This window comes from Mus caroli, unplaced genomic scaffold (assembly GCF_978045245.1).
Source record: "Mus caroli unplaced genomic scaffold, Mus_caroli_1 scaffold_2, whole genome shotgun sequence".
Taxonomy (NCBI): Eukaryota; Metazoa; Chordata; class Mammalia; order Rodentia; family Muridae; genus Mus; species Mus caroli.
The window spans coordinates 156,596,706-156,656,000 of NW_028227257.1; the positions used below are offsets into that span (position 1 = coordinate 156,596,706).

Sequence of the window (59,295 nt, forward strand, 5' to 3'; positions counted from 1 at the left end):
ATGGCTGTTTGAAGACAAGACTTAAGGCAAAGCTCAGAGGTGTGGAGGGTTCCTAGGGTGATACAGGGAGGTTTCATGTTAATAGTTAACCTGGCTGGCTTTCCTTCCAGGCATTGTCTGAGTTGTTTACATGCATAATTCTACTGCCTCCTCTGTGAGGTAAGTAGTGTTATTATCTCTATTTTGTGGATAAGTAAACAGAAGTATAAGAGGCAGAGTAACTGGCCTATGGCCATACAGCTAAACAACAAAACAACCAAACCATGCAAGCGGGATTCAACCTCAGTCAGCCTGATGGTAGGACTTGAGTGCAGTCCACACAGATCAAGTGATCTACGGGGTCCACGGCTTCTGGGTGTGAGTGGATGAAGGCTGAGAAGACAATGCATTCGATGACTGAAGATCATCAATGGTCTCCAGTGGGTATTTCAGAGAGGGCTGGCGAGGGAGAGAAGAAAGGAAGAGAGGCAGGTAGAAATGGGACCTCCACAAGGAAGAAGCAGGTGGTAAGGCCCAGCTATCCTGGGCATTTATCAGCCAGCTGGAAAAACAACGTCAGTCATAAGAAGTCAAACTTCAAGAAAGGCTTTGATATTCTTTTCGTCCTGTTGGTGACACTGGAAGGCCTCTGCCAGGAAGACTATGGGATGGATAGAAAGTGTGTCCACTGACGGAGAGCAAGAGGTCCATGCTGGCCCTGAAATCATGGCATCATCAAGCTGTGAAATCAGGCAGCATCCTTTCTTCAGAGGAGGAGAGGAGAGCAGATGAGTGGGTGAGCCAGTTAGGTGGTGAGGCAGCCAGAAGAGCTGGAGGCAAAGGTGTCGGGGAGCAATGCAGATAGGCCATTGGGAAGATCGGCCTGAGTGCATTGAACAGGTCAGGCTGTTGCAAGACTGTAGGGCTTTATATTTTGTTTTTTAATGAATTTATTTATATATCTATATTTGTCTTTATATTTTACCCCTTTCTTTTACATTTTAGATGTTTTGAAATCTTTTAGGCATGCCTAAATGCTGCAAAGGTAGCAGTGCCATTAGGTCCTACTCACTGGCCTTACTTATTCATCTCATCTTTGTTTTGTTTCAGACAAATGAAGCCCAGGGTGGCATGGAACTTATTATGTAGTCCAGAAGCTTAGTAAGTAGCTGGCCTGGAACTCATGGCAATTCTCCTACATCAGCCTCCTAAGTGCTGGGATTGAGGGCATGGGACACTACAGCTGGCTCATTCCTCTGAAAGCAAGCCATGCAATTCTCTGCTTAAACACTGCACTGCACAAAAGCCACTTTCTTGGCTATATGCAAGGTCCATCTGTGCCTTTCTGACCCTTGGCCCTTTCATTCTGACTTTCTACTTGCTTTCAACTCCCACAACTCCCCTGTCTCTAGTTGTACATGGTACTGAGCCCCTAAAAGGAGAGGATCCAGGTCGCAGGCGACGATGATTTTTAGGTCTTCCATGGTTCCTGAAAACAAACAAATGCCCCTTACAGAAAGCTACCAGAGCAGAGACCCAAGAAACCAGGAAGAGGTTTATATCACATTATATCACAGGAAGAGGTTTATATTACAGTGATCCCAGGTCCCAGGGACTGCATTTCTTTAGATAGACGGTCTGGAGTCCAACATGACCCTCTTACAGGAGCTACAGTTATCACTAGGAACCTCTGTCTTATCCCCTTCTTCCTAGACAAGGCCCACACAATGCATAGGTGGGAAGTAGACCTGCCCATTTCTGGGATTGTGGGTGAGCTCACGCAGCTTTCACTGTTCCTGGCAATTAGGTGCAGCCTGTGGAGAGCTCTTGGGTCCGTCTATAAAGCTCTAGAAAGTCTTCCTCTTTTTCTGCAGAAAGATACCAGCCTCTCAAGCCTTTGCCTGGGATAGGTTTGTCCAGTAGTGGGATCCATGGCTCAGGCCACTGTAAAGTTTGAAGACAGTGATGGCCCCAAACTAAGATCTTTCTCAGTAAGAAGGGCTCTTTAGCCAAGTATCTGACCCGCCCAATGATTGGGAGGTGCTCGCTTGCCCTCCAGTGGCCACGTTAGAACTGCAGCCCAACAATCCCATCTCCAGGTAGACAATGCCCAGGGGTGGACTGCCAGGCACCATTGACCTGGTGAGGCCAGGCAGCTAGTCTTCCAGCTCCAAAGGCATCCAAATGAAATGGAAGTTCTCCATGAGCAAAGTGTCACACACAGAGGACAGATTTAACTTTTCTTCTGGTGTTAGACATTAGGATAAGTGTTTAATGAGGTCCAAAAACCCAGTCATGCCCACGCTGGTAAGCATCAACCCTGGCCATGTCATATCTACCCATGCTAAGTTTTCTCCTCTGTACAATCAGACAAGTTGGACTCTTGTGTGTCTGTTAATTTCTGCTAAATCTCAGTTTAGCACATGCATACATATCCACCTGACAGGTCTGCAGGTTAGATCTCTGGTTGTGAGGCAGGGGTAGGAATGAATGCTTCCCAGAAAGATAATGTGTATCTTAATACTGACAGCTAGGAACAGTGGGCAAGACTCCCAATTTATGAGGTCAGGGACATTTTGTTCATTTCAAATCCCCTAGTACTGGCCATGTAAGGAGTCCCATAACATCTGTGAAATGAAAAAACACAGTAAGTGGATGAAAAAAATGTTTCTGAGCTTAAATAGCTTGTAATTGTATGTTGGGGTACACACATGAACATGCAGGACACACACACAAACATACTATCACAAAGGGGGCAAAGGAAGATATAGCCTGACACACTGCAGGTGGCCATGGCTACCTGACTGACTCCCCCTTACACACACACACACACACACACACACACACACACACACACTCACCCACTTCTGTGGTAGGTTCTATTTATTGCACACCCATTGGGTGCAAGGGCCAGCCCCAGGCCCTGGCCAGAGAGTCCCCTGGCCCTAAGGACCAGCTCCACTTTGTGGTGCTCTAAGCATTATTGGAAGGGAGGATGTGTGGCCCAGCAGGAAGGCAGGAGAGGCAACATGCCAGCTGAAGGGTGAGCAGCAGAGGCTTCCATTTGGCCAGAAACCTCTTTGCACACATGGCTGAGCAGAGACAATGTGGCTGCTCCCTCAGGCCAGCCTCCTCCTCACAGACACAGCCCTAAGTCCCCGAGTCTCCAGAACCTCCCCTGGAGAACAGACATACCTGGGAAGAAGCCAAAAAGAAGTGCAAGGGGATTTCCCAAGGCAGGGCAGCAAAAGCCTGGGAGCTGCCCCAGGAATGAGAAATAGGTCCTGACAACCCTCAGGACTGCAGCTTTGAGGGATATTGAAGGTGGAGGTGGGATGGGGGTGACTACAGAAAGCAGTGAGAACCCAGGCCTCCAATCTCCACTCCCACTGCCAGGCAGACTCCCAAGGAGAACTGTCACCACCTTCACCCCCTAGAAAGGCTACCCTCATTACTCTCAGGAAACAAAGGCTCCTTGTTCCAAGGGTTCTCCATAGAGCTCTAGAGGCCCCCACTCCTACTGACCCTGGCTCAGGCCACAAGCTCTGCTCTGTTGATTAACAACAATTAGGCATGCAGCCTTTTCATGTACTCCCCGCCCCAGGAAGGGCATTGGCTGGTTGTAGGATAAAACAGTCAGAAGATCTGAAGCTTGGAGCCTCACAGCATCCCTGAGCCCTCAACTTACCAAGGACTCTTGTTAGAAGCTGTCCTCTACTGGGCAGTGCCAGAGTAACCCTGCTTATAAGACGGTGCTTAGGAATTCCCAAGAGGTCCTTCTCTATGCTTCTGGGACCATCTCCTGCTAGGTCACCTAATTCCCAAAGTAAGACTGTTCCCAGTGAACAGTCCTGGCTGGACTACCTCAAGCGACCTCCCAGCAACCCAGGCCCCGTGTTTCAGAGGAGAGAGTGCATGTGGGACAAATTCTGCAAGTGGAGCCAATTTCTCACTCAACCTTGCTCTTGAGTGATCAGGGTTAGGGTGATGGAGGAACCACCATGGGGGACAGAAGCAAGTATGGCAAGATTAAGGCAGTTCTAAAGAGCCAGGGAATGGGGACACAGGGAGCAGAGATGCCTTATCCTTCACCATGGTCCTGGCACATAAGGTTGCATCTCAGGTCCACCCCGGAGCCGTGGTCAGTGTCTGAGACGGTAACAGCTTCACAGCTGATTGCGGTTCCTCTTGGGAATGATCTTCCGGTAGGTTCTGCGCTCTGAGATGTTGCGTTTCACCTTGGCAGTGGTGGGGGCCTCATCCTGGTGCAGTGATGGGCTTGAGTGGGACTTCTTCAGGCTTGGCCTGGGCTCCTGAGAACCGTCAGTTTCCTTCCCAAGCTGATCTTCCCACAGAGCCAGGTCCCCCAAAGGGAAGTGTAGGCGGGCCACCAGAAGCTGTACATAGGTCTCATATCGAGTTTTCTGCAATACATAAATAACCACACCACTTTAGCATAGTCCCAACTCCCAAAGCGCAGCTCACAGTTGTCTGAAGCCTCGGTGGTAGAGGTATCCCCTAATAGTTCTTAAGCATCTTTATAGAATGAGCCTCCTGGGGTCCAACCACACTTCTGAACAACTGGTACCTGTGGAACATGATGCTGACAACCCTCATCTGCATAATACTCCTAAAGTTCCCGGGGCTAGCATCTGCCCATCCCAGTTCACAACCCCACTGGACCCTACCCAGGGAAGTTATCTGAGTGTGGATTAGTTTCACGTGCTTCCTAAAGGATGAACTGGTCAGTGGACAAAGGACCCAGCTGGGTTGTGATAGGGACAAGCTGGGTCCTTACCTTACCCAAAGACCTCTGGGAAGTGGGCAGTCATCTTGGTGAAGACAACCAAATCCAAAGGACTCAATCCAAACTCAATCCAAAGGACTGAGCAGAGACTCTGAAAGCTAGGGAGAACGGGGCTGCAGAAGGGCCAAGTGGGCACGGGTAGGAAACCCACTGATGATGTCCCTTCCTGGTCTCTGGCTCCCAGATGCTGTGGGGCTCACTCCATTCCTACATTGTACCTTGCCACGCCTTCCTTCCTGGTAGCTCTCTGCCCTGATCAGTGCCTTTAATGCCTCTGAAGCTGGTACTTGGCATTAGGCTCCCAGAGTGTGCGCTGATACAAGGCCATGGAGGAACTGGAGGATAGGGGTGGGAGACTAGAATTAATAAAATTAACTCCAGTTGAGACCATGTATGAAGGATACATGTGACAGATATACCATATTTTAGCTTTCTCATCTATACAATGAGGATTATAGACTCTTGTTATTTATTTCAGAATTGTAAATTGAGATATTCCTTGCAGGCAATACAAGCATTAGGAAGGATAATATAGTTTATAGGTTTTTTTTTTCATTGTAGGAAAAGCTAAGTATACTCCTAAGAGGATTAAGTATCCTATAAATATTCTTGGGATGAAAGGCAAAGGATCTTTAGTCCACTATGTTTGTCACAGCATGCCGATGTGCCCCTAAGCCAGGCTTCCTGGGTCTGAGACAAAGACAGCCAGGAGAGGGCGGCAGAGGACTGAGCCAACTGGAGGTCTGGCCAGGACAGCAAGCTGCTCACCTCGTGCTCCAGATACTCCTTCCGTAAGCGGTACTCCTCCAGCTCGCGGCCGCGGCCCCGTCGCTCTGGCAGGTTCCTCTGCAAATCCAACAGGTCATCTGAGGCAGCATCCAGGCAGTTCTCGTGGGATCGATGCTGCTCCTCCTGGAATAGAAAGGTGAAGGAGAAGCTGATCCCAATCTTCTGCCCCTCGCTGTTCCCTGACTCTCAAACTAATGATCCAGGTTGTACAGACTCTCCCAACCCCAGTCTGATCACGGGGTGCAGAGTACACTCCTCCCCCGCCCCCAATCTGCACCATGCCTAGTGCTCTGTTGCTTAGGATGCCTGAATCCACCTCTGCCCTCCCTGCACCCATGGCTAGTTAGGAGAGGCAGTACCAGGGAGCTCTGCACGGGGCTCATGGGCAGGATGGGCCTCACGAATCTGCGCTGGGAGCCCACTGCAGCCGGAAAGGGAGGTGCTGAGTGGGTGGCAGCCGCCAGGTTGATTCGTGCAATCCAGGAAGCCATTTCTTTGGCAGTACTGCAGGCAAAGGAGGTCGTGTGTTCCCAGGGGTGCAGTTCTATCATCTGCCCTCCCCTCACAACTCTGTTCCCTCCCCAAACCAAGAAGCCCAACACTAATGGGGGTGAAGTAGGGGGCACTGAATTTTATCTGACAGAAGAAAATGCAGGGTGGCAATAGAACTTATATCAAAAGTCAGTCGTTGGTGGCATTCTAGACTCTTTTGTTAACATACAAACAAGAGGGTAGTGCATTAACCAAGGGGCCAGGAGGAGTTGCTGTATTCCCTGGCACCCCACCCCCTATCCAGCACTTCTCTCAGAACAGAATTCTAAGGTTTCCTAGTCAAGATAGTAGCTCCCATCAGGGCTGGGACCACAGACATTGAGTGGCAGCATTGAGCTTTGCTCTAGGGACTCACGGTGCCTGGAAGAGGTAGAGACGCCAGTCTGCAGTCCGAAGCTGGAAGACATGTGGCTTCTTGGTGTAGTGGGTGGCTGGGCTGGCTAGTGAGTGGTGTACTCCCACAGGCTCATCCACCATATGTCCTACCAAACTCTCTCCATCCAGCCATTGGCCCTCTCCCTGCCACCAGACACAGGGGCTCAGTGAAGATGTTATCAGTTGCCCATCTATCCCAAAGTTCTGGACTTCTCCTTGATGACCCCATTAGCTGGGTTCTAAATAGCATTTCAACAATCAGCATGGTTCCAGAATGACACTGTTTCCGTCAGCTTTACACGCCCATAGCCTCGGCGGTGTCCCAAGATCCCATCTCCGATCTACAAAGACCTTTTCTGTCCTTCCTCCCTTCCTTCTTTTCCCCAGCCCTGGAAGTCAGTAATCTGCTCCGCTGACTCCCTTCCTACCTTCAGGAAGTAGAGGACCATTCCTCTCAGTAAGGTGTGAAACATCTTCCAGCCTCGTTTGCCCCATGGAGCTGTCCCCGGGGGAGACACAAAAAGGTGGGTTGTTGACACTACATCCAGATGTACTCAGTACCACCCCAGGTAAGAGTCTGGCACACACCCCTTATGCCACCTCCAGTCCATCACAAGGAGACAAATGAACACACAGAGCACACCACCACAAGCAAACATGTGCAATCACAAAAGACAGGTGAAGTCTCCATATACAGCAACAAAACCAGCGAAAGAGAACTACTGCCATATGAACAGATGTTCTACTAGCTGACAAACAGATGGCCATGCACACCAGCTCTCCCCAGTTCCAGGTACACACACTTCGGCACAAATCATTCTACTCAGCTCCATTCTTACAAAGCCTGATGTGTTTGTCCACTCAGGGAGCACAGGGCGAACCCCTTGAGCACCAATCCCCTTTCTTTCTCTTCTTAATGTCCTGGTCCTTGGCCAGAGGGAGGCCTGATTTCCTGTGGTCATCCCTGGGAGTCCCACTTAGCTACCATAGAGTTTCCTCTGTGGTTCTAGCTTAGTTAGTGCTCTGGTCAGGCAGCTGCCCTGAGAATAAGCTGCAAATGTCAACTCTGGTAGATTTTTATCCCTGCCATTCCTTTTGCACATGTCCTATTCTGAGTGGATGCTGCAATGCTCTTTGCTCTTTAAGGGATGTGCTCAGACAATGCAAAAGTTCAAACCCTCTTACCTTAAAAGGTTTCATCCAGGTGCTATCATTTGCCAGAACCTGCCTCTGGAGCCGGTTCTCAGAACCAACTCCCCCAAACCTCTCCCTCCTCCTGCCCCCATACGAAACACAGTCCCCTTCCACCTTCACCTGAGACACTAGTGTGCTTGTCTAGTCTTTGTCTCACCACAGGGGTGCTAGGGTCTGGAGATAACCAGACCTATTTTATACAGCATTCAGTTACCATCCAGGAAAGAAACACAGGTTGCTCGTTCTTCTGTGTACCACAGTATAGGACAGGGTCCCCAAGTAGAGCTCTCCCTACACACCGCTCTGCCCCCTGCAGCAGACACTTACTCTTCTTGCCATCAGCAATGTGATGCATCTTCCGAGCCAGGATGCCCTGCTTATAGGTGGGCATCGTGGGATCCTGAGCCATCTGCAGGAAGGGGCTGCTTATCTTGCCAGCTGAGGGAGAGGGTTGGTCCTTCTCAGGTCTGTCTGCATCTTCTTCATCTCTGGATGGCAGAGAATCAGGGTAGGGATGCTGGTAGACCAAGTACCCTCTGCTTCTTGAAGCACTAACTATATCCACCCCTCATCAGGTCTGGCTTTTCCAGCATTGCTCAAGTTCCTCTGCCCTTCCCCAAACTGGTCCAGCCCCCTGCTGCAGGCACCACCCACTCAGAGGCTTAACTATGTAGACCCCTCAATTTCCTAGTTCTCAGGTGGGCAGCAGTGGGTAGACAGGCTTAGTGGCAGGGATGAAGGGCAAGAAGGGGAAGAAAGGGGAGCTCTTACACAGCCCATTCGAGCTTCTCACTGCGGATAGACCAGTAGAGGGCCTGGAACAGAAGCATATAGATTAGCAGGTGGTCTGGTCACTCATATGGTTGGTACACATCTATGGGCATATGTACCACCTTTTTCCTCTACCCCATCCTAGATGTTCTTCTCCAAAACAGGCAAGCATTCATGATCCATTTCTCCACTTCTCCACCCATCTATCCCTGTGCTGGATACTGGAGACATAAAGATAGCAAAGAGGCCAAGGTTCTGCTCTGCAGAAGCCCAGTACATTCAAAACTAGTCCTTTGAGAAGGCGCATGAGTTACCCACATACTGTCTGTCCAGGGGTATCTGACAAGGGAGCATGGCTGAAGGACACACCCACAATAAATATTTGATAAATGAATGGATGGATGCTGGGTTAGAATTTTGCAGTCACGTCACAGATGCATTATTATGGCTACATCATGCTTGCTTTTGGAGCACTTGGTGTTCCTGGCAGGTACTTGGAGTAGAGGAAGCATTCAATAGATGATCACCAAGTAGATAAAAAGAACCAGTGGTCCAACTGTTTATGGAGCTTGTGTCAGTCGGACATAGTGCATGGCCTGTGGCAGCTTTCATTTCATCTTCATAATGACATAGTGAGGTGATCATTTCTTCCAGAAACAACTTGAATTGACCCAGGGACATGCTGCTGAAGACTAGGATTCAAACCAGGGACATTCAAGCCCTCAAACCCAAGATCAGGATTTTCCATACATGGAACTTTGTGTCTCATGCATTCAATCCCAGGACAGGACAAGGCAAGGACAGTAGCACTTGTCAGAGTTCAAAGGGGGATAAAACCCTCCTGAGAATGTAATAAACATTTTCAGATTCGTAGAGAATGGTTCTATAGGTCCAAGGGTATCAATTTGTACAGACAACAAATCCCAAGATACCCCTGATATTACCAGACAGAGACACAATGGCAAACCTTGTCCTCATAAAGACTTCCTCCCAGCCGTGTCTAAGCTCTAATTTCCCCCCTTGGAACTAGAGTTCTAGGCTACAGACAGAGAAGAGATAGAGGGCCCTTCTTGTGAGGAAGCCATACCTTCAGCAGCTCTTTGGGGAAGTTCCTGCCATCCTGCAGGCCATTCAAGTTGGTTACAAATTCCTGACAGCTCATGCTCTTTCCAATGTTCTGTGGCCGTGGAGAAATGGAACCTTTTGAACATTCCACCCTGGTGTGTTTCCAGTCTCTGGTCCTCTCTTTCTGCCTCATGCCACATCCCCCTCCCCCATCCTCCAGACCCCCTACTTCTGTTCTTTAGCTGCTTCCCCACTCCTTACCTGCCCATGTAGGTCTGTGTTAAGGAGCATGATTGCACAGGTCAATGTGTGTACAGAATCTGCCTCAGAGAGAGGAAAGTACAAAGCTAAATGGAATCTGGAACACACTAGGGATGACCCCCCTACCCCCATTTCTCCAAAGCCCCAATAGACTCCCAGGAGCTACTGCTCAAAGGATCCCGTGTAAACACATGCTGTTTCTATGCCAACCCCAGGTCCTACCCCAGCCCTATTCCACCCTCCATACCTACTGAGGGGAAGGCTCCAGGATTGCAGTAATGGAAACGTTTGGAAAACTGGTAGAGAATTCGTTCCCGCTCCTGAGTCTCTCCACTGAGCACCAAGGCCTGGAGGAAACCACTGCCCAAGAAGACCAGGATTGAGCAGAGCCACATTCTCCATGAACTTGGGACCACTGCCCCACAGCTGTTACTAACCACCCCACACACCCAACTCCTGCCTCCTCAGAGGTGCAGAAGGCCTTACCGGAGGGCTCTGTCCAGGCTCTGACCTTCGAAATGGAAGAAAGACAAGTAGGCCTCGGCTACAGCCCTGCTGAAGTCATTGCTGCAGAGGGCAATGGAAATAAAAACAGTGCTGGGACCAGGCTGAGCTGTAGGTACAGAGGGGCCCCCAGGGTAGCAAAAGCTAAAGAAAAGTATAACCAGGCTAGGTGCCAGGTCCCAAGATAGCAGCCAGTGGCTTTGCCTGCCTCTGCTGCTTGGTTCAGGGTTATCTGTGATAGGCCAAGTGGTATCTGGATGGGCAAGGGAAGGAGCCAGGGTAGAGAAGAGTTATTTCAAGGGAGACTGAGAACAAGCAGAGCTAGCTAAGTAGAGAGGTGGGCTAGGGAGGAACCAGAACAGAGATAAGGGGACAAGCAGTAATAAGGCTGGAGGAAAAGTAGGGATATTGGTCAGGGGACGGACAAGAGTGGATGGCCAGTGGAGAACACCCATGGGAAACTCAAAAGTCCCTTACTTCTTGCGTAGGTGGGCAGCTACTTCAGACTTCCGAAAACCATTCAGTTGATAGAGGCGCAGGGCTAGGTTCCTTGCTCCCTTGTCATTTCTGATGTTATTAGCCAGCTTCTCTCTAGATGATGATGGCCTCCAGCCTTCCTCTGGAGATTGAGCTTGGGGAATGGGGCTCTCAGGAAGCCTAGAAAAGTTCATTTGTGTCTTCACACTTGTGGTGCACATGAACATCAAGTGTTCTCCAAGACCATGGGAAGAAATGGCCGAGCTCAGGGTTAGAACTATGACTCTTGGGACCTGGAGAAGCTGAACCCAGGTCCTCAGAATGGAGATACATGTTCAAAGCCAGCCTGGCCTGGCCTAGGCTAGGACCAGGAGATCTCAGAGAAGAGTTAGAGAAACAAGAGCCACAGGAGTGGAGCCAAGCTGGTGCCACATTTCCCTAGGTACCCACAAAGATTCTTCAAGCTTATCTCATCTGGAGTGGCAGGGAGAGTCTTTGAGGTCTTCAGTGCTGTGCTGCCCACCCATGATGAGGTAATATGCTGGCTAGTTTTATGTCTGCTTAGCACAAGTCATCTGAAAGGAGGGGACCTTACTTGAGAGCAATGCCCCCATAAGAACCAGCTGTAAGATATTTTCTTTATTAGTGATTGATGGGGGGGGGGCAGCCCAGGCTGAGTAGTGCCATCCTTGGGCTAGTGGTTCTGTGTTCTACAAGAAAGGAGGAGGAGTAAGGCTGTGGAAGCTAGTTGGTTATCATGGCTTCTATATCAACTCTTGTCTCCAGGTTCCGGTCCTATTTGAGTTCCTGTCCTGACTTTCTTTGATGACAAACAGTGCTGTGGAAGCCAGATAAACCCTTTCCTTCCCAAGTTTCTTTGGTCATGTTGTTTCATCACAGGACTAGAAACCCTAACTAATACAGGTAGGATTATTTCCCTCATCTGCAATTATCCATATGTCTCTATTCCCCAGCCTCAGCCCCAAACCTAACTCTTAGTTCTAGAGTCACATAAGATGCAAGGTGTGAGGATTAGGTTGAGAACAGGGAGCCAGGCTGGCTTTAGGAATGGCAAAAACTAGGGGAATCGGTGGAAGTCTCTGATTTACCCCTTCCTCTGCCTTACAGCTCATACCATAAGACTGGCTGGTGACCCAGGCAAGCCATACCACGAGGAACACCTAAAAGTAAGATTCTCAATCCCAGCCCTACCTGACTCATGTTCCCCTGAAACCTTACAACCAATGCCAGATATCTGTTACCTAAATTACCAGCTTGAATAGGTGTAGGTCAGGTAGGCTAACTTGAGAAACAGTCACTGAGAAGTGGCTAATTATTGGAGTTCACCCAACAGCTTCCTTCACACTAACAAGTGGGCCAGTAGGTCAGTGCATCACCACTGGTAACCCCCCGTTTCCTAAGCCTCCTCCACCTCTCATCCCTCAATGGGACAAAAATACAACAGTCACTGAAAAGTGAAATTCAAAATGCTAGGATTCATGAGGTCCATGAAGGCAATGCTAGCAGTCTGTAGAAATCACCAGGGAAATGGTGATGGGGATGGTCGAGTCCAATGATGGAGAGATAAAAAAAAACAAAACAAAACAGGTGCTCATCACATTTAAAGAGGATCTAAATATGCCAATAAAGGGAGTTCTAAAATCTGATTTAACAAATGACTCAGTCGATAGTGTTGCTGTTAAAACTATGTCCAGCCTGTTTGGGAACTGTATACTGCTAATCAGTGAATCATATGCTACATGCGTTGTAGCTCCATAAAGCTATATTTAAAAAAATGACTTCATGCTCGTATTATGAAAAGCCAGGTATAAATGAGTGAGGTCAAGGAAATCAGAATTTGTGCATACTGTTAAGTATAATTTAAATGTTTTACTTAGACCACACCTGCTGTCATTTACCCTGGGAAAGTCCAAGTTAGACGTGGTTTTTCCTTCATTTTCTCTGAAGAGCTTGCCGTTTTAGGTGAATTGACTTGCTTTGGCCTGGGATTGGGTTTGCTTTCATCTTTGGTACAATGAACCTCCCTTTCAGATTGCAGGTCTTCTTTGGGTTCCTAGCCTCTGAGAGCTCCTGGACAACTAAGTTTCCAGATTTATGAAGAAGAGGGCTCTTTGATTTGTGACACCAACTAACGTTCTGTTGCTACCACCCAAGGATCCTGAAAATGGGAACAAGGTTCACCCTGTAGTTGCCACTATTAGGTCCATGGTCTAACCCCAACTGGCTCCAGTTAGTCTCTTTAATATGACTCTGATTCAGAATCACCCAGAAGAGAAACCCTTTCCCCATTGAGAGTCAGAAGGGCTGAAAGCCTTGAGGTAGTATACTGGGGAAGGTAGTCACCTCAGAAGGTTTTGTTATGGACCTGTTCCTACCTATGACTAAAGTTCTGAGGTTACCACAGTTCCTGGTTATGGGCTCCAAGATATAGTATCTCTGACCCAGTCAAGTCTCCTCCTGCTGAGATTCCAGGCAGCAACCAGGCCTAGCACTTCAGTGAATTTCTCCCATTGACTTCAAGTTCAAAAACAATCTGTGATCTCTACTTACTAGCATCTATGTACAGTCTTCTAAGCTTCACAGGGCTCCAGTCAGCCCCCAAACTTCTTCTGGTCTTCCTCTCCTGGTGTCTAGCTGGGGAAGTTGATGATTCTGCTTCGGTATATTTAAGTCTTGACTCTCTGTAACTCTCTGTTCTTTTTGTTTTTAAACATTCAAGCCTTTTGAAACTATATATATATATATATATATATATATATATATATATATGTATATATATATAAAATATTTACATATATATAAAATATTTACATATATATATATATGAAATAAGCATTAGCACATTAAATTCAATGTCCATTTCTCATGCTCTACCCAAAGCAGGGTATTCTTATCACAACACAACTATAAGCCAAGGAGCCAGTTGTATTGAGACTCACCCTTCTGTAGAAGCCAAGTGAACATGGTGTTGGTTAGCTGAAGCATCTTCACTTCTGGATGTATCTTCACATTCTGCCTCCTGCCTCAGGCTTGGGACCTCCTCTGTCTCCTCTTCCTTTAGGGAGCTCAACTCTGATTTATCCTTCTGGAGAAGGTGTGAGGCATCTTGTGGCCACTTGGGGCTGCTATCCTGGGAAGATACTGGGCTGGGCTGGGGTCCAGAGCCTCTACCCTCAGATTCTGGGCAGTTAGGCTCCAGTAAAGAGGCTTGGCTCCCCCAGGGGGCCAAAGTGCAGAACACGGGCTCCTGGAAACAGCCAGCATCCCTCTCACCTGAGGAACAGCAGAAATGAGCATGCTCAGGATTGGAGACAGGAAAACAGCTGCCTGCTGCCTTCAGACCTCCTTCCTTCAGGTACCTCCCTGGCACTAGGCAGGATGTTATGTCCTGCTATAGACACTGATATCCCCCTGTCTATCTGGTGGCAGAGTCCTGGACACCAGTTCCCTAGATAGCTAAGGTTTTAGGACCTGCTGGGCCAGTAAGACCCAGGCATTGGGAATGCTGTGTCTTGTGTATAGCTCTTCATTTTATAAGCATTGGAAAGCTCATTTTATGTATGAAGACACAGAAGAATTAATCCTAAACACCTCCGACTCCAACACAGTACAATGAATCCAACAAGGACCTTTGTCTCCACTCTGAATCCCAAAGACCCTCCCCGCTCAGTTTCCCAGATCCCCACACTGGGTCTCACCTCTGTTCTGGGAGATAAGAGTTTCCTGGGACCTGGAAGGATCTTCTGTCTGCAGGTCCTCAAGTATGGGTTGAGTCAGGTCAGAAAGGCTTTGGGATGTCTGTGAGCCCTGGAGACAAGAGCAATGAACAAAGAAGAGTGGAAAGAGCTGAAGTGAATTACATGGAGACTGAATGGAAGCCCCTCCCTCCTAGGGGCCCTTTCTCCCAGAGCCCATGGACAACAGTCTGGGTCCTCAGTTCAGAAAAGGAATGGTAGATAGAAGAAGCTCCACAGTCCAGGAGCCTTGGAAATCCGTGGGTTCATGGTACTTCACAGACTGAGAAGTTAGGTTCAGGGGGAAGAGAATTACCCAAGGCTGTACAGGATGTGTTGTGGCAGGTCTAAGGTCAAATTCAAAGTTTTCTGATTCTTGGATCAATTCATGGTCTACAAAGAGTGCTTTAGGTGAGCCATGGCCAAGATCATCTTCACAAGAAGTCTGAAATAAGAAACTTGCGAAATCATTCCGGGCTCCTTCCCACTCCCCTTCTCACAAGTTGCTCAGTTGGCCCTGCCTGGACAGAGTTCCCAGGCTTCCCTTGAAAGACCCAGAACCTTAGAAGGAGGTCCTCAGACAGGCATCTCCAAAGAACGGCAGTCCTTTAGCCACCATTGTTTTTTGGGAGTGGAAAGATTAGAAGGTTACAGCTTTCTGTCATTTTGAATTCTCTTTATCTCTAAAGCAGAGTATTCCTGGGAAAACTGTCCCCCCTGACTGTCTCACATAACTTGTGACAAACCCTGATTGATGTCAAGGCTCCTATGCCATTGTCCTGACAAGGGTCTGATCTACTGACCCTGCACAACAGGAAAATGAAGGATCCTGAGCTAAAAGAAACAAGATGTTCAAATCTCTCGAAAGAGTGGACTCCTAAAATAGACAGCTCTCTGGTGTGACAAAGGTTAGGTTACTCTGTGATATCTGGGGATGCCTAGGAGGTAGGAGAGAAGATCCCAGAATGTCTTGGAACACAATGAAGGGAGAAGATGCCTGTTCTCTGAGCCAGTCTATCTAGTCTTAGCTCCTTGGAGCTGGTGACATAGAGATTCCTGGGCTCACATGCATCTGAGTTCCAAATGACATTAATGTACTGATAAAATTTCCCATTATTCTTAAGTCTATATGAATCAATCTTTGTCTGTGAGAGTATATATATATGTGTGTGTGAGAGTATGTATGCATGTGTGTGTGTAAGAGAGAGAGTATATATGTGTGTCTGTGTGCCTGTGTCTCTCCATCTCTATTTCTCTCTCTCTCTCTCTGTCTCTCTGTCAGTCTCTCTCTGTCTCTCTCTCTCTCTCTCTCTCTCTCTGTTGCTTTCACCTGAGCATGTCCAACATGTGGAAGATAGAGGTAATGACCTCCTCTGTTGCTCTCCACCTTATTTTTTCAGATGAAGTATCTCTTACTATGCCCAGGGCTTGCTACTTTGGCTAGACTGCCTGGCCATTGAGATCCTGGGATCCCCATTTCCACTCTTTTCCCTGCAGTGTTGGGTTTCAGGTGTACATTGACACACACAGCTTTTATATGGGTTCCAGGGACCTAAACTCAGATCCCCAAGCTGGCACAGCAAGTACTTTACCCACTGAGCCATCTCCCCAGACACACACACACACTGGTCAGTTTGCTGTTCTATTAGCTCAGATCCCCCAAAATTCTACCTTCTGAACAGTGTCCTGTGCCTCCCGAGGAAGGCCCTTCCTGCTATGTCCCCAGCACAGTCCTCAGCTGACTTCCTCAGCTAACTTACCTCACTCTCCTGAGCAGGAGGTACCGTGGGATCCCCTTCAGTGGATCCTAAGGCCAAGCAGGGGTGCATCTTATAGGAAGGCACAGGGAATGGAGGGGTGGAACACCCACCATGGTCAGCAGTGTCACTCCCCAAATCCAGCTCATTTTCTTGCCTCCAGAGCCCTGTGCCTTTTTGGAGAGGAGAATCCACAGTTTGAGGGCTCTGATGCCAGGTCTTCATGTCTGGGTGGGAATTCGGGTACCCCCAGGAAAAGCATTCTCCTTCAGTGCTGGTGTCTGAGCAAGGGCTCTCCAGGAAGAGGGGATTATCAAAGAAGATACTGTCCTCCTCAGCACCCCACTCTAGGGAGGAGCCTGGAATTTTCTCCCTTGGCCAGGTCTGGTTCTCCTCCTCAGGCCCACTGCTGTCACCTCCAGAGTCTTCATCCTTCTCGGGTCGGCTGGGGCTCAGACCTTCATCTCCAAGGAGGTCCTTAGAGGGTGGTGGGATACAGCACCTGAGTTCTGCTCTGAGTCCCTCTGTTTTCTCCAGCTCCTCCTCCAGGTCCAGGACACACATCTGGGCCTGCAGGATGCCAGCCCAGAATACCACCTGGGTGGATGAGCTCTGGTTTTGCTGTGGACTCCCCAAAGAGCTGTTGTCCTCCAGTGACCTCAGTGATGCTGGGGCCTGCCTAGCCTCTGCCTGCACCAAGAAGTTTTCTAGGTGAGTGGATTCCACACCAGAGTTAACATGAGGAGCATCATGTCTGGCAGATTCTGGGGGGTCAAACGGACAGGTATGTTCCTGGCAAGGTTCAGAAGGGCCTGGATGGCCATGTATTTCACTTGGATACGCTTCTGGACAGGGTTGTAAGTTGTCTTCCAAGCAAATATTGAGACATTCCATGGGTCTGAGGTGGTCCCCCATCATCCGCAGAGTGATGGTTGAGCAGAAGCCCTTGGTAGCATCTGTTTTCACAATCCCATCTCACAAATTAGTAGGTGCACAAGTCAAGGTGGAAATCCATATCTAGCCTGTAAATGCCCAAAGTGAGTGCATTTGAGAGGGTCCATAATCCATTCAAGTTCTGTGTCCAAAGTGCTAGACACATTCAGAATCCACACCTGGGGCATCTACTAAAAGACACTTCTACCCTGTGAGTCCTGCTATGGGGAAGGGGTACCAGACATGTCCTGTGAACTCACAACTTCAAACTGGCATCAGAATGGCACTTGTTCCAAAGACACCCATCAGTTGGCTGAAGGGTTACAATGTGGCTCAGCACAAAAAGGATGCATGGGTCATATCAGGCCTTTATCTTGGAATTGGGGAATGGAGAGACAGAAGTAGGTGTAGCAGGAACAGCTAGAGCACCTAATGACATCATGGGAGCAGCAGAACTTGAAAAAGAGATGAAGCCAGAGTGTGCAAGACCCAGGCACAGGTTATAGAGGCAACGAGAAAGGAAGATGCTCATAGGAGCACCAGGCACCAAGAGAACAAGGCCACAGCCTGCCTGCTTGTTCAGAGCATGGGTCCTATTTGTGGGCCTGCACCATTCACAAGGCTAGGTCATAAATCTGCTTCCTTATGTGCTATGCACAGTGGTGCAATGAAAGGCAGAAGCCCTACACTGTTCCCTGCTCACTCAGCCTTGTGAAAGGCAAGCTCCAGCCCTCTGCCCCACCAAGGAGCATAGTGCTTGTTTCATGAAGTGGAGAGTCTTGACTTCCAGAGTGGGGGAGACCAGAAAGTAATAGCCACGTGTGCTTTCTTGCATTGCTTCCAATGCAAAGAAACTTTCTGGTACATCATTCCCTCTGCTGGTGGAGGTGGGCCCTCATCTGATGCAGCCAAGGAAATGTAGGAATGTTGCTGAGAAGCACGAGTGCCCACCATCTGTGTGAAATGCAAGCTTACATGGCTGCCAAAATGGCCCTGATTCCTCTTAGTGACTGGCTTGTTTTAATCTACTGCACACTGACACCTATGATGTGCCTGCCCTGTTTCCCTCTTGTGCCAGCCCCAGGAAGTGCAGAGCTAAGTACATGAATGCATGACATGTCTTTCCAGCACTAAACACACCCTGGTTTTGTCAAATATCTCCTTATGTCTTACTTTCTTGAAAGACTATAGGTGTGCCTGAAAACTCCAGACATACATGGAGAACAGCACCAACAAGCATGTGAGCTGAGTTCCCAATCTACAGCTCTAGGTGACTCTCATGCAGCCAAGAATGACAGCCCTGCCTATGTCTAAGGAACTATGCTCCTCTTCACTAACACACATTCTGGCACCTGGAAGATGACTGTGCACTTGCCTTTCTGTCACACAGACAAGGAAGCCAGAGTCTGAGTCTTAATGACTCACAGCTGGAAAGGAACCCCAGGTCTGACTTTAGACTTCTTGCCTTTCAATGCATGACTTTCGCATCCCTCTCTGCTGAGGGAACTTCTCCTGTGTTGCAGGGGGTGCTGCCCAGTTGGTCTCCCCTAGCACCACCTCTTCAGAGCCTTCCTCAGGCTTCAAACCTAAAACTGTGTTCCTAGATCCTAGATCCTAGGCAAGTGGTAAAGTGGGCGGGATGGTCTTAACTGAAACCCATAGAGATGGTTCAATTCCTCCATGCTAAGCAATAGAACGTGTGGGGTGAATGAATAACCAGAGGCCTTTGAGTCACCTCTCCTCAGCACTAAGAGCTGAATGAATAAACCTAGAAGGCCAACACTGTGACTGAGGGCCACTTGTGGAAGGCCCCACCTCAGAGGAAGGCTGCCATCACTGTCACCCCAGGCTTGGCCTACTCTTAGACATTCAACAAATGGTAATCCCCACCTTATACACTGAGATTGGGTGACATCTACATACTATTTAAGGTCATCTAAAAGACATGCCAGTGAGTATCATAGAGAAATGGAGTGGGGCTAATATGTACACTTGCCTCTCCATCTTCTAATTTCCCTTTTAAAAGACCCTAAGAAATAGAGTCCCTATGTGGGATTTTCCTTTTTACTCTGTTCTGACACCATGTTCCTTATGTTTTTTACAAATCTGGAGTTGCACTATGATAATAAAGCTCTAAAAGTTTAACACCCTGGGAAAGGACCCTGACCAGGCTTCAAGTCCCTCTATTATTTAGAGGGACTCATCCCCTCCTGAAGATAAATTTCAGAAAAGCAGCGGCATTTTCTATACTTAACCTTAGCTCTGAGTCAGACGGATGGCAATTGGTCTTGTAATAGTAATTAGTAATTAGTAATAGTAATTAGTCTTCTCCAGGTCCTTCAATCTATCATCACATCTCCAGCCCCAGATGGTTGGAGAACATACAGCCTTTGCTATCTGTGTTAAAAGGGTAAGAGGGGCTACCTTAATCCCTATGCTGGTACTGATTTCTGCCCTCACTGCTTTCTGGGTAAGAGGCCTCAGACAGCCCTACTTCAGGGAAGGCATAAATATACCTCAGAAGCTGCTATAGTTCAGACCCTTGAAGGTCCATGCATTAGAGACCTGTCCCCAGCTTGGCACTAGAAACTTTAGAAGACCTCCCCTATGGGAGGGGGTCACTGGAAGCATGCCCATGAAAGGGACCTGGCCATGAACTGAAAGGTTTTGCTCTGCCACGTGCTTCCACCATGATGCGATGTCTCCTTGCCACAAAACCAAATGGTGGGGTCAGCCAGCTGTGGGCTAGAACCTTTAAAACTGTGAGCCAAAATACAGTCTTCTCTTTATAGGTGCTTTTCTCAAATATTTGTCATAGTGACAGGAAACCAATATAAGATACACTCTTTATGTTAACAATTTCCCTGAATCATGACCATTACCCTCGGTCCTCCCTGGCAGAAAGGATCAAGTGAAAGATGACCTTGTTAAGGCTTCCTCAAGTAACCATAGGGTACAATGATTAACTAGTACGAGTGATCCACACTGAAGCTTGAAGGGAAGGATGGAAAGAAGCACTCTAGTTACAGCTGCTGGAGTAGGAGGTAATACAGCCCCACCCTCCCTCTCTTACCAGACCCCAAGGCAGAGCTTCACATTCCCCTCCTCCTCCCAGCTAAATCCTGATCTCTCTGTACCTGCCTGGCTCCTTTCCTGTGTGTAATCAATCCCTCCTCTTGTCCTCATTCCCTGACCCCCATACATCACATCTCACTGTGTCTCAGTCTCTAAGTCTCATTTAAACATGTAGCCAGCATGATTCACATACTCTCATTACAGAATTCACTTGACAGGACATGTATGATCTTGGAAATGGGAATGGGCACCAAAGCCTAGAGGGCGTCCCATGTGTCTCTTTGAAAGTAGGTACTTATACAACAGATATACATGCATACATACATACGTGAATACAAACATACATACAATTACATAAATCAGTAATAATGGAATATATTTGTGGCTACCATGGACACTATTGAATATTAGGTTTTATTGGGTTCGCCTTCCCAGAAGAAAGCCAGTGCTTTTTCAAAGATGTGGGATGGAGAAGGGGAGGATGAGAGAAACTAATTTTCTAGAGACCAAAGAGGAGTGAGCAGATCCATGAGATCTGGTATCTGAAAGACCTAGGGACAGAAGGTTCTAGGAGGCCAAGGGAAATTGAGGGAAAGGGGCAGAGAGGGGGGTTAAGAAAACTCAAACCTGCTGGTTTGGCATGCTGTCTGACTGGGCCAAGATTCTTTTAAAATAGTTAAAGTCAACCAGGCTGCATTCCACATTCGGTGTTCAACTCTCAGTGTTTGCTCAAGGAGGCTCTTGTTGCCTGAAGTCAGCATGGGGAATTCTTGCTTCTTTTGGGCCATGGAGTCTCTCGGACTCGGTGGGGTATTGTGTTCTCCCCAGCCACACCCACCAATTTCTTGGAACCATATCATTTATCCTTTAGTTCAAGTGGATCAAAAAGTTCAAGAATGGTTTTGATCTGAAATGTTCAGGTCTCTCTATGAGATCCCCGAGGTTCTAGAGCCTAAAGGTGAGCTTCAATTCCTGGAGGCCAGGACATATGGGGGGTTACACCTACATAGTGGGGTAAAATTTAGTGGGTGTACATGTGAGGGAGCTGGACACATAGATAACGGAGTCTATCTTGTGCAAGGGCCTGGGTTAATATTCCATAATGTTTTCAACAGAGTGAAAAACAAAACAGAACTCCAGCACTCCCAATATCTGTGACATGCTTGAAACACCCTACTAATTTATCAAAAGTTCAAATTTAACTGGGTCTTATGTATTTTATTTGGCAACCTAACACCATGGGAGAGGGTACAGAATGGTATCCAGGCCCTGCAAATGGACTACTTATCCAGTTGTACAGCCATGAGCTCATCACTCATCAAACACCCCATGAATGAGGCAAACAAAAGCACTCTCCTGTCTCTAGCAAGAAAGCTAAGGTTTGCAGAGGCTTGCAGGGTCTTTTAGCTTAGCCAACAGGTGAGAGAGCTGGGGTCCCAACCCAGGTGTAAGGCTCCCCTAGACGCACTCTTATTTCCCACTTACACGTCAGCACGGGTCCTTCCTTTTTTTTTTTCTTACATTTTTAGCATTCCTCCCTGAATAGATGGGTTGGGTGGTCATCAGAAGGGTTTAGTCCTTCTGATGCTGTCATATCTGCCCTAGCAGTCATCTGGATAAGCACTGAGGTCAGCCTTATTACCCCTGGATGAAGAAAATCATCTCTTAGACAGAAGCAGGCCAGAAACGAGAGAGCAGAGCATGTGTGCGCCTTAGGCATGCACCTAGAATTTTCTTCCCACATCCCCAGTTCAGTGAAATTGCCCCCACCCATGTCTCATGTGGATTAGCTTATTTTGTGTTTGTGTAAGAAGAACTTGGGGGAATCAGTTCTCTCCTTTCATCATGTGGACTCCAAGGATAGAGATCTTCTCTTCGGGCTTGGTGGCAAGACCCTCTACTGGATGAACTATTTGACCAACCCAGTAAGATTTCCTTTGAAATCTCTCATCTCAGGTTCTGAACAAAAGCTGCAAGGAATGGATTCAGCAAGACTCTATCTCATAAGATGGGTTCGGTTGCCTCTAAAACAAAGTGGCCCTCCATTTCTTCACAGTTCTGCGATGCTCAGGAAGTTTAAGGACACATTCTAGGTGATGCAGAATGTCTTTGCAAGCCAAGGAAAAGATTTAGTGTTCTAGAACACACAATGGGAGGAGTGATCGGGAAGGAAGGAAAGAGAGCGGCACCATCTCATTGAACTGTTTCAGTCTTGGGTTCTGCATTTCAAGTAATTTTCTTTCTTTTTCATGTATGTATGTATGTATGTATGTATGTATGTATTTATATGTATATGAGTGCTCAGACTTCACATTAACCCAGAAGAGAGCATCAGATCCCATTTACAGATGGTTGTTAGCTACCATGTGGTTGCTGAGAGTTGAACTCAGGGCCTCTGGAAGATCATCTAGTACTCTTAACCACTAAGCTTTCTCTCCAGCCCATTTCAGGTAATTTCACCAGGAGGACATTTTTAAGGGAGAATGTTTCAAGGGCTCAGCTGTACATGTAGCTGGTAGAGAGGAGTGACGTGGGAACCAGGAGGTCAGTCCCTCTTATCCTACCCTAGAGCATCAAGGATGGGTTTTCTTTTAGTTTTTCACTACTAGGTCTTCTTATGTATCATCCCAGCTGGTCTTGAACTCACACATGATACTAATGCCTCTGCCTCCTCAATGCCAGAATTACAGAAGATGCTCTGACATGCCTGGTTTATATAGTGCTGGGGATCAAACCCAGGGCTTTGTGCATGCTAGGCAAAGACTACCAACTGAGCAACATCCCTAGCCCAGCACTGTTTTTGGTCTTGCAGGGAAGAGGGAGGAAGAGGACACCTGAGTTTGCTTTCTACTCTTGGCTTAAAGACCCAGCTTTGTATTCTAGCTTAAGAATGTGCAACTGAATATAGAGACAAGCTATTCTTGGGGAGGAAGGGTAACAGCCTGGATTAGGGTGACAGTGAAGAATGCTGATGGAAAGGCTCACAGACTATATTCACATCCTAACTCAAGATGTCTTCTCAGCCTAATTCTGTGGTTCTGCCATTCACACAGAAAAGCAAATATAAACAATACACCCATGCTCTTACACACACACACACACACACAGTCACACACAGTCACACGCACACACACACACACACACACACACACACACACACACACACATACCTATCTCCTTGTCAGGCTTATCCAAATCCACATACTGTCTGTCAGCTCTTGGCCTGTTAGAGGAAACAGCTCTCAGCACTCTGTCTGGAACATCCCACACACTACACACACTCCAGTTTAAGCTTCCAGATTCAGCAAGGCAGCCTGCTTCCTTCCTTTTAGCCCTTAAGAACCCTGACTCTTCCAGGAGCATGGGAGGTGAACTGTTTTGTCCCTGTGTAACCTATGCAGCAACAGTGTCCCCAGGGGAAGGAGCCACAACAAATGGAGTTTCTTGGAATGGAAGGACAGGACCTGAACTTGGGCTCAGAGCACTGTGAGAACTGACTAGGGGAGGCCCTACCTCCTGCTCCCAAGAGAGCCCTCATGCAAATGTCAGGGGGTAAGGAGTCCCCATAGGTCATGGTGAAACCAGCTGAGGCTTAAAACGAGAACAAAGAGTGACAGGGGATGGGAAGAATGAGCTGACCTAAATCAAAGCTCAGGTACAGCTGTGGCAAAGCTGTGAAGGCAGAGGACCCCTAAAAGCTCAGGCCTCCCCTCTCCTTCCTTGGTCCTCTTACCCCAGCAGCTGAGCAATGATCTCTAGATCAGTGGTTCCAATAGATCGATAGCTGGAGGGGGTGCTATGAGGCTCCACCGTCCTAGAGGACTGGAGGACATGCCTACTTGGAGCCAGTTTTTTCAAGATAGGCTAAGTCTAAGAGTTCTGGTCCTGATGGGTCAACTTTCTCAGCCCCTTTAGTAGAAGAATGACTCTAACTATGGAATTTTAGGCCCTGAAAGATGAAAGCAGGAACTGAGGACCAGTTCCGAGAGACAATAGACCTTACAGTGTCTCCTAGAGGGACACTTTTGGGAGTGACATGGTTCCTCTTACAATCAGGAAAACAGACCTAACTCAACGACTAAACAAGTTGGAGGATGTCTCCTGCTTCTAACTCTAGTCTTTTGGATGGGGCCTTAGTACAGTGTGGAGCAGAGAGTACCTTATGGCCTGAAGCCCTGACTCCATTTCAGCAGCGGCCACACCCAATGCTGCTCCAGCACCCTCCTGGGACTCAAGTCTTCAGGGTCTACAGTCAGGGCAAGCTGAAACCTCAACCACAACAGTCATGAGGCCTTCAGGCAGGTTGCCTTGCCCCTTCACATTTTACCTTATACCTCACAGATTTCTAGAGGTCCTGGTGAAAGGGGGGCGGGGGGGGGGAGGGAGCAGACATTAAAGAAGAGCCAGATAGAGTTAGACAAAAGATAGATAGTGTGGAGGAAAGGCACGGGATGGCAAGGGACCAGTGAGTTAGGATCATGTCAGGTACCCAAGCAGCGATCAAGCTCAGAAACTTCACTTCATGTGGTGTCCCTGTCCTTAGCCCAGGCCATGAGGGCACACAGAAAACTTTATTTTATGGTCCCCTAACCAGATTCCCCCAGCCTCACCCCCGTCGCCCTGTAAGCCCACCTAGCTTACCTTCCGGCTCTCCGGATCCGATCAGATCCCCCCTTCCCCAGGAACTTACTGCTGCGTACTTGCCCGCCTGCAAATGCAGCGACTAAAGCTTCCGACTTCCGTTCCCCTCACCACCATGACACATACCCCTCCCGCTCCCCAGGGCTCCCTAGCCCTCAGTGTAAGTAGCTCGCTCAGTACCTCATACTTCCTGCCCAAAAGACAAGGGCCTCCACTTCCGGCTCCAGCATCTTCCAGGACCCCCAAACCCTATCTATGCGTCTGCTCCGTGAAAGCCACTGCTCTGGAACACCTCCTCAGAAAGAACCTGCCACAGATTAGCCTCCCCACAACACCAGGGCCAGAGAGAAAGGGGAAGACTGGGAGGCCTGGGCTGTGAACGGCCCCCCTTCCTTCCTTCCTGAGGTTTTACCCCAGGTTCTGCCTCTGCCTCTGCTTAGTTCTGTGGTCCCCACCCCCACCCCCACCCCTAGGGTTAGCAATGGGAGACAGAGGGCCTCAACGCAAGCATTTTTTTCACATAGGACATTTCAATTTTGGGGGGGGGGTTTGTTGTTTGTTTGTTTGTTTCGAGACAGGGTTTCTCTGTGTAGCCCTGGCTGTCCTCGAAATCAGAAATCTGCCTGCCTCTGCCTCTCAAGTGCTGGGATTAAAGGCGTGCGCCACCACTGCCCGGCGGACATTTCCATTTTTATATGGTTATGATGATGACACCTGGCATATTATCTTATAGTTACCAAAGGTTCCCCTCAAAAGCTCCTTAGTCAGTTCTCAGTCTGACCTCATAAAGCGCGACTGCTTCAGTCATTGTAACGATCCAGCTGCTGCTTCAGGTTGCACACATGGGAAGTTGCAAGGCTAGATCCAAGCCAAGCCGTCCAAACACATGAACTGATCAATGTCTGTAGCCAACAGTTCTAGACACAAGTCCCGGGGACGGGCTACAGTGCTTAGGAGTAAGATACAGAGGCCAGTGACAGCCACACTCAGGGTAAACCATCCATATCTTCAGTTGCAACTCCACCCTTTTTCTGCTGAGGATCCCAGGACTCCACCCCAGCCCAGCTCAGCTCTAGCTCTCACACACTCACTACCTTCCCTGAGCCCCGTTTCCGGGCCTGCCCACAACAGTGGTGCTGTCAAGGCCCTGTCATGGGCCTTCTGCGTGTGGTGTGGCCTACAGTGAGAGGGCCTAACTGTAGCTCAGGCCTCCTCTAGCTGTGGGTCTTTCACAGGTGGAAGGAGTCCACAGCGATGCACTTACCTGGACTCATGAATGCCTCTGGGTGTGGAGAGCCTTAAGGGTTCTCTGTTCTGGCCTGCTTTGCCCCCAGGCCCATTGCAGCTCAATTCAGCCCAGGACTAGGTTTAGGTTGGTTAGCATGCTGATAGCAGAGGGTGGGGTAGAAGGTAGGGCTTAGAGTCATTCTCAAGTCACCCCTCCCCCCACTCCAGCATGTGACCAGCAGGGTTAGGGTGGGGAAGAGAAAGAGAGGTGGGGCTAGGCAGGGGCTCTGCTGCAAGAGCCACATAAGAGGAGGATGAGGAGCCCGCCTCAGACCTGGCTGCTGCTAAGGTAGGACTTAGGGAATGAAAGTGAAACAAGACACAATTAACATGACGTCAGCCAGCTACAGGTAACTTTTAAGTATTTGATACATCACATGAGACCTTGCTGGCCCTGGCACGCTCAAACCACCGAGTCTTGTAAGACTAGCAAGCGGTGTGCACAGCTTATTCTCACAAATACCTCCAATGCAGCATATCCTGGCTGGTTCTGTCCTCCAAGCCGCAGTATTTCCTGTATTCAGGATTTTACAACTCTCCACACAGCTGGCTAAACCCGAAACTGAAATGTATCACATAGAAGCAAACCTCTTCTCAGCCTCTAGCCTTGCCTCTGGTATGTAGCACGCCAGCCGGTGTCTTCTGTGTTCCTGTCCCTACACTAGAAGCTGCTGATCAGCCAGGAATAAAACATGCTACCTGTTCACAGAGAGTTGCCAATCTAGAGAAAGAAAATAAGCAGGCACTGGTTAGCCAGCATCTGCTCATAAAATGCCTAGACTGCTGGGAGGAAGGGGTGGAGAGGAACCAGGGAGGGGGCCAGGTGACCTCATTACTGCCTGAGGTCAGGGACACAACCTACTCAGAGATAGATCCTATCCAAGTGGAATGGGACCAATAGGGAAGAACAGTGTAGGCTGCTGGTGTAATTCCTTATCTGGAATGGGAAATGTCTAATGTCCAGGAAACAGTCAGTGGGTCTGGCACTGGGAGAAGTCCAGGGACAGGAGAGGCAGGGCCCACCAGAGTGGACAAGGTGCACAAGTGCACAAGGTGCATTTTAAGTTGGGAGTAGAAGGCCAAAGATTATGCATTTATTTTTACTATCATTTGTCTACTACTACCATCAGGGGCTACCTAAGAGCAAAACCCCATTTAGGTGGCTTTGGGGTGGAGTAGGGGACCAGATGAGGGAGGACGCTCTATTGGGCAATGTCAATAATGGCATAGAAGGGAGAGTTTGCCATTGGGGACAACTGAGAAGCCTGGCTGCGTACAGATGGAAGGTATAAAGATGGGAGGGAAGTCAAGGGCAGCTTCTAGACTAGAAGGCAAGTGCTAGCAATGACATTTGCTGACATGGAAAAGCCCCAGGCAGGGAAGCTTATGGGAGGGAATCAGGAGTTTGACTTTTTAAGAGTTGGATTTAGCTATCTGTGGAATTCAGGCAGGCAACTGAACATCGTGCCTGGAGTTTAGGGGCTGGTGTGGCCCCAGAGAGGTATCTGAACATAGCATGGTGGGGCTCACCAGGATGGAAGGAGAGTGGTCTGTAAAGTAGGCTATCAAAAGGTAAGAGAAACAGAAGACAGTGTTGTCACTGGAGGTTGCTTCTGAAGGAGGAAGTGGTTGGCCATGCTGAAGTCTGCTGGACTGTCAGGAGCAATTAAAAAGAGAGTGAGCCTTCACTGACCATGGCCACCGAGAGTTTATGGAAGGGTGGCACCGGGGTGAAGGTTGAAGCAGACGGCCATGATGTAAGAGAGGCAAGCAGCGTTGTCCTGTTGATTGGGGACGCTGCCTCCTCCCCAGTGGTCCACAGTACTCTTAGCTCCCTGAAGCTGATCATGCTATCTAGGCAGTCTGACTTCTTCCTCAGTGCTAGATTCTGCTCATCTATGGGTCAACAGCCTCCCCTGTGACCATGAGTTGTATTCACTTGATAGCAGAGTGCTTGACCTAAGTTGTCCCTCCTCCATTTGACCTGATTGCTCATCTCTTTCCTACTCACTTCAAAAGGGAAATCTGCCTCTCCCTCACCTTCCAAGCTGTGGGTCATGAAGGACTTCCCTGACTGTTGGAGTCCTCATTCTGCATGCATCTCTTATAGCTTTTATTTCTTGATATTATAAGAAGCAAAACTCTGGGTGGAGGATCCCTTGGTGGAGGCTGAAAAGGCCTCCAGCTAGAGGGACTTTATGGTCCCTGGTTCCAGCGTCCAAGTGGTGAGCTTTACCCTCAGCCTCCTTCTCCCTCCTCTCATGAAGTCTCTCTCCAGTCCACCATCCTGTCCAAGAACCTAAACGCATCCTGACCACATTGTCTGCAGCACACAGTCCACACAGCCCAAGGTGTGCAGCATTGACCAGAGTCTTCCCTGCAGCTGAGAGATGAGCTACTTCCTGTTTGTCCACAAAGGAAGTCCTTCAGCACAGGTGGTTGCAGTGAGCATGGGAGCGAGACGAGACATCTCTTAAGAGAGGAGCCCCTCATGAGGCCCAGAGGGAGGAGAAGGAAACCCCGACTTATTGCAACATCCTTTCCTGAGACCCCCTGTGCACAAACGGTTGCAGAATTTCATCAGGCTTTCCTAATTCACTAGCCCTTTCCTTCTAGAGCTCATGGATGAAGTATGCTCCAGGCAGATGAGGAGACTGGGGGGTCAGAGTGGTTACTGACAGTCAATAGCACTGCAGAGCCCAGCAAGTACCTGTCCTCTGCCTTGCTGTGATCCATATGCTGAAGAAACAGTCACCACAGCACTGAGGTAGAGAACAGGCCTCCTCTCTAAGCCAGTGGGGGTCCTGTGTTGTAACCAATCAGGGCGTCTCAAAACTAGGGCGGTCTGACCTGAAACACCAAACTTCTGGGCAAGTAGCATGCAGAGTGACCAAAAGCCCTTTTCTTTGAGGAAGCCTGTAGTAAGGCAGCTGTGTCCTCATGTATCTGCAGGCAGAGCACATTCCATACCACCATTGTGAGCTCTGCAAGCATCTCCTCAGAAAGGGCAGAAAGGAGGACACTAGCCTTCCCAGATCTCCTTCTGGCAAGTTAGCTGTTTATATCACACTGGCCAGGAGGTGGGCTCCCAAGGATCAGAGCATGGAGCTGGAGGAGGGTGGGCCAGGTCTTCAGTTGCTAACACCCAGCAGGGGCCAAAGGCGCTACCCTTCCGGTGCTTGTGGCTTAGAATTGGGTTTGGGGTTGGGTAGAGCATCTCTCAGAGTCAGGACAAAGGCTGGGGTAAGAATCCATAGATAATGTCATTGTCAATCTCCCAACACACCCACTGGTATGGGTGTACTGTCAGCTTCATGAAGAAGTCAGGAAGTGATTGTGAAAGTGGGCGTGGATCACAGGCCCACAATCCCAGCTACTAAAGAGGCTGAGAAGGAAGATGGAAAGTTTAAGATATGCTGAGGCTACGGAAGCAAGTTCAAGGCCAGCCTGAGCAACTTAGTAAAATATTATCTCAAAAAACATGAGCTAGGCTGGGTATGTCTCAGCAGCAGAGTGCTTACCTCGCCTGCTGTTTAGTCCCCTGAAAGAGGTCCAAAAGTGAGTGCAAATATCTCTCTCTGCCTTGGCTGCTCAATCCAGGTTAGGTGACCCAGAGAAGCAGTCCTGTCCCTGTCTGGTCAAATTAAAGACCCCTTATATCCGTGGACAGGTGCTCTTGGGCAGAGTGCCCAAGCCAGGGTGCCCAGACTTTCCTTTGCCCCTCATGAAAGTTCACTCTTTCTTTTCCCCAAAGCTCCCCTCTCTGTCTGCCCTCACCTCACAGCTAGGAGATTTTAGGATGAGTACTTTTCCTATAGGTACATGTGGGTCTGTCTCTCTCATGTGCTCGGTGAGTGGGCTCCACAGTTATCCACTCTCCCTCACTGAAGGGCATCCACTAAACAACTGCTGGAGCACACTAGCTCACCATTACTTACAAAAGCGAAAGTACTCACATCTTCTACCTTGGTTAGTGGAACCTGGGAAACTATTACTGATCTTGTTTTTAAAAACCATTTAAGCAGAAAGATGCTCAAAGTCTATTATTAAATGGGAAAACTGTTTATGGGCTAGGGAGCTAGCTCAATTGGTAAAATGCTTGCTTGCCATATAAGTATGAAGACATGAGTTCAACCCCCAGCACCCACATAAAAATGCTGCACCATATGACACCTGCTATGGTTCCAGTGCCAGGGAGGCAGACACAGGGGATCCTGGGGCCTCACTTGCAGCTATCCTAGTCTAATTGGGGAGTCTTAGGTTCCAGTGAGAGAATTATTCCTCCCTAACAGAGTGCAAGGCTCCTGAGGAGTAGCACTTAAGGTTAACATGTACTGCCCCTGACCCCCACTCCTCAACACACACACACACACACACACGTAGGAAAGAAAATTGTTTCCATATTCATTATGACCTCAATTTTCTGAAACCTTATTTATTTAGGTAAACATCACAATGTTGAGACTTTCTCCTCACTGAAATTTGTACAAGGTTAACTCCTTTATGTTTGCTTAGAATACATGCAATTTAAGACATAAATACATACACGTACACACACACACACACATACACACACACACACACACACATTTGGTTTTTCAAGACAGGGTTTCTCTGTGTACTCCTGGCTGGCCTCAAACTCTGAGTCTACCTGTCTTTGCCTCCCAAGAGCTGGGATTGCAAGCATGTGCCACCACTGCTTGGTTTATAAATATGTTTTACATTTATCACTAGCAAATTTGTTTGATTAAATATTGATAGAATATCTCTACTCACTTTAAATATTCCAAGATTCTTTTATGGCCTCTATCCTGTGGTTGACAGAGGTGGAGAATTATGGTGGGGTTGGAGGGATTCCGAAGGGAATCTGTATGAATTTGGGCATCTTGTTTTACTTTGCTTTACTTGGTGGTAAGGATCAAACCTAGTACCTGCTACTGAACTGAGCCCCATTATATTCTTGACCCTAACCTGTAACCATCTTGCAAATGGATGCAGGTGTTGGAACCCTGCATCTGTGGTCCCATTTGGAACCCCAGAGTTGCTGTATAAATTACTTGAAGGTAAAGACATTCTAAGATTCAACAAATAAGAACTGAGCTTTCTCAGACAGAACCTGTTTTACATGACAGACATTGGAAAAATAAGGCAACTTCAAATGCCTTCTTTGGAAAGTGTCTACTCCTGGAAGGGAAAACAGAAAAACCTCAGTCAATCTCTTCCCTGGGACAGTTTTATGGCCCTGGGGTCAGCAAGGCCGTTTTACCTCCACAGTCTCACAAGCTTTCTTTCATTCCTTCTCTTCACATCTATCTTTCGTCCCAACAGAAACGTATGTATTCTTCCTACCGAAGCCTCTTCCTGCCCCTCTTTTTCTCTAAGTTAGGCATATAGACTTTTAATGTAACCATTCAAAACTCCAGCTACTCCTGTTAATCTATATATTTTGTCTATTTTATTTTCAGCTCTGAGTCACTATGAAGGTAGAAGAAACAGTTTTATCCTTTAGTGCACAGTGTTGGGAGGAAGTTTCTGCTTCAAGATTTCCTCTCTGTGAATACATAAATTTAAGCTGTGTCTAAGTGGGTATGTAATATGAGCTGAGCATTTTTACTAGTTAAGCATGCATGTAACTATGCATTAGGAAAATTACAATTGCTATAGAAAGCCTGCAGTCTCACAGATGGTATCACTCAAGATGCTTGAAATAGGTTATGGCTGCTTCCTACATTCAAAGAAAACTATTACATAAAGATACCATAGGTGAAAAGCTCTCATGCCAAATGTCCTGACAAGGACACACAACTGAGCAGATACTTCCTACAGGCTCTGAGCATTTCTGGTGAGTTGAAGAATGTCTTCTTCACAGTGCCCATTCCTTCTGTCCAGTCGTTAATCACTGACTGGAAAGCTAGGTATATATAGTAGCAAAACATAGTATTATGTAAAAAAAATAAAAATAAAACAGGACAGGAATACTTTGACAGGGTGAAGAAGAAAGAAAACCCGAGGCATTTCCTGGGTGACCAGAAAGATCACATAGACCCCTGAGAGAGCACATGCTTATCATTGCCTGTACTAGAGCTCTCTGTACCAGTACTGAACACAGACCCAAGCTACTCCAGCCATGTTGTCCATAGGGTTGGCACCTCCCTGCAGGAACAGTGCTTGGGAATCCTAGCTCCTACTTGGGGGAGCTGAACCACCACATTGGTCTTCGTAAACTGTTTGCCCTCTTCTGCCCAAACATGTTCTGCATCCTCCAAGGCAGGCAGGAAGGGATGGTTCCTTAGGCCTTGTCTATAACCCCACTCTCTACTCATGCTCAAATTCCAGAATGGCAGAGAGTCCATTAAAACTGTACCATAACTCGTCAGCTGGTTCAGCCTGTCCATCCACTTCTATATATAGCTGCCATGAGGCTCTCGTTCTGGCCAGGCCTCTCTAGACCTTTACTCTGCTTCTCTGGGTGATCTCACGCTCACGTGTTCCTCTCCCAGCCACTCACTAAAGACTTGTCAAGCCCTCTCCAGCCCAGAGGTGAACTCTCCACAGGACTTCAGACTTAGCCTGCTAATGTGCTAACAGTGCCTTCCCCACCCTTGCCTTAGAGCCTGCCCCTCCCAAGTCCTTACAATCAAACAGTCCCACAGATGGTGCTTTTCTTATGAGCAGTCTTGCTAACAGCCTCTGGGCCTTTTCCTCTCATTCCTGGAGGGCTCAGTGCTACTAAGACCACTTGTATCTGATTTGAACGCTGCAGCTGCTTCTGAACTCTCAGATATATCAGGTCCTTAGCCCATCCTAATTTTCTACCACCATAACATCATCTTACCCTGGAAATCTCCACTGACTGGACACCCTCCACCTAAAACACGCCCCCAACCCCTATGTTATGGGTCCTCCACTATCCTCTTGGACAGCTCTATTTCCATCTCCTCCCTTCAGAGTTTTTAACACAATATCCCAACTCACCTTTCTAGATTAATCCAATAATAACTGACTGCTTGAATATTTCCCAAACTCCAGCTACATGGCTATCAGTAAAAGCAAGCTAAGGAGTGCACAGGCCGCAGAAGCTACAAAAGCAGCTGAGACAGGGTCCTACCTGCCTCCATCTGCACCCAGGAGGTGGGGCTGTTCTGCAACCATCTGTGCACTGGTCTTGATGAGAGAGAACTGGTTTCCCAGGAGTGCTGACAGAGACTTACAGACTCACAGGAGGAACAAGCTCCAGCCAGAGACAGCAAGAACATCCAACACCAGAGGTTACCAGATGGCGAAAGGCAAACACAAGAAACTTACCAACAGAAACCAAGACCACTTGGCATCATCAGAACTCAGTACTCCCACCACAGCAAGTCCTGGAACCCCAACACACCGGAAAAGCAAGATTCGGATTTAAAATCATATCTCATGATGCTGGTAGAGGATTTTAAGAAGGACATAAATAGCTCCCTTAAAGAAATACAGGAGAACACAGCTAAACCAGTAGAAGCCCTTAAAGAGAAAATACAAAAATCCACATAAAGAATTACAGGAAACCACAATTAAACAGGTGAAGGAATTGAACAAAACCATCCAGGATCTAAAAATGGAAGTAGAAACAATAAAGAAATCACAAAGGGAGACAACTCTGGATTTAGAAAACCTAGGAAAGAAATCAGGAGCCATAGATGCAAGCATCACAAACAGTATACAAGAGATAGAAGAGAGAGTCACAGGTGCAGAAGATTCCATAGAAAATATTGACACAACAATCAAAGAAAATGCAAAATGCAAAAAGATCCTAACCCAAAACATCCAGGAAATCCAGGACACAATGAGAAGACCAAACCTAAGGAAAATAGGTATAGATGAGAATGAAGATTTCCAACTTAAAAGGCCAGTAAATATCTTCAACAAAATTATAGAAGAAAACTTCCCTAACCTAAAGAAAGAGATGCCCATGAACATACAAGAAGCCTACAGAACTCCAAATAGACTGGACCAGAAAAGAAATTCCTCCTGACACTTAATAATCAGATCAACAAATGAACTAAATAAAGATAGCATAATAAAAGCAGTAAGGGGAAAAGGTCAAGTAACATATAAAGGCAGACTTATTAGAATTACATCAGACTTCTCACTAGAGACTATGAAAGCCAGAAGATCCTGGACAGAAGTCATATAGACCCTAAGAGAACACAAATGCCAACCCAGGCTACTATACCCAGCAAAACTCTCAATTACCATAGATGGAGAAAACAAAGTATTTCATGACAAAACCAAAGTTACACAATATCTTTCCACAAATCCAGCCCTTCAAAGGATAATAAAGGGAAAACTCCAACACACAGAGGGAAACTATACCCTAGAAAAAGCAAGAAAGTAATCTTTGAACAAACCAAAAATAAGATAGCCACATGCACAGAATCCCAACTCTAACAAAAATAACAGGAAGCAATACTTACTTTTCCTTAATCATTATCTCTTAATATCAATGGACTCAATTCTCCATTAAAAATAAAAAAAAAAAAACATAGAGTAACAGACTGGCTACATAAACAGGACCCAACATTTTGCTGCATACAGGAAACCCACCCACCTCAGTGACAAAGACAGACACTACCTCAGAGTAAAAGTCTGGAAAACAATTTTCCAAGTAAATGGTCCAAAGAAACAAGTTGGAGTAGCCATTCTAATATTGAATAAAATCGACTTTCAACCTAAAGTTATCAAAAAAGACAAGGAGGGACACTACACTCATCAAAGGTAAAATCTACTAAGATGAACTCTCAATTCTGAACATCTATGCTCTAAATGCTAGGGCATCCACATTCATAAAAGAAACTTTACTAAAGCTCAAAGCACACATAATACTATACACAATAATAATGGGAGACTTCAACACCCCACCCTCATCAATGGACAGATTATGGTAACAGAAACTAAACAGAGACACAGTGAAACTAACAGAAGTTATGATACAAATGGAATTAACTGATATCTATAGAATATTTTATCCCCAAACAAAACAAAAAGGTGCTTCTTCTCAGCACCTTAGGTTACCTTCTCCAAAATTGGCCATACAATTGGTCGCAAAACAGGCTTCAATAGATACAAAAATATTGAAATAATCCCATGCATTCTATCAGATTACCAAGGACTAACAAAGGCTGATATTCAATAACAACACAAATAATAGAAATCCCATATACACGTGGAAGCTGAATAACACTCTATTCAATGATGACTTGGTCAAGGAAGAAATAAAGAAGAAATTAAAGACATTTTAGAGTTTAATGACAATGAAGACACAGCATAACCAAACCTATGGAACACAATAAAAGCAGTCCTAAGAGGAAAACTCACAGCTCTGAGTGCCTCCAAAAAGAAACTGGGGACAGTATACACCAGCAGCTTGACAGCACACATGAAAGCTGTAGAACAGAAAGGAGCAAATTCACTCAAGAGGAGTAGACAGCAGGAAATAATCAAACTCAGGGTTGAAATCAACCAAGTAGAAAGAACTATACAAAGAATCAATCAAGCCAGGAGCTGGTTCTTTGAGAAAATCAACAAAATAGATAAACCCTTAGCCAGACTAACTAGAAGGCATAGGCACAGTATCATAATTAACAAAATCAGAAATTAAAAGGAAGTCATAACAACAGAATCTGTGGAGATGTAAAAAATGATCAGATCCTACTACAAAAGCCTATACTCAACAGAACTACTATACTCAACATCCCAGAAAACTGGGATGAAATGGCCAATTTTCTAGACAGATACCAGGTACCAAAGTTAAATCAGGATTAGATTAACATTCTAAACAGTCCCATATCCCCTAAAGAAATAGAAACAGTCATTAATAGTCTCCCAACCAAAAAAAGCTCAGGACCAGAAGGGTTTAGTGCAGAGTTCTATCAGATCTTCAAAGAAGATCTAATACCAATAATCTTCAAACTCTTCCACAAAATAGAAACAGAAGGCACTCTACCCAATTTGTTCTATGAAGCTACAATTACTCTGATACCTAAACCACACAAAGACCCAAGAAAGAAAGAGAACTTCAGAGAAATTTCCCTTATGAATATCGATGCAAAAATACGCAAACGGAATCCATCAAAACGATCAGCCATCATGATCAACTAGGCTTCATCCCAGGAATGCAGGGATGGTTCAACATGCGGAAATCCATCAACATAATCTACAATATAAACAAACTCAAAGACAAAAAAACACATGATCATCTCATTAAATGCTGAGAAAGCATTTGACAAAATCAAACACCTCTTCATGATAAAAGTCTTGGAATTCAAGGCCCATACCTAAACATAGTAAAAGCAATATATAGTAAACCAGTAGCCAAGATCAAACTAAATGGATAGAAACTTGAAGCAATCCCACTAAAATCAGGGACTAGAGAAGGCTGCCCACTTTTCCCCTACCTATTCAATATAGTATTTGAAGTTCTAGCTAGAGCAAGTAGACAACAAAAGGAGATCAAAGGGATACAAATTGGAAAGGAAGAAGTCAAAATATCACTATTTGCAGACGATATGATAGTATACATAAGTGACCCCTAAAATTCCACCAGAGAACGCCTAAACCTGATAATAACTTCAGCAAAGTAGCTGGATATAAAATTAACTCAAACAAATCAGTGGCCTTTTTCTACACAAAGGGTATACAGGCTGAGAAAGAAATTAGAGAAACAACATCCTTCACAATAGTCACAAATAATATAAAATACCTTGGTGTGACTCTAAGTAAGTGAAAGATCTGTATGGTAAGAACTTCAAGACTCTGCAGAAAGAATATTAAGAAGATCTCAGAAGATGGAACTATCTCCCATGCTCATGAATTGGCAGGATTAATATAGTATAAATAGCCATCTTGCTGAAAGCAATCAATGCAATCCCCATCAAAATTACAACTCAATTCTTCACAGAGTTAGAAAGGGCAATTTGCAAATACATCTGGAATAACAAAAAACCTAGGATAGCAAAAACTATTCTCAACATTAAAAAAACCTCTGGCAGAATCACCATCCCTGACCTCAAGCTGTACTACAGAGCAATTGTGATAACAACTGCATGGTACTGGTACAGTGACAGACAGGTAATCAATGGAATAGAATTGAAGACCCAGAAATGAACCCACACTCCTATGGTCAATGATCTTTGACAAAGGAGCTAAAATCATCCAGTGAAAAAGACAGCATTTTCATCAACTGCTGATGGCTCAACTGGCTATTAGCATGTAGAAGAATGCGAATTGATGCATTCTTTTCTCCTTGTATAAAGGTCAAGTCCAAGTGGATCAAGGACCTCCACATAAAACCAGAGACACTGAAACTTATAGAGGAGAAAGTGGGGAAGAGACTTGAACATATGGGCCCAGGGGGAAAATTCCTGAATAGAACACTAATGGCTTGTGCAGTAAGATGGAGAATTGACAAATGGGACCTCATAAAATTGCCCAGCAAAGGAGAAAGGACACTGTCAATAAGACAAAAAGGCAACCAACAGATTGGGAAAGGATCTTTACCAATTCTAAATTCAATAGAGGATTAAAATCCAATATATACAAAGAACTCAAGAAGTTAGACCCCAGAGAGTCAAATAACTCTATTTAAAATGGGGTAAAGAGCTAAACAAAAAATTCTCAACTGAGGAATACCGAATGGCTAAGAAGCACCTAAAACAATGTTCAACATCCTTAGTCTTCAGGGAAATGCAAATCATAACAACCCCGAGATTCCACCTCACACCAGTCTGAATGGCTAAGATTAAAAACTCAGGTGACAGCAAGGATGTGGAGAAAGAGGAACACTCCTCATTGATGGTGGGATTGCAAACTGGTGCAACCACTCTGGAAATCAGTTTTGCAGTTGCTCAGAAAGTTGGACATAGTACTACAAGAGGATCCAGGAACACCACTTCTGGGCATATACCCAGAAGATGCTCCAACATGTAATAAGGACACATGTTCCACTATGTTCATAGCAGTCTTATTTATAATAGCCATACACTGGGAAGAACCCAGATGTCCCTCAACAGGGGAATGGATACAGAAAATGTGGTACATTTACACAATGGAGTACTACTCAGCTATTAAAACCAATGAATTTTAATCCCAGCACTTGGGAGGCAGAGGCAGGCGGATTTCTGAGTTTGAGTCCAGCCTGGTCTACTAAGTGAGTTCCAGGACAGCCAGTGCTATACAGAGAAATCCTGTCTTGAAAAACAAAACAAAACAAAACAAAAAAAACAATGAATTTATGAAATTCTTAGGCAAATGGATGGATCTGGAGGATATCATCCTGTGTGAGGTAACCCAATCACAAAAGAACACACATGATATGTACTCACTGATATGTGGATATTAGCCCAGAAGCTCAGAATACTCAAGATATAATTCGCAAAACACATGAAACTCAAGAAGAAGGAAGTCCAAAGTGTGGATACTCCTTCTTAGAAGGGGAAACAAAACACCCATGGAAGGAGATACAGAGACAAAGTGTGAAGCAGAGACTGAGGGAGTGACCATTCAGAAACTGCCCCACCTGGGGATCCATCCCATATACAACTACCAAACCCAGACACTATTTTGGATGCCAACAAGTACTTGCTGACAGGAGCCTGATATGGCTGTCTCCTGAGAGGCTCTGCCAGTACCTGACATATATAGAAGTGGATGCTCATAGCCATACATTACACAGAGCACAGGTTCCCCAGTGAAGGACCTAGAGAAAGTACCCAAGGAGCTGAAGGGGTTTGCAGCCCCATAGGAAGAACAACAATATGAACTAACCAGTACCCCCAGAACTTCCAGGGACTAAACCACCAACCAAAGAAAACACATGGTGGGACTCAAGGCTCTAGCTCTATATGTAGCAGAAGATGGCCTAGTTGACATCAATGGGAGAACGCTCTTGGTCCTGTGAAGGATCTATGCCTCAGTATAGGGGAATGCCAGGGCCAGGAAGCTGGAGAGGGTGAGTTGGTGAGCAGGAGGAGGAGGTAGTGGATAGGGGGTTTTTGGAGTGGAAACCAGGAAAGGGGATAACATTTGAATTGTAAATAGAGAAAATATCTAATAAAAAGGAAAACTACAAAAAATAAAAAGACTATAACCAATTAATATGCAGAACGGCAGAGCTCAGTTTCAATGGATTCATTTACAAAACGCAGGGAATATTATAGATGATGTGTATAGAAATATTGTAAAAACCCAGAGCATCAGGGACTTTCTATGAGATTATATCTTTTAGTAACTTTAGATGCTGCACCTGTAATGCCTTACCAATATGGCCGCTCAAATGTGGCCTGAACAACAAGGACATCAACCAACACACCAAAATGCCTGGGGAAAAAAGCCCAAGATCCTTCAATCCTACACAAAGAACTACAGGAGACTGAGTGGAGTTGAAAGTGGAAGAGATGGCCTTCCTTTTGGAAGATCAGTCTAAGCTTGTTCACTGTCAAACAACCCCAAAATATAATACAGCTAACATGAAGGAGACTAGGGAGGATTTGAAAAGAAGAAAAGGAAGGAAGAAATGTCTTAATTAAAATATAATCTCAAAAATTAACAAAAAGTCTCCAAAGCCAAAAATCAAACAAACCAAACAACCTAATCCAATCCAAGCCACCTGATAACAAAACAAAACAAAACCCAAAACAAACACTCAGTCCTGACCTATAGTGAAAAGAAAACAGAGAAAATGAAGACCAATTTCTGCTGAGCAAGAGAAGTTCTGCAAGTAGACTTTGGATTTTAACTCAAAAATTTCCAGAGCTCCAGATTGCCAGCTAACCTCGAAGAGTGTGGCATTACCAAGTCTCTACAACCATGTGAGGTTTTGCTTATATCTTTCTCTTTTCTTGGTTTTATGTCTCTACAGACCCTTGACTGACATGTACCTATAGCCCTGTTTAAAAGTGTAATATTTGAAGAGATAAAGAGAAAATTTGAAATTTCCACCCCCCCCCCCAAAAAAAAACCCCAAAAAACCAAGCTAAGTGTTCACTACTGGCAATCCAATTAAAAAAAGAAGAAGAAAAGAAAGAACTGTCTTAGCAAGTAAGAAAAAAAGACCATGGAGCCAGCAATATGGCTCAATGGGTGAAAATGCCAACCACCAAGCCTGAGCACTTTTGGCATCCCAGGTATATACACTCTCAAATGAGAATTTTTTAAAGAAAAAAATATAATAGTGTAATTTGTGTCGTTCACACATACATAAGCCAACACCACGTATTTTCCTCACGTATGTCCAGCTCCAAGGATAAACCCATCTTAAACATATCAGGGTGGTTAACTGGGGAGGTTGAAGTTGGTGAGGCTATAAGTCAATAACAAAAAGAGCAATATTGCCAGGCAGTGGTGGCACATGCCTTTAAACCCAGCACTTGGGAGGCAGAGGCAGGCAGATTTCTGAGTTTGAGCCTGGTCTCCAGAGTGAGTTCTAGGACAGTCAGGGCTATACAGAAAAACCCTGTCTTTTTAAAAACCAAAACCAAAACCAAACCAAAACAAAAGAGCAATGTCTGATTAGTTTCTGCTCGGCAGGGTCACACAATCAAGTCCCACAGTCAAGTCCCAGTCCTCAGCACATAATGCTTGCTACTTAGCAGTGCCTTTAAGAGGTAAAAGCTACTGCGAGGTTGTAGGTTACTGGAGATGTCTCAAACAGAACAGTTAGACCCAGTACTTCTCTCTCTCTCTCTGCTTCATCCGATACATATTCCTGTTCTTATCTGCATCTCATCACAGGCCCAAAGCAACAGACTTTTTTTTTTTTTTTTTACCACAGATGAAAACGTGCAAGACTGTGAGCCCACAGGATGCTTCCTCTTTACAAGTTGATGATCTCTTGGTATTTTGCTATAGAAATATAAAGCTACCCTGGGTAGCTTTCTGGGAAATCATCATTCTCACGAGTAAAAGTCGTGTTGTACCACTGGAGAGCGACTGGAAGGATCACTAGTCTAACACACACGTAACTTTTAATTCACATTTATAAGTTTCTCATACTGCTGAAATAGGACTCAAAAGGCAGATGAGGTTCAGGGAGACATAGTGCATTATGGTCTATTCTGGCAATCAAGGGAAAATAACCTGTAACCCATGGGACTGGCTTGATAAAAACATAGTATACCCATCCAACAAGACATTCAGCCTTTGTTTAGAAATGGTGAAATCCATGTATATATCTTGAAGACTAATTGTTTAGAATACCTGCTAAGTTTATAAAAAAGAACATGGTTTGAGCATTATTTTTACTATCTGTTAAAGGAAAAGAGAAAAAGGGGAGGTAAGTACGTGCGTGCGTGTGTGTGTGTGTGTGTGTGTGTGTGTGTGTGTGTGTGTGTGCTTGCTTACAAATAGAATGTGTCCTTAAGAAATGACCTTTGAAGCTGGGCGTGGTGGTACACGCCTTTAATCCCAGCACTCGGGAGACAGAGGCAGGCAGATTTCTGAGTTTGAAGCCAGCCTGGTCTACAAAGTGAGTTCCAGGACAGCCAGGGCTATACAGAGAAACCCTGTCTTGAAAAAAAAAAAAAAGTGGAGGCAGGAAGTTCAAGGCCAGTTTGAAGCTAGCCTGGGCACTTGGGCCCTGTCTCAATAAACAAACAAACAAATAATTAACATGAGCAAATGTATCAAAGCCCTGGTGGCTTTTCTCTTCTTTTTAGGTCTTAGAGACAGGGTCTCTTCATGTAGCTCAGGCTTGCCTCTGCCTCCTGGGAGCATTCTCATAATAATAACTAAAAAGCATGCTTCATCATGTTACCCGCTGCCCTGTGTCTTTTATCTCCACCTCCTGTAGTCACAGTCCAAGACGACACTCCCCTCTGTACTGAGAGTGGCACATGCCTTCCTACCCTCTCCTTCACCCCCTTATTTTGTGTGGAAATCAAAGTTTATTGCAACACCAGTTACTATGATCTGAAGATGTCCCCTACCCTTTATGAGTTGGGACATAATTTTGAACCTTCAGTAGTGATCGGGTCACAAGGGCTCTCGTTTTCATGAATAAATGAACATCACAAGATAACTGTTATAAAGGCCACTCTGACTAGCTTCCTTGTCCAGCTCTGTGATGCCCTTCTCCTGTTAAGATGCAGTTAAGCAGGCCCTGTCAGGCACAGCCACACAGTCTTGGATTTCTTAGCCTCTGGAGCCATGCTCTAAAGGAAACATCTATTTTAAACAAAAATAAAGAACCCAATCTCAGCTTTTTTGTTTCAGACTAGAGAAGAGAGGTGCTGGGAACAGGGCTGTCATCCAAAGGACTCATGGGAACGGGCTGACAGCTGAGGGGCTCTCATTCCACAGGGAGTGGAAATGGAAGCTTGGGCATGAGGTTGGGCTTCTCTCTGGACTTCTTCTCAGGACTGAACAGAACCTGACTAGCTGGTCTGTGGAACTGTGATAAGCAGCCTATTTTGGTTGAATGGGGCTTGCTCCAGTGACCCAATAGAGAAATCTATAAGGGACGGGACAGCCAGCCATGTTCCCAGAATCAGGTGCCTGTCCATAATTCTGTGACTATCAGTCATACAATGTCCCAAGCTTCTGACATTCTGACTAGACTCCACCCCCACAGTTACCTGACTATAGCCAGGTATGCTCCTCCCCATAGTTACCTGGCAACAGCAAAATAGCCCAGCCATCACCCTCCATGAACAGAAAATGCTCTGCTAGGAAGACAGTGTTCACTTCATGCTCACTAACCTTAACCTTGAGGTGTTTCTCATGCAGAGGAACCATAGACATCTAATTAGATGCTAATTACATCCAATCAACTCAGGGCTTGAGGAAGGGGCTGGGCTAATGAGGTTTGCAGGCACGTGAGAATGGAGATGTCCAATATTTGACTGTGATGCTGGCCTCACGACCTAGACATACAGCTCATGGACACAGGTTGGATGCATGTAACCTGGGGAAAAAACAGCATTATTCACACCCCAGTTCCATCATCATTCTACTGAAAGGACAAATAAGACTGAATCCTAAGTCCCGAAAGGAGCCAGGGAGGAAGGTCACTTATCAGCTGAATGGATGTTAAACTTCCAAGAATGTCTGCTGTTTTCTGGACAGACATAACAAGAAGAGCTCGGGAGAAGGGCCTGTGCCAACTATGTGGGAAAGAGTTGTCTTGTTCTCCAAGATGTCAGCGCCTTCCTGGGGGCAGCCCTTAAGCTCCCGGAAAACATGTGTCATCAGGGAGGGGCATGCCACGGGCACCAGAGAACATAGGGAAGAGTTGAAGCAAAGCCCTTCACATCTTTAAAGCCTCCTGCTTTTCTGAAGACTTGGTGCCTAGAGGATCCCATACCAGGATTGATCAGTGGGTCTCAACCAAACCTTCTCTTCAGGTCGGCCCTATTCTTGGACTCCCTGCTAGCTTTCATGCCTCCTACAGCTTCTCCCAACTCAGACCCCTTGTTCTGGCCCGAGTGGGCTCTCCTCCGGTGCTCACCTGCTGGTCTTGACCGGTGCACTGTGCAGACACAGTAGAGACACCATCAGGAGGACGACGGATCGAATTCTTGACCCTGCAGCCGGAGCCTTTCGCACGTGTCACTCTCCACTTCCCGCCGGGCTCCAGGAGCCCGGGCGCCCCCTTGGCTCCGCGCCCAGGCGCCGGCCGGAGCCGCGAGGACTGCGGGGAGGCGTAGCGCGGAACCGGGTTTCCGGGAGGGCGGCGATCGGCGGCCTGGGCGGGCCAGGATCGAGCGAAGCCGTCCGACTGGTCGGACCAGAGCGCTGGGCTGGGCGGGAGGGCTTGGGCCGGGCACAACACTCGCACGGAGTCGTTCTCCTCTGCCACATTTGGTTGATTTTGTCAAACAAGTAAACCGGAAATTGTGGCCAGATCCATATAAGCTACATGCCTGCAATGGAACAATAATTAAGCACCCCCCACCAATCCAATTTCTTACTCACTTAGTAGACACAGGTAAAGAATGCATTATTGGAGCTCAGAGCTTCATCTGCTTGCAACTGTTGACCCGCTATGATTGGGGGCATGCTGGCACACAGCTGCGATTTGAAATGCAAAGACATTTCCTCAAACTTAATCTTAGACATAGACTGACCTTTTGCAAGAAGTTCTGTATTTTCAATACCTCTCTCTCTGGCGCCATCCAGAGTGTATTCCCGTCACTATAGGTAAGACACAGAGTGGAATTTTTTTTTTTTTCTTTTTCTTTTTTCTGAGACAGGGTTTCTCTGTATAGCCCTGGCTGTCCTGGAACTCACTTTGTAGACCAGGCTGGCCTCGAACTCAGAAATCCACCTGCCTCTGCCTCCCGAGTGCTGGGATTAAAGGTGTGCGCCACTACGCTCGGCCACAGAGTGGAATTTTGAATGAAGTGTTTTCTGTGTATTCAGTGACATTTTAGCTGCCCTAAAAAACGCACAGTTTGAAAAAAAGTAATTGTCTGAAACACAGTTGACAAATTGCGCTTTAAGTAACAACCACAGCTAATACGTGTGGAGCGCTGGGTTCCAGGTTATAAAGTATGTGTGTAAACACATCTACTCCACAACCTTTAAGTAGGAAGTGGGTAAGTGACACCACAAAACAAGCGCGCGCGCGCACACACACACACACACACACACACACACACACACACGGAGAAGGGGGGAGGAAGAGGGAGGGGGGAGAGAGAGAGAGAGAGAGAGAGGGAGAGAAAGAGAGGGAGAGAGAGAGGGAGAGAGAGGCTTGGGATCTAAAGGCATGCTTCTGACAGCTTTGCTGTTTTGAGACATGTTGATGCTAAGTTATAAATTGTGACTGACTCTGAACTATTTTGCGTATCTTCTATGAACATGCCCGACAGAGAGTGGCCTCTATGGGACTGGAGAAGGAACCACACATATCAAAAGCTGCAGCCTATCTGGCAAATACGCATGCTGAGTGTGTGTGTAGGGTGCTACTGCTGGTGGGCGTTTCTCTAAGAGTGGAAGATTCTCATGAAGGAGAAGCTCCCTAAGAGGAGTGCATGTGCCTACAGACTCCTTTCAAGTTCCCAAGACTCCTGAATGCACATAGGACTGGACTATAAGTAACGCAAAGAAAACAACCATGACACTTGTAACATGGTTTGTTTGAATCCCGACAGTTCAGACAGTCCTGTAAAAGCCACTTGGGGCTTCCCATTGAAATTCCATGGTAGTCACACCTAGAGGACCAAGATATGCTTCCAACAGAGGAAAATAATAGAATTCAGAGCATCAGTGAGTCATTCACAATGATCCTTACATAGCAGTCAAAGAAACAAACATGTGGATTACAGTCAAGAACAGCCAACAAAACCACAGACAACGAAGTTGTTGAATTTAAGGATTAAGGAAGTAAAAGTCAAAACTGTAATCAATATGATCAAAAACCAGTGAGGGGAAAGGACACCACGCAAAGAAACATGGGATTCTAGCCAGATAGCTGCTCAGCAAAGCACTGCATGGAATCCAAGTAAATGTGTTCCCATGATGATGCTCTTCAGTCTCAACTGTGCCTGCCCCAGGTTTCCAATAGCCCAAAGGCAAATACATCCTACCACTGGGATTCTCTCCTATAACATACTACTTCATGTTCGAGTAACATATGATCTGCAACACATACATACTCTGCAACACATACATACTCTGCAACATTAGTCATCTTTCACTCCATGACAGAGTACCTGAGATAAACCACCTATAAGGAGGAAAAACAAAACCCAAACAAACAGATTTTGACCCGTGGTTGCTGAGGTTTCTGTCCATGGTCATTTGGCCATGTTTGGTCCTGTGACATGGAAGGGAAGGTCCTGTGTTATGATAGGGAATGGCTGTTAGGGATGCTGTTCACAGCATGGAGGCCAGAAAACAGCAGAGAGACAGGAAGGAGCAATATCCACCCTCTACAAAGGCGTAGTCCCAATGATCTAACTTCCTTCTTCCTAATGTCTCATCCCCTAAAAGGTTCACCTTCTCTCAATGACACTAAAGTAAAGGCTGGGGAACCAAGCCTGTGGCATATGCACCATTAGGGACATTTAAGACCTAAGCAAGAACATACATTGTTGTAGATACTGGGGATCAGGGAATCTATTCAGCAATATTGCTGTGCTGTTGCTATAATGAATGGTTTTCTATGAAATTATGACAGGATTATAGACTGGGAAGAATATAGACTGGAGCCACTTCATAGTTGCTCATTTAACACAGACAGAGAAAACTAGGAAGCATCCAGAGGGAAGAGCAACACCGCTTGCATACAGGACTGAGCTTGCTCTCATTAGAAGCCATCATACAGGAAGATGCTGAAATGGCATCTTTAAGGTGCTGAAAAACAGTCTGGGGCTGGAGAGATAGTTCAGTGACTTCAGCTTGGTTTTCAACACCAACGACTGGTGGCTCACAACTTACTGCAACTCTGGATTTGTGGGATCTAACATCCTCTCTGGCCTCCTTAAACACCTGTACACATCTGGTATATACACACAAAGACACATATGCACACATACAGATACACAAAAATAAGATATCCCCTTGTTATTCTGTACCCATTAAATCTTCTTAAATAAGAAGCCAGAAGATAAAGTCTGAAAAAAGTAAATAAATTATTCAAATAAATTATATTATAATTATAAATAGTTTATACATTTAGATTTCTTTTAACAAATAAATAGTATAATATAAATTTTGTTAGGATTATTAATTATCAAACATAAATTATTCAAAATGAGGGGGACAATATGAAAATAACTTATAACACTAGAAAGTTAAATCTATGACGTTTTCTTGTTTCTATTATATTATCAAAAAGTTTATTCATTAAAGTAGTGACATATTATAATGAAGTTTACTAACTCATATAGAAGCAGAATGCATAAAAATCACAAAGTACAAAAGGGACAGTATTGTCTCAGGGTGCATACATTATATATACAATTTAAATTTAGGACAAACCAGTAAAATATATAAAAGATTATAAGACAACCAGAATAATAACAAATGAATCAGTAATGACAGTAAGCATCTCAATTAAAGTGCAAAGCCACCAACAGGGCTAATAAAACATGCCCTACTTGTACTGAAACCACAAAAGCCATAATCAACAAATATGTACACTTGTTGAAATGAAAAGAATGGGGAAAATATGTTGTGCAATGCTTAATTCTTTGAGCATTTTTTAAAAAAGATTTGTTTATACATATGAGCGCTCTATTTGCATGTATGCCCGCATGCCAGAAGAGGGTATCAGATTCTGAGGCACAGCACTGGAAGATACACCATAGCCATCTTGTGGTTTCTCTGGCCTTGCAGAAGGGGGTTGCTCCGGTATCTGGCTGCTATCCAGTTGGCACCAGGTGCAGCTGCTAGTCTGACATGAGTTACATGAACCCAGGAAGTTACTCCATCCACTTCAATGGAGATCGGGGTAGTCAACAACACCAGGAATGGTCCTTTTCACTTTGCTTCTAAACTTTCAGCATGATTTCTCTTAACATATACCCAGTCTCCAACTTGGTACTCGTGTGGAAATTCTGGGGTACCTGCATTATACAGTACACTAAGTTTAGGTCACAATTCCTGGTGGCTGATCTGGAAACCTTGCAATCAAGTCATGAGATCCTTGTCAGCCTGAAAAGTCATTCTGGGGTGGGTCAAGAGCTAGGGTCAAGGAAGTGGAAGTCCCATACAACATCTCAAAAGGGGTCAGGTTAAAATGGTAGGGGGTGTTTTGGGCTCATAACAGGGCCAGGGGAAGGAGCACTACCCAGTCAGTGCCAGCCTCCAAGGACAATTTAAGGTCTCTTTTAGGGTTCTGTTCATTCTCTCTATATGCCTTGATCTCTGGGGATGGTACACAAAATGGAGCTTCTAATTAGTCCCCATTATCTCTGTCAATCCCTGACACCTTAGAGACAAAAGCAGGACCATTGTCCAATCCAATTACCTTGGGCACTCTGAACCTTGGGGAAATTTCCTCTAATATTTTCTTGGCTACCACAGTAGCTGTTTCCTGCTTGGTGAGGAAAGCCTCAGCCCATCCAGAGAAAGTATCCACAAACACTAGAAGGCATTTATCATCATATTTTCCTGACTTAACTTCTATAAAATCAACCTCCCAATAAGCCCCAGGCTCTCCCCTAGGTCTCTTGCCCTGTTTACTCTTGGCTGCATAAGCATTTAGTTGCTGACATACCTTAACTGTTCTACAAGGTCCATTACAATAAACCTTAGATCCCTTGACTGCTTGGATGAGCCTCTTATCCCCTAAATGGGTCCATTTGAGCATTTGGTCAAGTAAGTCCTCAGCTTGTTTTCTGGGAAGTATAGTTTTTCCTTCTTGTGTGCACTACCACCCTTCCTTCTCTAGGTTGTAGTTGGTAGGGTGGCTAGCAATCTGAGTCCTTTCTTTTGTATATTTTAAGTGAGGCCATCCCTTAGTCTAGTCCCATTTCCCACTGGGTATCACTTGCAGGGCCATAACTGGGATAGGGTCCTGCATAGCCACTTCTTGAGCCACTTGATCTTCCTGGTTATTGCTCCAGGCCACCGAGTCTCTTCATTTCTGATGTCCTGGGTAATAATATATACTCACAGTTGCTGGCTTCATCAGGGCATCCAAGAGATCTACGATTTCCTGCTTGTTTTTTCTTTTCCCTCTGGTGTGAGCAGTCCTCTCTCGGTATATAGCCCTGTAAATGTGGGCTGTGGCCTGCTATCCACATAGATGTTATTTTTCTTGCCAGCCCCAAGTTCCAAGGCTCTGCTTTCTGCACCTATGTGCCAGGGGTAGGGGTAGAGGTTCCACCCAGATGAAATTTGTGCCATCCACCATGGCAGCACCCACTCATCTCTGACCTTCAATGAGAATACTGTTCCTGTCTGTAACCAGGTAGCCTCAGCTCCCAGCAGGAATCAATTAGAGAGGTCTTTCCTCCACCCATGGGCTCTCCTTTTGCACTAGTTAGTTGCTGCCCATTGGGACCCCATCTTGGAGAGTAAGTCTTGCCCCAACAAAGGGTAGGGACAGTCTGGGATGACTGTAAATGAATGGGATACCTGGCCCATCCCTATGTTCACTGTTCTTTGGGCAGTCCATGAATACATTTTGGCTCCTTGGACTCAAGATTTTTTCTTGAGAACGGGGCCATCGGCTTAGAGGAGGACTGAGTTTGAGTCTCTGTGTCAACCAAGAACTGAGTGCATTTCCCCTCCACTCTCAGTGTTACCCTGGGTTCGGGGAGGAGGTCCGAACCCAGTCTTCCCTAGGTGCTGTTTTCCCCCAGGGTTAACATCTTCACCATTTGGGGGTGCTTTTCCCAAGGCCTTGGATTCCACCCTTAGCCCCTTCTATTTGTTAGGGCACTCTCAGTCCCAGTGGCCCCTTTCCTTTTGATATGCATACTGGTCCTTTTCAAGGGGCTTTCTGTCTCTCTTTGGTTGGAGTCTCTTCTTTGCTTTCCCTGACTGCTATAGCCAAGATTCCTTTCCTGTCACCTTTGTTTTTTTAATCTCCCTTTCACCTTCCTTTCTCTTTCTCTGCTCATTCTTCTCCTCTTACTCCCTATTATGATAGATTTTTCTCAGCAACCTGCACTAAATCCCTCAGTAACTTATCCTGTAGTCCCTGTAGTCTCCAAAGCTTTATCCTGGTATCTCTACTAGCCTGGTCTAAAAAAGTCATAGTCACAGTAGCTTTGTGCTCCTCGATGCTGGAGGTCATAGGGTGTATATTGGGGAATGCCTCCATGAACCTCTCTAGAAAGGTTGTGGGCTACTCATCTGGTCTCTGCTTAACCTCACGTACCTTGGTCAAATTGGTGGGTCATAGTGTGGCCCCCCTGAGACCTGCCAACAAAGACTGGCGGTAGATCTTTAGGTGCTCCTTAACTTCTGCCATATTAAAATCCCAGCCAGGTCTAGTCAGGGGAAACCAGCTGTCAATGGCAGCCTGGGCAATCGATGGTATCCCCATGTCTGAGGGGACATTCTTTCTGGCTTCCTACATTATCCTCTATTGCTCTTTGATTGTGACGAGCACTATCATGAGTTGTTGGATATCATCCCAGGTGGGCTGATGAGTAAATAAAACAGACTCAAAGAAATTAATCAGCCCTTTGGGGGTCTGAAAGGGGGTGGGGGTGTTGGGTCTTCCAGTAGTACAAGTCGGCCAAAGAGTAGGGCCAACATTGCATAGCCTGATTCCCTTATCATCTAGAGGCCCATATGCCCTCAGGGGATGTGGCTCTCGGACTTCCGGTCCCCTTGGTGGGACTGGGAAGTTGGGGGTCTCCTTCCACTTTTTCCTCTGGAAAAGGGAGATACAATGGCCCTGGTCCCATATGGACTGAGGATCCCAGAGCCTGTACTGGTGCTGGCAGGGCCATGGGGTCAAGGGTATGGGGATATGGAGGAGGAGGGTCTTGGAGCAACAGGTCCAGTGTTGAAGGGTCTTGGAGGATAGACTTCTTCTCAGGTCCGGATCTCTCCTCCCATGTTTCCATTTTCCTGACCACCAGAACCTGTGAGGTGGGTCTTGAGGAAAGAAAGGCTTTTATCCATGGGAGGGGTGGAGCTCCTCTAGATTCTTCCAGGTAAATGTGTAGGGCACTTGGTCTTTGTGCTTGAGAGATCCTGACCTAAAGATTATTTTCTCTACTGTTTTGATCACTTGCAAGTCGAAGGTCCCTATGGGTGGCCACCCTACTCTGCAGGTAGGCCATTCAGAGAAACAGAGAGTGACTAACTTGCCCTTCTTTACAACTACGGACAAGTTTTCTTCTCTTTTCCTAACCTTTCTGCAGTGGTTAACTAGCATATTTAACAGGGTAGATTAAGTCTGTCCAATGTCCAAAAATGTCGTCAGTCCAAGTCCAAGACCACAGAGAAAGACAATCAACACAGAGACAGTTTGCCCCTTCCACAGGCATAGAAACCAGGTTATAGCAAGGCTTGGCTCCCTCCGATAACTGTGTCTTGCTGTTTCCAAAGGGAGCAGAGTCGTCTCAACTCCCTCTGGGGTGTGGGGCCTGAAGTGTCCTCCAGACTCTCCATGGTCACAGCATTAAGGCATGTTTGTCAGTCACAACCGACCACACAAGACAGAGAGACAAACACTTACTTAGGTGGCTGTTGCTGTTGCCGAGCTCAGTCTTTGCCCCTCTGATCAGCCTAGTCAGTGGTCACTTGGGGTGGTCTCCTTGAATCCCAGACCAGGCCCCAAATGTAAGACTCCCCTCTCCTCCAGCCAGTGGTACTTACTTCAAGATGCCCCCAAGTGAGACACAGAGACACAGATCGATAACAAAAGCAAGAGGTTTATTTTCAACCCTCATCCAGTCCCTTGAGGTGAGTAACAAGAAGGCAACCCAGAATGGATATTATAAATAATTCATTACAATCAGAATGGATGGAGCTGGAGAGATGGCTCAGTGGTTAAGAGCACTGACTACTCCTCCAAAGGTTCTGAGTTCAAATCCCAGAAACCACATGGTGGCTCACAACCATCCCTAATGAGATCTGATGCCCTCTTCTGGGGTGTCTGAAGACAGCTACAATGTACTTAACATATAATAAATAAATAAATAAATATTAAAAAGGAATGGATTATGGTTTTTAGGGGCACAGCAAGGTTACAGTTCAAACTAAACTTATTGGTTAAGCATGGCTCAGTTAAGCATTGACCTTTAATTCTATTGGCTAGCAAGCATGACACACATTTGAACTCTACCTGGGACTTTCCAGAGGGTCAGGTGACTATTAGTCAGTACATTCTGAGAAAATTTTTACTCAAGAAAGTTCCTGTGGGTGGAGAATGGAACTTGGCCTAACCTTGACCCTAGGTGGGAAGGGGAAGCTGTAAGGAGGGTGTGGGAATGGACCCCCCCTAGGGTCCCTCAATAGCAATAAATAATAGTAATAATAATAATTTACTACTAAAATAGCAGCAAACAAACAACAACAAGAGCAAAGATAACAAATGCTCCTTTGTGGTAGGTAGTATATACACATGTGATCCTAGAGACTGGGAGGTTGAGGCAGGAGGATTGGAGTCTAGTAGTGAGATACTCTCTCTCTCTCTCTCAAAAAAAATTGAATTTAAAAATGATGAGGACAAGATTGAAACAATCACTACAATAAAGATGAGTGGCTAAGAGGAACACAATGAAATACTTAATATACTGGTACAAATTCAAATCAACAATGAGGCACTACTTCATGTTAAATTGAACTGTTTAGCATAAAGCTGTTCCTGCATTTCCTAAATCTAGCCTAAAGATTTCTCTATATGTGGCATAACATATACAGCCTAACTTGAATGCAAATAGCCTCACTGTTGTAAGGGTGTCAACCAATTAAAGGGGAAGGGGCCTTCTAATTGCTCAAACAAAATTGATGCCAGATGGAACTTCTCCTTGGTCTCTACAGTCACTTACATTTTCTGTGTGTGACTTTTGGTTGGCTATAAATGGTAAGTGATTTCTCCATTGGTAAAATGAACCAGTTCAAGCCAGATTAAATTATGTATAAATGTAGATTTTCTGGGAAGCTACTCTCAGGAGGGCAGGGTCTCAGGCCCCAAGGAAGGAGGCCAGGGAAGTTGCCCTGGAGGGAAAGAGACGTTGGAAGAGAAAGAGAGAAAGAGCTCTTGCAGAGAGAGGGAGAGAAGAGAGGAGAAAGGGGGCAGAGAGACTAAAATGTCTGAGTATATAGGGAAGAGCCTGTGGGGGAAGGGGAGCCCAGCCCCTTTGGTGGGCTGGTAGGGTAGAAGGTAGCATATGCTAGGTAGAGACTGAGAGGTGTTGGGAGAGCCTGGAGGCTAGGTCAGCTTTGGTATATAAAATATGCATCTCAGCTGTTTGTTCTGGGGTCTGAAACTCAACAATAAATATAACCCACTGATGTGAATGAGGCTTTCACGTTTGGATATCCCAGTTTTGGATACTGGGATTACAGCTTCAAGCAACACCCAGCTAGAACTGTAATTTTCAAGCTCTGTTCTGGAACACACAGTTCTGTGTTTATATGGCCAAAGGTTCCCTAAGGTCCCTTTGATCCTTTGAGTGGGTGTGGAAGAGATATCAGCTTCCTCTCAGAATATATCAACAAAAAGAGGAGAATTAGGGGCTAAGAGCTAGAGAGCTATATTGAGTACACAGAACCATAGGATAGGGCCATCCTGGGGAACACAGTCCTGAGGGGTGGTGAGGTGTTGGGGCTATGCACTTTATCAAGTAACTACCTTAAATTGGCTTGATTGGTGAATAAGAAAGCCTAGAAGAGGGGTGGGGGCAGATTTTCCCTGGGGAGTCTGGAAAAAAAAAAAAACTTTGACTCAGACTGAGGTGAGAATTGAGCTCATTAGAGTTGTCTACCCAAGATTTCTTTTTGGATGGCTGCCCTCTGGTGGAAATTTTCTGAACTTCTTTTCTTGCTTATTTGTGATCAAGACCCCCAAAAGCCCATGGTTCCTCCATTCAACTTCATAAATCAGAACCCTGATTCTTTTTTACAGTCTTTCCATACTTTTCTAAGATAACTGGGTTCAATACAAAACATTTTGAGATTTGTTTCTGTGGATTAGATATTTTACAATCAAAACTACAAAAACTACACTGATTTAATATCAGTCATAGTGACATTGTTTAAACTATGCACCCAAATAGTGAAATTCTAAGTTGTCAGGTACCCCACAAGCCTTATAATGCTCAAGCAGATGGAGACACATGCTGAGCAATGAAACTCTGTAATCACTGGGTCAAACGAGGCAGAGACTGGCAGATTGTAAGTTTGAGGAGAGCCTTGTGTACAAAGCAAGTTTCAGGACTGCCAGGGTGGTCACACAGAAAACTCCTGTCTCAAAAAATCAAACTAAACCAAATTAAACCAGTCAACCAACCAACCAACCATCCAACCAATGAACCAACGAAAACCAAAAACCCTCCAGGGTTTGACCCCTTACTGTTTATTCTTCTTACATATTAAACCATAGTAAAACTTTTGAAAAAAGTTTCCACATGACAGTTATAACTACACAGTGTTAGGCATATTTACTAGGAAACTCTCTAGCAAGGCAGCAAAGCACCTGTGACCTTTACAATAAGAATGAATTCTATTGGTTGACAAACAGAGCTCAGGGGTAGGGTGTAGGATCTGTGACAAGCACATGTTTTGTCTCCTCAATTGGTGGGGGATGCAAAGTACACAGGCCCCTGTGATATTCTGTATATGCTCTGCCCAGTGAGTGGTAATCTTAGAAGGTGTGACCTTGTTGGAGTAGATGTTTCACTGTAGGTGTGAGCTATAAGACCCTCACCCTAGCTGCCTGGAAGTCAGTATTCTGCTAGCAGCCTTCAGGTGAAGATGTAGAACTCTTAGCTCCTCCTGTACCATGCCAGCCTGGAGGCTGCCATGTTCCTGCCTTGATGATAATGAACTGAACCTCTAAACCTGTAAGGTAGCCCCAATTAAATGTTGTCCTTATAAGAGTTGTCTTGGTCATGGTATCTGTTCACAGCAGTAAAACCCTAAGACAGGCCTCTTTCATAGGAATGAGTTCTAGTCACTGTTGATAAGGCCTGGGCCTAAACAATTCTCAGGATATTGGGGGGATTCAGGTGGAGGTTGGCTTCTAATAAAATAACAAAAGATCACTGGATTCTTTTAACCACTTACTCCAGCATTCCAGGTGTCCAGGCACCATTTATTTCCTTCTATTGAAGAAAATAGCAACCCCTTCGAGTTGCCTCCCTGTGATTGACAATCCTGGTTTCTCCAATGCTTATGCTTGTGAAACTTCTTCTTCTTCTTCTTTTTTTTTTTTTTTTGGTTTTTTTCGAGACAGGGTTTCTCTGTATAGTCCTGGCTGTCCTGGAACTCACTTTGTAGACCAGGCTGGCCTCGAACTCAGAAATCCGCCTGCCTCTGCCTCCCGAGTGCTGGGATTAAAGGCGTGCGTCACCACGCCCGGCTGAAACTTCTTTTTTTAAAAAAAGACATTTTTTCTTCTCTTTTTAAAAAGATTTATTTAGTTTTATATATGTGAGTACACTGTTGCTCTCTTCAGTCACACTAGAAGAGGGCATTGAGTCCCATTGCAGATGGTTGTGAGCCACCATGTGGTTGCTGGGAATTGAATTCAGGACCTCTGAAAGAGCAGTCAGTGCTCTTAACCTCTGAGCCATCTCTTCAGCTTTCTCCAACGCCTATTCTAGCTGTGCCTCCTACACCCAGCATTTAGTCAACCTTATGATTGAGACAGCAGGGAATTATCAAACCTCTCTTTCTTTAAAGTTGTCTCAGTTTGCAATCCATGTAGGGTCCAACTCACAGTCCTCCTGTCTCAGCTACCCAAGTGGTAGTACCACACCCTTCTGAAGAATCAGCAATTTTCTCATTCCTACCCATCAGAGCTAGGGGTGGGACCCAGGTCATCACACATATCAGCCAAGTACTGTCTGTGACAGTCATTCTAAGTGAGAGCACTGCAGAAGGGTATGGCTGATTTAGTAAGAAGCCCTTTTCTGCAGTAAAAGGGCTCCCCCAGCTTCTGTGTCAACAGATGCTGCTGGGCAGAACAACTTGGGGAACCTGACTTTGTTCCACCCTAAGCCACCCCTAGACCAAGTGAATCAGAATCTCCATGTGGAACGAGAGCTCAGGCATTGCACTTTTTGATAAGGAACTGTACGGGTCAGCCTCCTAACACAGAGAGAGTACAGTACCCTTTTCCCAAATGAGGAAATGGAGGCCTGGGATCCAGGGTTGCTTGACCAAGGCCATAACTGCAGGAAGTAGGGACCGTGAGAGCTAGAAACCCTCACAATTGCTTCTGGAGTTTTGTCTGTTTATAATCTTGAACTCATACTCTTCCTCCAGAGTGCTGAGGTTATAGGAGGGCACCACTCTGCTTGGCCTACTTTTAGATTTGTGAGCCAGGTTTCTGTGGTTCTATGATGTACTACTGATCAGGCCTAGAGACAAAAGAAAGTACCATTTCTCTTGTAGGCGCTTGTCTGGCTTCCTTCTTTGTTCTTTTCTGGCCCCTGTGAGACCCTTCTGACTCTTAGTTGAGTGAAAAGAGCAAAAACAAAAACGAAAAAGAAAAGGAAAGGAAAGGAGAGGACATGACTACTCCTAGGCCTTGTAGAGGAGAATGTTTATTATAGTTATGTGGGAGGGCATAGCCAGAGGCAGACAGAGGGATTTCTGGGAGAGTCCAGAGTAGACATGACCAGGCTGAGCTGTACCATGTTGGGAGACAGGGAGGAGAAGGGAGAAGGAAGAAGGAAGAGAGAGGAACCAGGTGCAGCAGCCTGGAGAGAAAAGGTATAAAAAAAGGTTGGATAACCAAAATGTGTAGATTAGATATGGAAGAAAATTCCAGCCTGTTAGCAACTAGGTGTCCCAGCTGGCCTGCCCTCAGGGACCTAGCAGCAGTTTATGTCATCATCTGACACCACCAGGTGTGCCAGATGCTGTGTTTACACACCCTAGCCACCCAGATCTATCTATCTATCTCTCTCTCTCTCTCTCTCTCTCTCTCTCTCTCTCTCTCTCTCTCTCTCCCTCTCACCTTGCCACAGGCCCACCAACAGTACTCCCATCATCCTTGCCACATTTATCCAATCAAAGTCCCCTGGGTTCAGGGTATACAACCTGGAGAACTCTTTTTAACAGGTAGGGACTGAGGGATGTTGGGAGAATATGGTGGCCAGATCTGTTTTGATATGTTGAATAGGCATCTCATCGATTTGTCTGGGGGGATAGGAGGGGTGGGAATGGGGGGCTGAAACAACACCCCAGGCTTTTGATTGATAATAAATGAATGGTAAGGGGAGGCATAATCTTCTATGACTACTTCCTGCTGATATCAGGGCATTGTTATTTCCACCTAAAATTCTGGAACGTTGGCCAAGTCTGGGAATAGCAGGCTGTTTCACTTGCTATCCAGGCTCCTCAAGATCACCTGGGGCTAGGGACACGCAACTGGCTGGCATGTGTATACATACATACACATGTGACAGAGGTAAAGGTAAGGTTAAGGAGCTTAGGGGAAATTTTTATTCAGTGTGTACATTTGAAACTTTTAATCCCATGGTCCTGGTAGCTGGGGGAGGGGAGTCCTAAGACCATGGAAATGGGGAGAGAGCCCACCCTCAGGAATAGACAGTAGGTGGGGAAATGTAGGCTGTTGGTTAACAGGACCACCTATCTGGAGTCCGTTTGACCTGTGAAAAGTATACTCAAGTCAACTCCCTTAAGCTTACAAGACTTTATTTTAGTTTATAAAAGAGATAAATGTTTCAAATATGTTAGCATTTCCACAGTTTGTAATCTGTACTGAAGCCTACACTGTAGGAAGGACAGTAGACTCTTGCCTTTGCATCATAGTAAAAGCTTGGGAACCCCAAAACGGTTTTGGTTAAAAGCATGAACACCCTTTCCTCTATCCAGAAGACTGGGTGTATAGAGATTGAAAAGATATGTTTTTGGCACAATGTGAAACAATTTTTAAGTCAATACTTAGAAGACAACCAAAGGACATTTAAAATCTTAAGCTTATCACTATGGTAGTAGTAAGTCAGTGCTTACCAGAGCGTTAGGATAAGCAGTGAAAAGCATGTTGGTGGATTGAGGCCAAGGGTGCCACTAGAAATCACAGCAACAGATCTAAGGCAAGAGGGTTCCTGGGGGAAGGGAGAGGGCAAAAGACTGTCTTGGAGTGGGAACATGGGAGAGAGAGACAGATAGACAGAGAGACCAGGAGCAATCTGGGGTGGCTGGGATCTTTTAAAGGGTCACATAGGAAAATATGAACTCACAGTGATAGTGGCAATGTGACCCATCAAGTAGTGGTGGGTGATGACATAAGATGCTGGTGCTGAGTCACTGAAAGACAGCTGGTAAGCACCTGATTTACAACAAATAGCTCATCAGAACTCTTGGTTGTTAAAATTTTGAACTTTCAAAGTCTTAGTATAACAATAGCATGGTGAGGGAAAGAAATATGAAGAGTTGTTCATTTTTTTTTCACCTTAAGTCACTTTCTCATACCTTTACAAGTTGCATTTACATACTTTAAAGCACCTTCGACCCTCACAACCTAAGCTTTCTTGTCAGACTTACACCATTCTCACCATTTTACTGCCTCCTAATTGAAAGACTTCCCCTTGAATGTGCTACCTAAGCCTGGCCTTCTGAGCTGTGCTCCATTCTTTGTACCATTTCAAATCCAAAGATGGATTTTGTGTATTGGCTAGTTTCTTCAATGCAAGCTAAGGAACCTATGTGGGTGGTTTCTTCAGTGAAAGTCAAGAGCTCCAAACCCCAGCTGTGCCAAACCCAAATGTCTACACATTTATTGTTTTAAATATAGCCCAAAGAAGCAGATGTTTGTCCACTAAGGACCTATTTGCTACCAAGATACAGACCCCACTAAACCCAATAACTTTATGCTAATGATTTAAACCCTAGGCAAAATTGTTTCCCTTTGGAGTCTAAATCAGAGATTCCCTGATGTGTCTCTGAGACACATTCCTTAGGCACTGAAATCTCCTCTTCAACTCCCATCTACCATGGAAATTCTTTTGCTTTCTTCCCCTTCTTTGTGTGAGCTCCACCAGGCTTGAGCAGATCCTGGTGGTGAGGATCCACCTTGAACCAGTGAAAGAGCATTGCTCACTAAAGCTTTTGAGTGCTACTGCCAGCTGGTGGTCATTTTCTCTACTTTGCTCCCCACTTTTCCCTGGTTTATGAGCTCCTTCAAACCTTGCCTGGTGTCAATTCAGTCCACACGGGTTCGTTGGCTGACCTAATCCATGAATTCCTACTGATGTGTGCAGTGGCTAACTCTGAGTAGTTACTATTCACAAGGTATTGATGTATATATGCATGAGACAGAGACCCTTGGATGTGTTGGACTGACATTTTTGCAGATGGTTGTGGCCTAAAGCTTTCCTTTCAGAGTTCCTTAAGGAACACCTGAAGTCTAACTAAGCAATGAGAGGGGGAGGTTTTGGTATGGCCATGAGACAGAGATTGGGGATACAGGAATTTATATTTATGCTAA

The 59,295-nt window shown here is 45.9% G+C and overlaps 1 protein-coding gene across 4 annotated transcripts; it reads right to left on the reverse strand.

The window, feature by feature from the left end:
- Positions 1-1,087: 1,087 nt before the first annotated feature.
- On the reverse strand, positions 1,088-43,874 carry Psd4 (pleckstrin and Sec7 domain containing 4). 4 transcript variants are annotated; one of them, XM_029474668.2, is made up of 18 exons: positions 43,702-43,874; positions 42,954-43,158; positions 16,290-17,308; positions 14,846-14,974; positions 14,494-14,602; positions 13,735-14,068; positions 10,775-10,954; positions 10,280-10,360; positions 10,041-10,153; positions 9,794-9,852; positions 9,555-9,644; positions 8,468-8,511; positions 8,024-8,184; positions 6,931-7,001; positions 6,483-6,646; positions 5,935-6,079; positions 5,555-5,698; positions 1,088-4,403 (listed from the first exon to the last, which is right to left on the reverse strand). In XM_029474668.2, exons 3-18 carry the CDS (start codon positions 17,202-17,204, stop codon positions 4,146-4,148), a joined length of 2,997 nt encoding a protein of 998 aa, XP_029330528.1. In that variant the 5' UTR covers positions 17,205-17,308; positions 42,954-43,158; positions 43,702-43,874; the 3' UTR covers positions 1,088-4,145. The 4 variants fall into 4 exon arrangements, with proteins under 4 accessions (XP_029330528.1, XP_029330530.1, XP_029330529.1 ...); XM_029474670.2 differs by lacking the exon at positions 42,954-43,158; XM_029474669.2 differs by lacking the exons at positions 42,954-43,158; positions 43,702-43,874 and adding an exon at positions 25,116-25,258.
- Between the last annotated feature and the right edge of the window lie 15,421 nt (positions 43,875-59,295).

Bases quoted from the DNA above. Each gene is read 5' to 3' on its own strand.
- Psd4 (XM_029474670.2), bottom strand. From the start codon at position 17,204: ATGATGGGGGACCACCTCAGACCCATGGAATGTCTCAATATTTGCTTG. The intron at 8,512-9,554 runs GTATGGCTTCCT...CTTCTGTTCCAG, and splicing joins TCCCCAAAGAGCTGCTGAAG to GCCCTCTACTGGTCTATCCG. The intron at 6,080-6,482 runs GTGAGTCCCTAG...CTTTGCCTGCAG, and splicing joins CTCTACCTCTTCCAGGCACC to TACTGCCAAAGAAATGGCTT.